The sequence below is a fragment of the Paroedura picta genome, chromosome 3, assembly GCF_049243985.1.
Source record: "Paroedura picta isolate Pp20150507F chromosome 3, Ppicta_v3.0, whole genome shotgun sequence".
NCBI classification, from domain to species: domain Eukaryota; kingdom Metazoa; phylum Chordata; class Lepidosauria; order Squamata; family Gekkonidae; genus Paroedura; species Paroedura picta.
Window position 1 is genome coordinate 42,201,881 of NC_135371.1, and position 72,089 is coordinate 42,273,969.

The window sequence follows — 72,089 nt, forward strand, 5'->3', positions numbered from 1 at the left end:
GGACAGATACCTATCCGGATGCTTTAGGCTTATCCTGCATTGAGCAGGGGGTTGGACTAGATGGCCTATATGGCCCTTCCAACTCTATGATTCCATGATTTAGTGATTTCTAATGCACATGTGAGCATTCACACAACTCTTACCATCCAGTAACTCCATACTGGATAATTTTGTTTGTTGTGCAATATTTTCCAAATCCTAGGGCATATTCCTTGGTTTATTGCATGGTGATACTGTACCCTGCCACAGGAAACTGACTGCAGAGTTCCCAGCTTGCTGAGGGGTAAACGGTAATGACTGGGGAAGGCACCGGCAAGGCCACCCTGTATTGATGCTGCCAAGAAAACACTAGAGGGCGTCACCCCAAGGGTCAGACATGACTCGGTGCTTGCACAGGGGGTATCTTTACCTTTACCTTTAATGTCCAAGCATTGTTGTTGTTGTTGTTATGTGCGAAGTCGTGTCCGATCCATCGCGACCCCATGGACAATGATCCTCCAGGCCTTCCTGTCCTCTACCATTCCCTGGAGTCCTTTTAAGTTTGCACCTACTGCTTCAGGGACTCCATCCATCCACCTCATTCTCTGTCGCCCCCTTCTTCTTTTGCCCTCGATCGCTCCCAGCATTAGGCTCTTCTCCAGGGAGTCCTTCCTTCTCATGAGGTGGCCAAAGTATTTGAGTTTCATCTTCAGGATCTGGCCTTCTAAGGAGCAGACAGGGCTGATCTCCTCTAGGACTGACCGGTTTGTTCGCCTTGCAGTCCAAGGAACTCGCAAGAGTCTTCTCCAGCACCAGAGTTCAAAAGCCTCAATTCTTTGGCGCTCGGCCTTCCTTATGGCCCAACTTTCGCAGCCATACATTGCAACTGGGAAGACCATAGCCTTGACTAAACACACTTTTGTTTGCAGGGTGATGTCTCTGCTTTTTAGGATGCTGTCTAGATTTGCCATAGCTTTCCTCCCCAGGAGCAAGCGTCTTTTAATTTCTTTGCTGCAGTCCCCATCTGCAGTGATCTTGGAGCCCAGGAAAATAAAACCTGTCACTAGCTCCATTTCTTCCCCATCTATTTGCCAGGAATTGAGAGGGCCAGATGCCATGATCTTTGTTTTCTTGATGTTGAGTTTCAAGCCAACTTTTGCACTCTCCTCCTTCACCTGCATCAACAGGCTCTTTAGTTCCTCTTCACTTTCTGTCCAAGCATAGAAAAAGGCTAATACAAAATATAGGAAGCTTGGAAGTCTTCCTTCTTCTGGCCACTGAGCAGAGGCCATAGCTGAATTGAGAACTGTGCCATCTCACATTTCAGAGGTAAAGACACCAAAAGAACAAATCTTTCAGAAACTTCTGATGTGTGAACATTATCTCTTAGAAAGGTTGACTGTCCTTCAGCAACTGGGATTTGGTCTCCCTGCCAATGGATTAGATGAAAGGGATCTAAAACAAAATGCCCCAAGGCGGAGAGGGAGTCATCCTTTTCTTTTACAAATGCAGGCTCAGCAACTTTGCTAATTCTTTTCAGGTTAATCTACACTTTACAACCTGATAACAAGCCTGAGCTTTCTTCAAACCAAGCTTGATTAACTTTGGAAGATTTCTTCCCAACAGGGTAGCCTCTTCTGATTTCAGGCAGCAAATGTGGTCTTGTGTGTTTTATATCTCTCCCCTCCCCCATACTTCCCATTTTTATCATGGCAAATATGTTCTCATTGACCAGTATTATTATTAATGTTGTTGTTGTTGTTGTTGTTAAGCTAGTTAAAAAAAAATCAATTTCAACAGCTGGAATTAATTTTCCTGTTACGGAGTTTTCACCCCGGCCTGTCACCGAGCAGGAGGTTTTCTATTAGCATAAACATAACTGAAAGCTCTGGTATTTGCATTAATGTACTTTTAACAAGATGACAGGCTTCTGGCACATATTCCTGAGATCTGAGAAGCAAAGGGGGGAAGGGGGAAAGGCGGCCTTATACCTCACACTAGCTGGATTGTAAGAAGCTGTCAGGTAAAGCCTCAGGTTTCTTTTCACACTACAGCAAATGTGAGGTGAAATATCCACTCCTCCAAAGCAGGTGCACAAATCTGACTTTTGTGTGTGTGTGTGTGTGTACATGTAAAGACTTTGTCACGTGCCTCCTAGTCCAAAAAGTACTCAAGTCCTTACAACTGAAGAGTAACTTTCTTATTATCTTTTAACAGCCTTGACACACAAGGCTAGCTTGCTGGAGGCATTGTTGAGACAAAACCTTTGGGAAAAAAATCTTCACTAGTCATATATAACTAGGCTTCCATTGCATAGGCTAAAGGGAGCCCCAATAAGTTTGGTATGGAAACCATAAAGACTGTTTAAAAGTTGAGTAATGCATTGGAAGCTCAATTAAGATGTTAAGTAACTGGACCACCAGATGGACTATAGGGATGTGCAGGTGGACACTGACTCCTCAAAACTCAGATTCTGTCCTTTTTAGATTGTTACTAGAAGAAGAAGAAGAAGAAGAAGAAGAAGAAGAAGAAGAAGAAGAAGAATTGGTTCTTATATGCCACTTTTCTCTACCCAAAGGAGGCTCAAAGCGGCTTACTTTTGCCTTCCCTTTCCTCTCCCCACAACAGACACCCTGTGAGGTGGGTGAGGCTGAGAGAGCCCTGATATTACTGCTCAGTCAGAACAGATTTATCAGTGCTGTGGTGAGCTCAAGGTCACCTAGCTGCCTGCATGTGAAGGAGGAGTGGGGAATCAAACCTGGTTCGCCAGATGTGAAGTCCGCACTCCTAACCACTACACCAAGCTGTGCCATATCACCATGCACCACTGTGGTTAGTGCCCTGATTACATCTAGATTAGATTACTACAACACAATCTATGTGGGGCTGCCCTTGAAAACTGTTTCAAAACTTCAGTTGGTACAGAATGCTGCAACCAGGCTGATGTGTGGAGGGGGTTGTAGAGGTCATATCACTTAGAGTTGTGAGGTCTCCCATCATGTTATTTAAGGGTGCATCCTGCCATCAGTGTGACATTGTGGCCCATGCCCCCACTCCCCTGGTCTCCCATAGGGTGCCAGGCATTGCCTGGCTACTGTCATATTATTCCAATCTTGGTCATTTTACACTGGTTCCCAATCTGTTTTCAGCCACAATTCATAGTACTGGTGTGGACCTTTAGAGCCCTATATGGCTCAGGACCAGCTGCCTGAAGGACCACCTACTTACTCCCTTAAGAACCTACCTGACCACTAAAATTGACTTCCAAGGCCCTGCTTGGGTGCCCACACCTTCTAAGGTTTGGCAGGTAGCAAGTCTCTAGAAGGCCTTCCTGCTTTGGAATAAAATCTCTAGAACTCCCTCTTCAGGTAGACTCATCTGTTCCCTTCTGTGGTCATCTTCTGCCAGCAGGTGAAGACTCTCCCCACAACTTGGCATTCCTTCAGTGATCCCTCCCTCTCGCCCTGATCCCTTCCTCCCGTTCTTCTGTTTTGTATCTGTTTTAACTCTGTATTTAAATTGTTTTAATGTGTGTTCTGTGCCTGTTTTCTTACCTCTAAGTGGCACTTTTGTATTTGAGTATGGAGCAGGAGAAACTCCAGCCCTTGAAAGTTGATGAAATTCTATGAGATATCAATCCCTCATGGAGCTAAGAGCCCAGCAATCTTCTTTATCATGGGAAAAAATATAATGGAACATCTCTGGAAGCTTGACTTGTTCCACTTTGAGAGATTGTTTGGAGTATTTTGATTTGGAAGACCTAAAGCCATGAAAGAAATGATCACAACTCTGCAGAGGACCAAGGGCAAACCATCCTGATCCACACTGGAGAACATGCTACCTTTTACCTTCCCAGCAAGAGGTCTGTTGCCCTATTACTATAGTGATCATTGGCCAGAGAAGTAAGGACCAGTGCCCAATTGCATTCTTTTCATCCCAGCATAAACACCAACCAAGGAATAGCCTAGTTTAGGATTGCCAGGTCCATTGGACCAGTCAGCAGGGAATGGGAAGAACTTACTAGGAGCAGAAAGTGAAGGAGCAGGAAATAAATGCAATGTGCCTACAACACCTGTAAGTGACGTGGGCATGTAGGGAGTGATGTTCTGGTTTGGGGGCAAAACCTCTATGGTAAAATTGGCCTTCTATTTTAGAGGTTTCCACTCAAACCACAGTGCACCCCCCTCCCTTCATCAATGTGCCTATGTCACTCATGGGTGATAGACAAACATCACATTTATTTCCAGCATCTTGCCTGTTTCTGGGGTTAATTCCCCCCACTTCCTGATAGGCTGGAACTGGGGGGAGGGACTGTAAATAGGAGGATCCCCCATCCCTACCTGAGGACTAGTAATCCTAGCTTAGCCCCAACTAAAAGTAAATACTTCTTAAAAGCCTAATTCCTTCTTTTAGTATTGTCAAAGTGAGCTCCAACCTCTGCCCTTTCTCTTTACATCCCCTCTTTTGTGTGTCTTATTTTTTATTATATAAACACAATGACAAGGTTTGTAGTTTATTTTCATTTCTATATAGTGCCTGCTACAATTATGCTAGGAATTTTTTTCATGTAAGTCAATCTGGAAGACAATTTTTGTTTGAATAGTGGGAAAAATAGAATCACTTAGGCAGCAATTTGTCTAAATAAAATAGATGGGGTGGGGGGGTGAGTGGGTAGAAATCTGTCTTAATGAAGATTGGGTCCAGGTCTTTACCATGGAATTTGGAGGCCAGAAAAAGAGATAAAGATAGGCATTCTTGGGTTTGAATGTAGTGATCAAGCCCAAAGCTTCTGGTTCCTTCTAGCAACATGGCTGGAATTTGAGGTCATGACATCAGCCATAAAGATACTTGTAAGACTAACCTATGAAGACCTTCTTCAAGGCCCTGGCACTGAGTGGTAGAAAGGAGTTGAGTGGTCCATTGATACTCTGCTTCAGTAAATTGAGAGCCAGTGTGTTGTAGTGGTCAAGAATGGTAGACTCTGATATGGATAACTGGATTTGATTCCCTACTTCACAGGCAGTCAGCTGGATGACCTTGGGCCACTTACTGTTCTCTCAGAGGTCTCTCAGCTCCATCTACTTCTGTCTGTTGTGGGAAGAGGAAGGAAAGGTGATTGTAAGCTACTTTGAGACTCCTTCTGGTACTGAAAAGTGGGGTATCAAACCAACTCTTCTTCATGATTCCCCACCCCTGCAACTCTATCTTTTCACTTGAATATCTGTCGCTATCCAGAGTGACTGCCTAATTAGACAAGATTGCAATGTGAAAATTTCCAAAAAGTATTTTAGGAATTTGTAAAACTTTCACACAACTCATGATGGAAAGATCTAGTGGAATGCTCCCACTCTTACTTTGCCAACTGATCAGAAGCAGCTGGGAAAGGAAGGGCAGCTACAGTAGAAGTCATTGAGAAAGCTGCCAAAAGAGAACATCTGGAATGGACAGCACTGGCTGGCAACTAGTCTGAACATGCTTAAGGTGACTTGTGGGAAATGAAGAAGAGAATGAGTAAACCCAGGCTTGCATATCCCAATGATCACAAAAATCTCATGGAATGAATGTCAGATTTCCAACAAGAGGTGAGGGCATAGTGATGGAAATATTTGACATGGGTTTGAGCAGATATACTGCCATGACTTCAGAAATGTATCTGAAAAGGAAGATTTTATTTTAGTTCTCAAAACTGAGAATAAGCAGATACAACATGCCTTATGGTTTCATATCTCTTAGTTGAAATAATAGTTTTAAAAAGAAAAATACTCTTTTTCTAAGTTGCTCTCTGTTTTTATGCGTTGTGAAGTGCAGAAATCAGCCTAACCCACTAATCTGGAAGATTCAAGTGCAGGTAGAGATAAGAAAATATATGAGAAGACTTTTGGGACAGCAAGGTTCATCTGGGTGGAGTCAACCATTGATGTCATAAAGGTAGTGGAAAGAATGTTCCAGAAAGTGCCATGTGACAAAGTCCAACAGGTCATGAAGAGAACTTTCTAACCTTACACACAAAATGTAAAGCCTTTTTTCATTTCAAGGAATGTTTTAAGCCCTTTTATTGGTGTCCAAAAACTGCTAGAATCAAGTCAGCCCAGAAATAACTCTGGTCTCAAAAGTGAGGAAACCTGAAGCTGATGGAAAGGCCTAGAGTTCAGTGGCCATACTTGAAGCTCTTATAGAAAAAACAAGAAAAGCAACCGTTGTATAATCAAATGAACAGAGGATTTCATCCAGCAAACCCAAGAGTAAGTGCTTCCTGTTATCAACCTTAATCTGAACATGGGCATAAGAATGGGTACAGAGAGTGAAGGAAAGGGGGGTTGCAAAAAGGTGGAGAGAGTGATGCAAGGGAAAGGGTATTTTGGTTTAGAGATAGTGTTTGGCGTGTTGATTCATTAGCTTTAATCAGATCTTAGTGTTGTTTTCCCCTCTGTATCTACTGTGGGTGTCGGTTGATGTTCTTGAGAATTTATCTGTCTCATTTGAGCAGGGTTTTCCCACCTTGTGTCTCTTCTTTGTTTGAAAATTATTTAAAAACAAATTACCTCTTTATGAAAAAAATATATTTTCTGTTCTTTTAAGGGGGAAATGCAAGAAATGAATGAGCAAATATGTAGCCAGTTGTCTCTCTTATGCCCCAATTGACACTTTTCACAGATCCTTGCGCCCATTTTTTTGGCAGAATTTAAATATACAAAGAGGAGCAAAGCATTATGCTGCTAAAAATAATACCATAGATTTATTTAGAAAAGAAACAATTTTTGTATGGGAATAGAGGAGAGGAAGACCTAGCTAACTATTAAACTGTTTTTCTGCGTTCATTCAGCCTGTTGTAGAGACAAACAGGGGGAGGTGTGTTTAAAGGAGCAGGAACTCTCCAACTGATCCAATCAGGACATAGGAGGAGACTATTAGAAAATATTAGGATGTTCCTATTCTAACTATGCTAAGTACACACCTCCTCCAATGCCCCCTGCAGGACATTCTTCGCATGCTGTTCAATCATGCACCCTGTAGATCTTGCATATTCCAACACGAACCTTTAAAATTCTTATTTAGTCTATGTTTCAGTAAATTGTTTCCTGTGAGACAGGATTGAACTCCTTAGCAAGGCTCAACAAGTGGTCAACAGTGCAATCCTGTGCAAAATTACTCGGGTTTAGACAGGAAAACTGGCAGAAGATTGTACCGTAAGAAGACTGTGTATCTGGATAGGAGAGCTGTCTCCTGTGGGTCATCTAGTACAATGAAAAACCAAGGGGAATCAGTTATGATTATGATGGGATAATGGATGCCTCATTTCTGGGCCACTGAAGTCACCCTGTGTGCAAGGCCAATAAGGACTCCTTAAAGGCAAATAGCTGAGTGACTCACAAATGTTAGATTTCCCTTAATAGCCCAGCAGAATGAGACATATATGGACAGGAATTGGTAGGAGGCTTGCGACCCCAAACAACCTCTGTTGCCTGCCAGCCGTCCAGAGTGGAAAATGGGCTCCAGTATTAAGAGTTTGTCAGCTGTAGCCCCCCCTCCAATTCCTGTCCTACAGGCCCTTTTGGCAGTCCAGGGAGGCTGTTTTATTGTTAGGCAGTCTGTGTGCTGAAGGTGCTGAGCTGTGCACTGCTATGTTGGCTAAGCCTCTATGCAAACATCATCTGTTGTTAATTCAGCCCAGAATTTTTGCAAACAGAATTTTCATTTGTTGCCCCTTCTTCTTCTCTTCTCTCGATCATTATTTACATTTGAAGAGGGGAAGAATTTAATATGCAAATGAAAAGAGCTATTTGAACAAGGTGCAAAGATTCTCCTTATTTTATATTTTACTGTGGTTGCATCCGCTCATCGGGCTCCCGTACACGGAGGGCTGACCAAAAATACTGTCTGCATCTGCAGTTAGTATAGACAAAAAGCAAAGGGGGCCCCAGAAGGGCAGAAAGGCAACATATAAAAGTTTTAAATAGTAAAAAAATAATTACATTAATGTGGAGAAAGGAAAAAAATAGGAGTATATAATCCAGAAGAAACTTTTTTTGGGGGGGGGGTTGAAGGTAAAATTGTCCAGCTTTCATGAGTTAATATATCACTCCATATGTGTGGACTCATGCTTCTTTGGAGTCCTACACATGCTGAGCCCCTCGCTTTTACTGGAAAGTGAGCCATGGGCTGAACCATGATCTGGAACATTCATATACTGAAAGAATCAAAGCTAAGTTGGGGGCCTAAAGGAAAAGGGAGCATCATTCAGGTTTCAAAGAGAGCATGAAAAAAACAACAAATGAAATCCTTGTGAGGCCGCTGTTGAGAGAATTAGCTGCACACAGATATTTTTCATCTTGCTAAATCAACCTGAATAGATTTTATTATTAGGTAAAAAGACACACAGTTGGTTAAGTGTAAGTCCTTCCTTGGGAATTTTGCCTGAAAGGACATATTGGTTCACATTAGGGAGGTGGTAAACATTCTAGCAGGTGATGACAAGAAGGTAGCCAAGCCATAACTGGCAACCACTGGGAAGGGGGGGGGGTCCATGAAGGGGCACCCGTTGCATGACCATGATAGGACATCTGGAGAAAATTGGAAGTGATGTGATGTCACTCTGGAAACCAGTGGAAACTTTGTGGTAAAACCGTATTTTTCCAGTGATTCCTAGAGTGATGTGACATTACTTTTGGTTTTTTCCCAGAAGTGATGTCACACCACAAGTAATGTCAGTATTTTAAATTTGTTTTATCCCACTATCATTCTGAGTGGTGGCAGGCAATGCGATAACTTCATAATATAAAAAGTGAATACCCAGTAATCGTGTGAAATGGTCCTAGCTACAGACACATCCTGTACAATAATATATTTCAGAAGAGATCACTTACTTGCTTTTAGTTGCTTGCTGCAATAGGTGAGATGGCAGGGGAAGCTATGGCACAAAAAGCATCACTGTGTAAAATGGGAATTGGTGACATCACATCACCAACATGATGCCAATATGATGATTTAGGATATGAAGGAAATTCTGTGGTTTTTATCATAGAGTTTTGTCAGACTCCTAGAGTATTGTATCATCATCATGTCAGAGTCTGAAGTGATGTTGGCAGTGCTCTTGGATTTCACAGCTCCCAGTATGGCAGTGATATCACCTCTGTGGTGGTGGTATAACTTCTGGGAAGTTAGGTCAATGCATCAATGACATCTTTTTGCCCACCTCCCCATCAAGGTTGCCATCTCCCCCCACCTAAGATTGCCTTTTCTGGGTTGGAAAGTTCCTGTACCCTCACGCCTGGAGTACAGGTCTCACAGTCTACATTTGGCTTGGTGGGTCGCAAGTTCTACAGTCCTAAGCCAGGGTAAAATCCTTCTTCTCAACATGGTTGTTTTTTATGGTAAGAAAGTTTGTTGTCTGTTGAGAAGCATTAAAGCATGTGATCTGGAGGGATACATTCCACCCAGAGCCTTGCCACGTGATAATGTTGATCAGGTAGCTTAGCTCTTAGACAAGTGCTAAAAACATATGGAATGAAGTCCCTAGGAGGAAACTGCATTATAATTAAAATTTTAAATATGCCCCCCCCCTTCGAGACTGTAGGAAATAATGGTCAGAATGACCATGAGATCACATTGCTACATTCATCCCCTCCCCAGAAATGGTTTAAAAATACCTTATCAAGATATGTCAAAATCTGGACTGTAAGTTCTCCAGGGTAGGATAGAACTTATTTCTAATCAGTGCACCATGCCAAACTATAGTACCCTATAATTAGTAAAGTAATTATCTTCTTAAGCCAAATGAACTGCAGCAATCACCAACTCTACTGGGGTTATACCATTCTGCTGCATTTTGTTAAGTGCAGGAATCAGGCTGGAGTAACCTGTTGCTAATAAGAAGTGGTTCTCTTTGTGTTGTTCCAGAGATAGAAGTTTCCGCCCCACATACCTGCAAGGTTTCTGCCTGGCCTTTCAAACTCCCCCCCCCACACACACACACATAGGCAGGTTTCCCATAAGGTGGGAGACCCCTTCCCCTGGCTGGGCAGCAGGAGCAAAATGCTTCTGGCCTAGTTTAAATGGCTTCATAATTAATTATGTTTTTATGATGTCATTGTTTGGTATTTACTTCTAAGCCACCTCAAGCAGGACTCCGTGGGGGGGGGGGGAAATGTTGTAGATAAATAAATAACCCTATATACCACTAAACCCCCTATTAAAGTATTTTGTTTAAGAAGAACTGTTTTTATACTCTTCTTTTCTCTACCCAAAGAGGCTTACAACTACCTTCCTTTCCCCCAATAGATGCCTTGTGAAGTAGGTAAGACTGAGAGAGCTCTAAGGGAATTGCTCTGTGAGAATAGCTTTAAGGGATCTATGACTAGCCCAAGGTCACCCAGGTATCTGCATGTGGAGGTGTGGAGAATCAAACCTGTTTCTCCAGGTTAGAGGCCACTTCTCTTTGCCACTACACCTCACTGGCTCTCTTTACTTTTCTCCCCAATGGGGACCCAAAGCAGTTTACAACAATCTCCTCACAACATCCCTGTGAGGTAGGTTAGGCTGATAGCATATGACCCATGGTGACTCAGCAAACCTCCATGGTAGAGTAGAAAGCTGAACCTGGGTGTAAACTGCACGGAGCTTTTATTTCCACCCCAGATCGATTCAGTCCCTGCCCTCTACACAGAATGCGATTTCCGTTTGGATTTTGGGCGATTTAAATTTTCCTTCTACAGCAAGAAGGATTGATCCGGAGTGACCCTACCTTTATTGTGCGATATCTCAGAGTGCTGTTAATCCTCAATATCCGGATTGGGAAAGAAAAATCTGTGGTAGAGAACCTCTGATAGGCCACACCTGGTCATGTGATACGCTTGCCTTAAAGGAGAAGAGCCTAATTTCTCTCAACTTCTGTCGGTCCTGGATTTTTTCTCCCTTCTCTGCCTTTTTCGATCCTCTCCCACCCCCCTCCAAGAAAAGAAAGAGGCTCCCTGCCTGGCTCCTCTCCCCCCCCTTCAAAAGAAAGAAAGAGGCTTGGCTCCCCCCCCCCTCTTCTGAGCTACCCTAACCATGTGCAGAAGACTTTTCTGTTTCAATGAAGGGGGGGGGGGGGAGAGGAAGATTCAAGTTCAAAGCGATCTGAATTCAACAGGATTGACAATGGAATAAAGAAAGTAAGTGTAGACTCTGCCCTGGTTAGCCCAGATACCAGCTCAAATCTCTGACTCTTTTGTTAGCAATGCTGAATTTTGTTAGCAAACGACGTAGAAGCCAGATAGCAAATGCAATCCAAATTCCCTTTTCCTCATATACATTTACTAAACATGTGACAAAGTTTGCATCCTATCCAGTTTTTAAAGATTGCAAATGCAGTTAATATCTTGTTTCTACCTGTCTCACCTCTGAAAGCAGTGAGATACAGAAAACAGGGCCAAAAAAGAAGAGTTGGTTCTTATATGCTGCTTTTCTCAACCAGAAGGAATCATAGAATAATAGAGTTGGAAGGGATCTCATGGGTCATCTAGTCCAACCCCCTGCACTATGCAGGACACTCACATCCCAATCACTCATCTAGTGTAACCTGCCACCCCTTTGCCTTCAAAGAATCAGCCTCTCCGTCAGATGACTATCTAGCCTCTGTTTAAAAATTTCCAAAGATGGAGAACCCACCAATTCCCGAGAAAGCTTGTTCCACTGAGAAACCGCTCTAACTGTCAGGAACTTCTTCCGGATGTTTAGATGGAATTTCTTTGGAATTAATTTCATCCCATTCATTCTGGTCTGTCCCTCTGGGGCAAGAGAGAAAAATTCTGCTCCATCCTCCATATGGCACCCTTTTAAATACTTGAAGATGGTTATCAGATCCCCTCTCAGTCATCTCCTCTCTAGGCTAAACAGACCAAGTTCCCCCAACCTTTCTTCATAGGTCTTGGTCTCCAAACCCCTCGCCATCTTTGTTGCCCTCCTCTGGACATGTTCCAGTTTGTCAATATCTTCAACTGGGGTGCCCAAAACTGAACACAGTACTCCAAGTGAGGCCGAACCAGAGCAGAGTAAAGCGGTATCATCACCTCCCGTGATCTGGACATGATACTCCGTTTGATACAGCCCCAAATCCCATTTGCCTTTTTAGCTACTGAGTCACACTGCTGACTCATGTTCAATGTATGGTCTACTAAGACTCCTAGATCCTTTTTGCACATGCTACTGCCCAGACAAGTCTTCCCCATCTTATATTGATATATTTGGTTTTTCCTGCCTAAATGCAGAACTTTACATTTGTCCTTATTGAACTTCATTTTATTCAGTTTAGCCCACTTCTTGAGTCTATCAAGATCACCCTGTATTCTGTTGCTGTCTTCAGTTGTGTTTGCTACCCCCCCCAGTTTAGTATCGTCTCAAAGCACCTTACAATCGCCTTCCCTTTCCTCTCTCCACCACAGACACCCTGTGAGGTAGGTGAGGCTGAGAGAGCCCCGATATCTCTGCTCTGTGAGAACAGCTCAATCAGTGCTGTGGCCAGCCCAAGATCACCTAGCTGGCTGCATGTGGGTTGGAGGAGCTCGGAATCAAACCTGGCTCATCGGATATTAGTCCGGTCCACACCCCTAACCACTACACCGAACAGGTCTTCAGTGGTTGGACAGTGCTGGAGGAGATAGCTCTTCAGCAATCAGATGCCACAGGCCCTTGTGCATGAAAACCCTGCAAAATATTATGTCTTTGAATGCATATACGGTTGTGTGCAAAGGAGTGCACAGAAGGAAGAGTGCTGCCAATGGGTGCCACCTACTCATACCTTCTCACATTTATTGAACACTGATATGTCTTCTGCATAAGGCATATGACTTTTCCGTTTTAGTTCAGGGTGGGGAGACAATGCCACAACCTTATTAAAGGGACCAAAGTGATCAGGATACAAATAATATTCCTGAGGAATACTGACCAGGGATCATGGATGATCTCTGTCTGGGGAACCAGGTCTTAGATTTATACAATCTGCTATACTTCCAGGGTTTGGAGCGTCCTGGCACCAGTTTTCCCTCACAAGACATTATAATGCATGAAGTGCCAGTGCTTGTCATGAGAATGGAAGACCTTTATTTTAAGCATGCTCATCACCCAACAAACATCTGGCCTCATCATTCTCTTCTGCATTATTAGATTATCACATTGACTTAAATAGTGGGACACGGAATCAAAGGCAATTTAAACCTTGTTGCTGTGCAAGCACCTGACTTGTACACCTCTCAAAAATGACATAGAAAAGGGACTGACCACCCATCTATTTGTTACACCAAAACCTGCTCGGAGTTATTTAGGAGGCGGATTTTTTTCTTCTGTTTTCACAGTGGTGCAAAACGGTACAATTGGCAAATAAACTGCACCTGGATAGCTCAGGAAGTGGCCAGCATGTGCTGTGTTGAAAAGTAAGATGCAGGAGGGCCCTCCCTCAATAATAATTACTTGGAGCTAATCAGTATGACAGATGTGGGGTGTTGAACATCTCCTGGGAGATAAGTCTTCGATGCTTGATTCTGTGCAGTCCTTTTTGAGGCTCTGATAAGAAGGTGGTTGCTTTGTCAGGGTTACTCACTCACTTCTGAGCTGCACACGCAGCCCTGAGCTTGTTCAGATAAGACAAACATCTAAACGCCATTTCCGGAGATCCACTCTGTGCATTGCACTCAGGCGAGGCTTAGACTTGTGGTTGGTTACCAGAGACTGAAGCCAGTGATCTTGAACTGTATGAAAAGACTGCACAATAAAAATGTCTCAGTCTGCATAATTCTTCCTCCGGGACTTCTGGTTTAAAAGCATCAGAAACAAATGTTTGCTTTAAGGTGCCTTGTGTTTAGTATTCCCTGCGCCAAATACACAATCACGGAGATGCTCTCCCGGAACTGTATCTAGCATCGCAGTATGAACAGTGCATTCATCTTCTTCCCCATCAGTGTCTAACTGGGCAATATTTGTCCTTGAACTCAATGGTATCGAAAGCCCCGTTCTCCCTTTTCATGACATTTTGAGTTGTCCCGCAGACAGGCTAGAAGTACAGGCAGGAAAACAGAGAAAGTGGCAGTTACATTCTTACGTACTTCCTTAAGACAATTTTGAAAACACTGTTATTATGTCTTATGCTGTTTTTTGAAATATTATGTAGAATTACCGAGCTTAATTATTTCTGATGTGCTGCCAAGTTCTTTGGTACTTATGTGGAACTCACTGCTACCAGGTATTGTGTTGACCAAGAATATAACTGAATAAATGGATCTGACATTTTAATGATTAAAGCTAAATATGTGTGCTGGCTAGATGTTGGGAAAGAAGAATTTTGTGATGGTAGTTCTTCAATGGGGTACTGTGGTTAAAGAGTGGTGTACTCTAAAGCAGTGGTTCCCAACTCGCCGTCCGACCGGTCCTGGTCCATGGATTAGTCGGTACTGGGCCGTGGCTCCTCCTCGTTCTCTTCCTTGGCTGCTGCCTCGGGGGCTGCCCTGCCACTCAGCCTCCGGCTCACCTTTGGTGTTCCCTAGTGGCCGCCATGGCTCGGGCTCCCCCTCGGCATGGCACTGCACAGCTGCTTCTAGCAGCGCCCCCCAGTGGGCGGCAGGAAGTCAGGGGCGCCAGCGGGAAAGCAAGCGGAGTAGGAGCTCAGGCGGCAGCGACGTCCCTTGGCAAAAGACTACCCCCCCTTCGGGCCTCAGTAAAATTATCAAGCGTTGATCGGTCCCTGGTGATAAAAAGGTTGGGGACCATTGCTCTAAAGAACTGGGTTTGACTCCCTGTTACTCCACATGCAGCTGGGTGACTTTGGCTATTCACAGCTTTCTTAGGGCTGTTCTTGCAGAGTGGTTCTGTTAGATCTCTCTCAGCCCTGCCTTCCTCACAAGCTGTCTGTTGTGGGGAAAGGAAGTGAAGGGTTGTTGTAAAATGCTTTGGAACTTCTTCAGATAGTGAAAAGTGGGGTATAAAATGTCGGAAGTTCTGCCCTATGTGAGGCCTCTTGCCAGTAGGGATTTTTTGGTTCCAGTTCTAGTCCCGTTCCCCCCCCCCCTTTTTTTTGTTGGTTTCTGAATGAGTTATGGGCAAAACTGAGAGAGGATTTGAGTTGTTAATATAAAGTTTAAAGGTTGTTTAAAGACTGAGAGTATTTTAATAATAATTCAAAGAAAGCATTTTGAGAGCACAAGAACACTCCTTCTGCACTGGAGCCCACTTTAGATCCCCCGGGAGTGAGAGATCCTGCACTCCAAAGGTTTTCTGCCTCTTCTCTGCTGCTTCTTTACTCATTTCTCTTCTCCTTCCCTTCGTCTGGGATGGTGGTGGTGGTGATGGTATATGAACCTCTTCACGTTTAATGAGTCCTTGACCAGAGCTGTCTGGAGACCATCTCATAATTAACAGCTATTGAGGAAACATCTACAGTGAATGCTAATGCTTGCGGGGAGGTTTAAAGGTACCACTTTAGGCAAACCCAAAGTCAAAGATCCATTCACAGTCCTTGAATGTCAATCTCACATCAATATTCTTCCTTTGTATATTATGGACTGCTTTGCTGAGAGGGTCAGTACAAGATAAGTAGACTGGCTCAAAGACTACTTTGAGCCAGTTCCAGGAAGCTGCCAAGAAGAAGACAAAGAAGAAGAGTTGCTTTTTGTACCTCACTTTTCACTACCTGAAGGTGTATTACAATCATCTTCCCTTCCTCTCCCCACAAGAGATACCCTGTGAGGCAGGTGGGGCTGACAGAGGTCTGTCAGAACTGCTTTGTGGGAACAGCTCTGACAGGACTAGCCCAAGGCCACCCAGCTGGCTGCATGTGGAGGTGCAGGGAATCAAGCCCAGCTCTCCAGATCAGAGGCCACTGCCCTTAACCACTATCCCAAGCTGACTAAGAGGGTTTTTTTTGGGGGGGGGGGGAGGTTGTGTGGATGTTTAATATTAAGTCTGGGAACACAGTAGTCCCAGTCCTAAATTTTTTTGATATGAAGTTACCCCAGCAACAGAGGATACTAGAATGATTTCCTAAAACTGCCCACTGAGAATGCATCTCTAGGGCCCATTATGCACGGCCACCGAACCGGCGATTTCGGGTCACATGGAAAACGCGGAGGGGGAAGATGCGAAGCACACCAGTTATGCATGGGACGGGGCATGACGGTAGCAAAACCCAGAGTAACCGATTATACACGTGGCGATCCGAGCGCCGCTTCTGGTTGCGCCCCGGTCACCCGGAAGCTGCGCTTTCTTCTGCGTTTCGCTAATGTGGCTTTAGAGCCAGTTTGGTGTAGTGGTTAGGAGTGTGGACTTCTAATCTGGCATGCTGGGTTCGATTCTGTGCTCCCCCACATACAACCAGCTGGGTGACCTTGGGCTTGCCACGGCACTGATAAAACTGTTCTGACCGGGCAGTGATATCAGGGCTCTCTCAGCCTCACCCACCCCACAGGGTGTCTGTTGTGGGGAGAGGAATGGGAAGGCGACTGTAAGCCGCTTTGAGCTTCCTTCGGGTAGGGAAAAGAGGCATATAAGAACCAACTCTTCTTCTTCTTTTTCGGCGGCATGCACCGAAGCTGCGGCCTGTTGCAGCCGGCACCGTGCGTTATCCGTGATTTTAGTCGCCGCCATTCCACCCCGAATGTGCGTTATTCCCCCCCGTGCATAATGGGTCTAAGGGAGTATTTGGAACATACAAGGCCAGGTGAGAATGTGTCATTTTCTCATGATGCCACTATAGCACAGTGGTTAGTGTGTCTGGATTTTGGCCAGAGGGGCTTGAATCTGGAGCCCCCTTTGCATAAAGTTCATGGAGTGGCCTTGGGCCAGTCTCATACTCTTAGTCTAATTTGTCTCCAGCAACCTTTATGGACACCTTCCTGGGCGACATAGATAAAGGGCAAGATGTGAAAGAAACATCCTGCTCTTTCAGTCCATATAGAAGGAGTATATCATAATATTCATAAACCAGCATGCACTATTGCTGGTTTACCAGTACCATGAATGTACCATTCTATTCTTACCAGCCATGGGGCCAAAATTTCAAAAATTATTGGGTAGCCTTGGGGTGTTTAGCTTGTGTCTGTGTGTGTGTGTAAGAGAGAGAGAGAGAGAGAGAGAGAGAGAGAGAGAGAGAGAGAGAGAGGCTGAAAGCTCCAATTTTGCATAGTGAAACTACAAAATAGATAATGTGATCAAGATAAAAGGAATAGTTATATGCTTCTCTTGTTTTTCTGGGGAGGAAGGGGACCATCTCCCAGGGTCTCTTAGCTAGGGATGGAGACTTTATATTATATTATGTATTTATTTATTAATTATTTGATTTATTACCTGCTATTCTTGTAAAATGTCTTGTGGCAAGTTACAGAATTAGTGGATCTCCAGATTTTGGATTGTGAACTCTATGGAATTGTACAGCACTGAAGCCCTTGTCTTCTCCAGACTTCACCCCCAAATCTCCAGTTTTCCAACCTGGGTCTGGCCAGCCCTACCCTGCCATTTCCCCCTGGTGACTCTACTCTTAGCCCTCTGATAAGTGATAGTGTCTTTAACTTCACCCCTGCAGTATCAGAGCAACTGACAATTGGTGCTGAGTTTTATGTATTTATTTAGTTATCAAAATATGTTCCACCTTTCCTTGTTGCTCCAAGTTGCTTACAAGTCATATTGGGGGGCAAAACAAGCCTGCTTGTCTTCTAGCTGATGGCTGGCTTTAGGTTGGTCTCCCTCTTGAGATCACATTCTTCCTGGGAGGAGGGATATGCAATTTCCCCATGGCCCTTGAATATCTGTCCATTGGTGGGGCCAGAATGGCCTTCCCTTTGCTTCTGCATTCCAAGGCAGTTTCTTCTTTCCTCCCACTATAGAGATTGCCTGGGCACGCAGGTGTACATTTTGGTGAGTGGGATATAGATCTGTTCCTCTTTCATAAGCAGGACCGATTTATCCATGTAGCATGTGCTACGGGCTCTGCAATTAAAGGAGCCCTGCACAATTCCTTCTTCCCCATAAATAAGGGCCATAGCCTCTCTCCTCTGTCCTTTTCTCCCTTTAAGGACACTTGTAGTGACATCCCTTTTCACTTTAGGGGGCTGCTCTGACCCTAGTCTGGCTGCTCCCATCTAAATTGTACTCTGCTAGTGCTCCTCAAATCCTTAAACAGGCTCTGGTGCTACGGGACCCGCAAATCCTTAAACCACTCCTGTTCATAGGGATCAAATTACTTAATGGCCCAATCTCAGTTTGCTTGGGATGCCGAGAGACAGAGTGCTAGATGGATATATGGGAGACGTATGTTAAGCTTCCCAATCCTACTACTGTCAGGTGGTGGTAGGGATACCCATGTTCTCTTGAGCTCCAGGGATTTCCTGCTGTGCATAGATCCTGGCCCCTTCCACATGGGAAGAGCCTAATTGTGTGGGGCCAGGGTGCAAGTATAGGTGCTCCTGAGGAATTATTGTGATTTACAAAAGTTTTGAAAGGTGGCACCTGTGTAGAAGGGCCTTCATTTCCCACTCTTGTTTGAGCCAGTTCCACACACAATAAGAAGCCTTACCATTTGCCCATGGGCTGGGCAATGAAACTCTCCCTCTTCCACGGTGTCAAGTCAAGTTGATGTTACAGCTGCAGAACACAGGTTCACCCACACAGCACCTGCTGCCTCTGTCTCACAGGAGGAAGCTGCCGCCCGATATTAAAAAGGCAGCAGGAGCATTAAATTATTCTCCAACAGAACACTGTCATCCCCCCCATAAAACTATTTTGACCTGTAGTTTTCTGTGGAGTCTATTGCTCTTAAATGTGCAATGAGAAAGGAAATTAAAAATTAATCTTTATTTCCATCTCAGAAGAAAACCTTAATTCTCTGCATTGAAATTATACGCGTAGTCCAGGGTAATAAATTATAGTTTTTAATTGCAGCTAGTCACGGCCAATCAAACTGGGAACTCTCCCCCTTCTCTTTCTAGATTTAACTTCTCTATTCTAAAATTTTCATTTAGCGCTGGAGGGGGAAAATGTACAAAAGGCATCATCTGAAGAAGCCAGGATACTTAGTCAGAACACACACACGGCTCTTCTTTGGTGCCTTGCATCAGAGGGCCTCCATGTTCATTGCAAACCTACACATCTGCATCATCTGAATAAAGCAAACAGAGTACTATTTTGAATAAGGAGAACTTAAGACAGACACAGCATTACAGTCTGTTTAAGAAGACCTGAAAGTGGATTGTTATGGTGACAACACAGGAATTATCTTAATTCCTTTGGGCGGAAGCTCCAAAACTTCTCCTGCCAATCTAGGAAGCGATGGATCCTCTAGGAAGATTCAGCTAACATTTAGGGCCTTTTCGCACAGGGATCTTTGTTGCAAATTGTTTGCGGAATGAAAAATCGCCATTTAAAATAGTGGAATTCGTCGTTATGCATACCTGCCTTTGTAGTGGAATCAGTTGCGTTTTTTAGCATTTCCCACAGGCTTCCGGTCTTGGCAGAAATCGCTAGAAAGGAAGCGCTATTGCCAAGCTTGTCCCGCCCCTGGCCGTCAAGCAGCCAATGGGCAGCCGTTAGCATGCTCCCAAACAGCCCCTTTCCCTTTAAGAAAGGTTTTAAAAAAAAAAAAAACGACCCATAGCAACGAATCTAGGTAGATTCGTTGCTACGGAGAGACCCATCCAGCTGCCTAATGTGAGCTGTCGTTTGATTGTATGATCGTTTGCACGCTGCCTCGAGTGATAAAAAAAAAATCCCCCCCCCCTCTCACGGGCCCGATTTTCGGCTGAATTTATTTGTAAAAAATAAAGGGACTTTATTTCAGCAAACGGGCTTTTCAGTGGTTTGTGCTTAGTGACTAAAGGTGAAGGACTGAAGGCAGGGAAGCCTCTAAACAGAAAGAGGCTCGCCGGTGCGTTTATCCCCGCTCGCTCGGAGAAAAAAAAATGGCGATCGCTTCACCGGAAGTTTGGAGGAGAGAGCCAGGGGGAGGGACTTTGAAGAACCAGCAACAATGGTAACGCACAGGTCTTTAGCGCTACTGTTGCAGATTGGTTGCAGGAGTGTATCGCTATCCGGAGGGTGAATCCACTTTTCTGGATTCCCCTGAAAGCGCCACAACGAAGCGCTTTTTGCTGATTGGTTTCAGGATTGTTGCAGATTGTCTACGACGTTGTGGGTTATGGCAAATTAGTAGCGTTTCCAAATAGCAACCATTGTGCTACTTTGAAGCCGTGCGAAATGGCCCCCTGTTATTCCCTTCCCCTGCATTTGATGCACACTGAATATGCTGGATCTGGACCAATGCTGGATCAATGCTATTGAATTTCCTGACGTGGATAGTCCAGACAAGGTTGATCTCGTCAGATCTCGGAAGCTAAGCAGGGTCAACCGTAGCTAGTGTTCTGACCTCCAAGGAACACTAGGGTCATGATGCAGCAATGGCAAACCACTTTCTAACATCTCTTGCCTGGCTCCTGGCTAGACTACATACACACCATATGATAAATCCATTTTCAGAACTGGATTTTAGAGACCTGAATTCTCCAAAACCCTATCATAATGCTATCGCAAAGTGTTTTGTAGCTGTGGACAAGTTACTGGCAGCCTCACCTCCTTTTACTAGAAGCATTTAACAATAGAGATGAATGGGGGCATTTTTCAGTCTTCAATCTCACTTCAGAGTCAGCAAAGCATGATTATAGAAGGGTCACCATTTGTACTGCATTTACATACCACTAAGTTAAATGATGAACTGGGAAATTGCTTCCCTATTAAGGGTTTCTGTGAGTCAGTCCTCAGGGCCATTCTGCACTTGTCCAAAATAGCACAATGGTTACAAATTGAAATCGCTACAGTTTTGCTGTTATACACAACGTCGTTGACAATCTGCAACACTCCTGAAACCGATCCGCAAAAAGCGCTTCGTTGTAGCGCTTTCAGGGAAATCCCAAAAAGTGGATTCACCCTCCGGAAAGCGCTACACTCTTGCAACCAATCAGCAATACTAGCAGGAAAGTTCTGTGCATTACCATTGTTGCGGTTTCTGCAAAGTCCCTCCCCCTAGCTCTCTCCTCTGATCTTCCGGTGAAGCGATCGCCATTTTTTTTTCTCCGAGCGAGCGGAGATCAACGCAACGGCGAGCCTTCGTTTACCCAGCGAGGCTTCTCTGGCTGCAGAGCTGTTTTAAGTCACCAAGCACGAAACAACACACAGCCCCGTTTGCTGGTTTATTTTTTACTGTATTTTCGGCCGAAAATTGCGCCCGTGCCGGGGGGGGGGTATTTTTTTTCACTCGGGGGGAGCGTGGCAACGATGAAACGGCAGCTCAAACACCACCTGCTACCTAGATGAGTCTCTCCGTTGCAACATGTTTTTTTAAAACTTCCTTAAAGGGAAAGGGGCTTTTTGGGATCATGATAACGGCCGCCCATTGGCTGCTTGATGGCCAGGGGCGGGACGGCAATATCGCTTCCTGGCCTGCGATTTTTGCCGAGACCAGAAACCTGTGGGAAACGATAGAAACACAACTGGATTCCACTACAAAGCCAGGTATGCATAACGACGAATTCCACTATTTAAAATGGCATTTTTTCATCCCGCAACCAATTTGCCACATAGACCCTGGTGCGGAATGGCCCTCAGTCTTGCCCCAACCATTGTGTATCAGGTGCGCAGTATGAATTTAAACTATTTGAAAGCAGCATACATGCAGGTATGTTAATTCTTCACTTCCTAGGGAAAAATAGAGACAGTGGAAGTATTTTATAAACAGTTATACAACAACTTCAGGGATGGAGGAAAGTAGAAGTGTTGGTGATGTAACTAGCCAATAAGTGCCAACCACAGCCCCCCTTTTTACTTGTTGAAATGGAACTATCCTGTAGAATTGCAGATTTCAGGAAGGAAAAAAGTATACTTGCTTGGAGAGCAGTCTTACAACTCTTGAAATTCTATGTCAGTCTCTGCTCACACCTAAGACCATAAGTCTGTACTTGCCTCATTTATACAAGCAAGACAATGAGGGAAGTGAGGTGACAAGATGCTGAAGTTGTAGATTATGTCTTTTTCAGACTTTACACAATTTTCAGGTCTGATGCTAATACATATTATATTACACTCTCTCACCATGTAGGATTGTTATTAATGCGGGACAGAATGCAGGAGGGAAACCAAATATATGTTTTTGCTGAAGGCATTTTTACATCTAAGAAAAATTCAGTTCAATCCACACACGGGAAAATCCCACAGTCTTCCATCCTGATGCTAACCATGGTTTATTGCCTCAACCCTGGATAAGATAGTGATCCTTGTCAAACTACGGTTAAATCCTTCCCATAGAAAGCATGCATGTGAAGATACCACCAAGACACATCACCTTTCCTGTGAAAGATCCATTCAGAGTTCCCAAAGATAGGGTGGAAAATAAATCCCATACTAAATAAAATCAACCAAAATAAATAGTGAAGGGGCAGGGAAAATACCGTAGCCATGATATATTTGATGCCAGTGTAACACTTGCAGTGCAATCCTTACCACATTAACTTTGGGAAAAAGTTGTACTGAGATCAAAGGGGCTCTTCCCTAGCAAATGTGTACATAACTGTGCATGATTTATACACAACACTTAACTTTGGTGACGCATGGCCATGCAGTCTCTAACCAAATTGTACATTATTTTTTTGGTTTGCTTTGTGTTTGTATAATGGTGGTTGAGGCTGTCCTTTCTAGCTCTTGGAGACCATTTTGTATTTGTCTGTTTCCAGCTTTGCATATTCTTGCCTGTGCATGTTACCTAAACACACCTGGAGGCTGTTTGATGCGCCTGCTGCCACGTGTTATGAAGGACTCTCCCTCCCAAACTCCCTACTTCCCTATCTCCCCATGCTCTTTCTCCTCCGTATCAATCATTCCCCACCTTGAAAGCTTCCTTGGTTAACTGCTTATTTCAAAATCATTATTAATGAATTTGCTCAGGGATTTTGGAATTTAATTAGCCTCTTTTGAACTGCTCTTACCATGTTTGACTAAAGAAACAGAAAATCCCTCTATGACTTGTTTGCTTTCCTCCTCCTTTTTTGTTCTCTCTCTCTAGAAGTGCAAAAACGAAAGAGGAGGAAGGTTTCATAACAGCTCCCTCAATGCAGCTGGATGCTACTTTTCAGGGTCAAAGTGATGCAGATTCCTGAGGGAGGGGGAGGGTGAGTAGCCCAGAGGCTCTGCTTCAAGCAGAAGACCCAAAGCCCTCCTTTTGCACAGCCAAGTAGCACTGGCATCATGTGGAGGGAGATTTATACACAAAGGGCATCAGTTCCTTACATCCAACTCAGTTTGGATCAGGAAAGGTCAATAACCCATCAATACAATTGCAATCCATCTGTAAATCACAATCAGCCTGTTATACCTTTGACAAACTGTAATCAGACAGTTCACATGTGATCAATTGTGCAAAGAAACAAAAAGCTGATTGTGCATGCATGCTCTCATGCTCCTTTCCTACAGCCTGCCAATTAATTGCCCCCCCCTTTTGTTGGCTGTTTACCACATTTTCTAAGTTCATGAAAACATTTACATTTCACACTTTGTTATTTACAGATGTCAGGTGTCTCCTCCTGTAAGCATGGTGAAAACTTTCCAGTCAATCAGTTTAAGCAGATAACAAAATATGATGTCATCTGTCAATTAGCAAATGGATTACAGCATATGATAGCAACATTTGAATCTAACTGCAAACATTCCTAGTAAGGCAAATAATGCAGTCAAGCTGGGGTTGTAGAATGAGGGGTGAAGAAAGAATAATGCAATCAAAGATATCTGTTTAAGTCAACAAGACATTTCCCCCCTAATAAAAGTCCCTTCTTGAGCCGATCCTTTGCATCACAGCTAAGCTCCATGTACAAGAATCACCTTCTTGAACAATTCAGTTCTGCACATTCTTCACAATGATAGAAGTGGGGGGGGGGGAGGGCTTTCCTGATAACCTCAGGCAGAGCATTCTGTAATGCAGGAGCTGTCATAGAGCGATTGCCAGGGCCATTCCGCACGACTTAAATGTAGCAGAAGTATTACCTTTGGTAAATGCTATTAATTCAACGTTCCACATGATATCGTACACAATCTGCAACACTCCTGCAACACTCCCACAAAAATCGCTTCATTGTAGAGCTTTTTGGGAAATCCAGAAAAGTGGTTTCCCCCTTAAAAAACCGCTAGACTCTTGAGAACAACCTGCAACACATCCAAAAAAGACATGTGCGTTCTCAATGTAGCGGTAGAAAGAATGTCCCTTCCTCGCTCTCGCCCCCCGAATTTCCGGAGACACGATCGCCATTTTTTCCCCTTAGACCAGCAAAAGCAACGAACAAGCAAGGGTTCTCCGGCTAAAATCCTTCCACAGAAGTGCTTAACATTAAAACAAAGGTCCTACTAGTGTCTTTAAAGTTCCCAAGCACAATACAGCCCCCTGTTCGACATTGGCCGTAATTTCGGCCACAAATCATGCCCATGGGGGGGGGGGGTTACTTGAAGAGCGTGTAAACGATTAAGCGCCAGCTCCTACGCCAGCAAAAAGGTCTTTCTGAGACAATGAATGAATACATATTAATTGCTACGAATGAACACATATTCGTTGCTACTGGTGTTTTCAGCTTTTTAAAAACCAGTTTTTAAAGGGAAAGGGGCTTTTCGGAAGCACGAACACAACAGTTTATTGGCTGTTCTGTTGGATTGATGGCCAGGGGCGGGAAGAAGCGTGGAAAAAGTATAGCTTCCTTTGTTGCCATTCCAGCAAGACCAGAAACAGGTGGGGAATGAATACAACACAAGGTATGTGGAATGATGAAATTCCACTATTTAATATAGCGTTTCTGTATTCTGAAAACATTCAGCAAAATTGGTCCTTGTGCGGAAAGCCTCCCAATTTTATATGTTGGTTGGATGGCACCTTTAGAAGGCTTTGCTCAGATGAGAACTGTCACTGGAACGTAGTAGAAGAGGCAATCCTGTGAGTAGGTGAGACCAATGCCTTTGTAGTGCTTTGAAATTTGAGTACAGGCAATCCACATGCAAACAGGCACTTGGATTGTGGAATTTTGAGTGTTTGTCACATTTGTGTGTGTGAAATGTGCAGTCTTCCCTGTTTGGATCTAGCAGTAGTACAGGCCTGTCTTACAGATGTGACCTGGCCCAGCATTTCTATGTGCCATGCAGATGTAACTACTGTTTCAGGCCACATCATTCACAGCCCAGCTGCTGCTTCCTGAACTAAGTAACTTCTTTCTTTCTTTCTTTCTTTCTTTCTTTCTTTCTTTCTTTCTTTCTTTCTTTCTTTCTTTCTTTCTTTCTTTCTTTCTTTCTTTCTTTCTCTCTCTCTCTCTCTCTCTCTCTCTCTCTCTCTCTCTCTCTCTCTCTCTCTCTCTTTCTTCAGGGAGATAGAAAAGTTACTAGAACAAAATTTCAAAAAACTAGCATCCTTGCTAACTTCTGAACAAGTAAAATAAATAAATAAATAAAAATTGGGGACATAGGTGCCTCACTCTAAAAGGCTTTCTCAACCAGGGTTTCATGAAATTCTGGGGTTTCTTGATAGCCCTGGAAGGGTTTCCCAAATGGGTGGGAGTGAATTGATTTTAAAATATATTTTAAAAATTTGTTAAACATTTTTGGGTGATATGACCACGTATGGTCATGTCAGCTTGCCTGCATCCCACCAAAATGGCCAGGGATTGGCCTGGAAATGATGGGAGGGAAGGGCCTTAGGTGGGCCTGTACTCAGCTATGCTTCCCAACCACATTGTACACGGTCAGACCACAATCTGGGGCTTCTCGGAGCCTGAAGAAAGTTTCAGGGGTTTCTCAGTGGTATAAAAGTTGAGAACGGCTGTTCTAATTGCTATCCCTACTCTTCTAATCCTCAGGATTTGATTAAGGCGAGATCATAACGCATTTTTGCATCACCTTTTTATATTGATTCCCGTCATACTTCAAATTTCTGGTGATGGGCCTGGTGTTCAAGTTACAGCACCCAAAGAAAGGATATTAAGATACTGTTAAACTGCATGGCAACCCACAAGGGTCTAATTCTCACTGAGATGGTAAACTTGTGTCTGAGATGTACTTCTTCAGAGGCAGGGGAGAGCTCATCTGAGAGAATGCTCTCCTGTGAAAACATTTCCTTCACAGAAAAGAACAAATGGCAAGGAGAAGGCTTAGATGAACATCCTTCCCCCACTGTGCTCAGTTTCTGTGCAAAGGGATTATTTTTGTGTGAAGGACCATGAGCCCACACTTGGCATTATATCCCCATTTTGTTGCTCCACGTGAAGTATTTTTGAACATGGAGAAGCAAAATCAGAGTCATAACTGACCCCCAGTGCTGCTTTGCCATGGAAAATGGCTGGAAGGGATGGCAGGAGGCCTTCCTTCTCCCACAGTGGCATTCTGAACCCAAATGGGCACTTGCTCTACCTTTTAATATCCATTCCAACAGCTACTGCATGGCTGTGGGGGACCCAGGCCCAACTTTTTAAAAAAGTGAACGTCCATATCTGCTCTGTGGGCGTGTTGTGCAAGTGAGAACTTTAACTGCCTATAAAGGGGTATGTGTCTCCGTGTCCTATTTGTCTGAAATTTGGCAGGATGTATCCGTGGAATAAAGTCCCAGAATATTTCACCCCACATGAGTAAAAAGGAAACAAGTTACAGCTGGATTTATTTTCCCTTTGGACCAAATGGAAATCAATGTTCCAAAGGAACCTGAACAATTTTAATAGCTATAACAATAAAAGCCAAAATCATTAATAAGCAAAGGAGCCCAAACCAGTGCAAAAACATGTTCTGTGCATATTCTGACAACCAAGCTGAGAACAGAGCTTGCTAGATCACAGGCAGCCCTTCTACAATGCATTTTAATTCTTTCACAAGATAACTAGCAGACTAGATAGTGCATGGCTGGTGGAAGGGGACTGGCCATTTGACTTGTAGGGAAATTTCCTGCTGGGCCTCTGCCCTGCAGAGCAACCGGCACACAGCCCAGCCGCAGCAGCTCTGCCAGTTCCATCAGCAACAGTAATCAGGGTCCTCTCATCCCTTGTTTCCTTTCCTGTAGCCAGGAAGCAAGACGGCATAGTGAGGGTAGTATATACATGCAATAACAAAATTAATAAATTAATGCACTCAGCTGGAGCTGCTGGGCTGAGTGGCTGATGTAGAACTAGCTTGTGTTGCCACAAGGGCCACACGGTTTGGCTTGTTCATGCCTGAGCTCTATGTGATGGAGGCAGGAGGCCCTGATTCTCCCTCAGCAACATTCCAGCTATGAACAGGCTCTGCTTTCTTTTTTTAGTAGCCATTCCCCACAGAGTTCACTTTAAAAACTTTTTAAAAAGTAAATGCTAGGAATGCCGGCCTCCAGGTGGGACCTGGGAATTCCCCTGTTTTACAGCTCATCTCCAGGCAAGAGAGATCAGTTGCCCAGGAGAAAATGTCTGATTGAAGGGTCGACTCCATAGCATTATAGTCCACTGAGGTCCCTCCCCACCCCAAATCCCACCCACTCACCACCCCACCTCTAAAGTCTCCAGGTATTTCCCAACCCATAGCTGGCAATCCTACGTTTGGCCCACAGAAACATAAATCGACACGTGAGTTTTCTTTCCTTCCTTGGATCCTCAGGTAAGGGAGGGGATTTTATTTCTAGAAAATCAGAGCATAGAGACAGGCCCATAGCAAGATTTTTTTGTCTGGGAGTTCAATTCTTTTTGGTTAAGGAGGCAGTTTAGCAAGGTTTGCAGTGCAGAGCCAAATGAAGTTGTAGGGAAGAGTCATTCTTGAGCCAGCCAAAGTGCTGTTCCTCCTACAGCAGGAGGATAGCTGATGGATGGGGCTGGGAATACTTTGCATGGGGTACCACCCCATGAGCCTTCTCCTGTGGCTACAGGCCTCCACAGAGATAAAAAGACCCCAAATCAGTCCCGTCCTGTACTTTGTCATGCTATGTAACAGTTTTCTCCCAGCCCAGTTCTCTTTTTATGTAAGAGACTGGCCAGGAGGGGAAAAAAAATACTTAAGACACCAAGGACAGGTGAGGGAGGGCATGGAGATATCCTTCTGGCTGTCCACTCAGGTTCTTTACATGTGAACAGGAGACTGTCATATCCCCCTACCCCCAAAACCAGGACTAACACAGAGCCAGAGAGCCTTGAGTGACAGTTGGCTCCAAGCATTCTGTTTGGTTAGCATTCGTGGAGCAGAGAAAGACTTCTGTTTCTGTGAAGAATTAGCCCTTCACAGCCCTCCTTCAACTGTTTGTGCAGCACTTGTACACTTTTAGAAAGTGCAGTCTGTCACAGTATCACTGGAGGGGGGGAAGCTGAGACCTCATCCCCCATCCCCCACCTGCACAGATATAATTGTCTGCCAGTGACCAAATATGCCATTATCTAGCAGGCATGTCCCCTGATGATGAAATATTTAATGGGAACACAAGATCTGTATTTAGGTAGCTCTCAAAGATAGTAGGGAATTGGAAAAATTGGCAGGAAACAGAATTGCCTGTTAGAATGACCCCGTTAGATGCAAACATTGATCAACTCTTCAAGTTGAATGATGAATATTAGGCATATATCTGTTGGGTCATTCTTTTCCTTTGCTGCCTTTTAGACTGCCCGGGAAGCTGAAGCCAAACATTTTTGATTTTGAAGTCTGTAGTGTACAGAAAGGGAAAATGGAAGGTATCTTTAAGCACCAGGATACTAATCCTCCCCCTCCCAAGTGTTTAAAGGTCTTTTAAACTGTTGTTAATGATGCTTAGCATTTATGTAGCCTAAACACCTCCCTCTGTTGTCGCAGACATTTTAGCCTTCTAAGGTAGTTAATATTATTGCCATAGTATTGGGGGTTTCAGCGAGGACTTATTTGAAGCTTCCTGTGATGTCTGAATGTTACAAGTAAGTATGCATGCTGGAAAAGAAAAGTAAACCTCTTTATTTATCAGACTGTAGGTTGGGACAATTCTTTTTCAATAGGGTAACAATGTGAATGTTAAAAGAAGAAAAGTTCAAAACTAGTTTCTGTTCTCCGTGGACTAAGATCATCCCATTCCATGTTTCATCTCCAGTTGTGCTACTTTAAGCCCTCCTCTTCCTTTTCTATTTTTCAAATACTGGCAAAATAAGCCCAGTCTGTCTCAAGAGGAGCAATGAGGTGAATTTCATACTTAAATGCTTTCAAATATTTGGGTGTCAAGAGCTGTACAACCGGGAAAGCTCTGTTAATTGTTCGATCTAATTTTGCTGAATGGCAGGATGCCAGAGCGAGTTCTTCAAACGGCATAACATTTCCTCAGAGATTTGTCTAGGACATGCAAATTGCTTCAGATTTCTGCATCTGAGGCCCTGTGCTGTGACTGCAGCTTGAGCAGGATACATACTTTGTGGACGACTGCCATTTTGTAGTGCTGTTTTCTTATTTGAATTCATGCAGACCTCTGCCCAGTGTCTTCTCATTTCTCAACCGCCATTTAAATTCAACAGTTAAAAATCAGGTAGCTGCAGAGGAAATTATTATTTTGTTTCATTTTTGATCATTTAAAACCCTGAGTGGTCTGGGGTGATCATATCTATGGGAGCACCACTCCTTGTATGTCCCCAAGAGAGCTTTGAGATCCAGTGAGCAAAATTTGCTCAGGATCCCTGTTCCTAAGGAGATCAAATCTGCCTCAATCAGGCAGGGCTAGGACTTTTTTGGCCCTGGCCTCGTGGAACACTATACTGAATGAGATCAGAGCCCCTCGCGGCCTTAAACAGTTCTGCAGGGCTTGCAAGATGGAGCTGATCTGCCAGGACCATGGTTGAGGCTTGAAATAACATTTGAAATCCACCAATGTCCCTGTCAAAATGCACCAGATTAGACTCCAACTAAAGGGTTCATATGGTCCTCCCCCTTCTCTTTCCATTATCACAGAGGAAATTGGGCAAACTGAGCAAATATAGTTTTTAATTGTTTTAATGTTTTAAAACTTTAATTTGAAATTTCTATTTTTATATTTTAGGTTATATAATGCTACCTTTATTAAAATCTACCCTGAGTCTCTGGGGAGAGGGCGTAGAATAAATGCAAGTCTTTATAAACAAACAAACAAACAAACAAATATATAATTGCTGACCCTTCACCTTGGGAAGCAGGCAAAATAAATTGCTTTTCAACTGTAGAAGATTTCAGGACAGAGGGAAGACAGAGAGTACTGAGGATAGTGCTGTGCAGAAATCCGGTTGGTCCTTCTGTGCCATTAAACTGGCCACCGTATTGATCTGAAAAGAGGCCAATTTCTCTATTTGAGAATGAGTCTGGATGGAATTTCCACAAGCTGAAAACAAGACAGAATATACAATGAATGACTTTTTATTTAGCATGTTACATGGTTTATTTACCATGTCCCCTAAGGTTGGAACAGAGTAAGGTGACCAGATTGTCCCACTTTTGGAGGGGCACCTGGCAAATTGTACCTATGTTGAAATTAAAAAATATTTATTATAATACTATTTTTGCATTCTATGCATTCTATGAAATTTTTTGTTGCTCCATATAGACCAAATTTTAATCAAGAACCCCCCCCCCCTACCCGGTCAATGGTGTCCTGCTTTACCAATGTTAAAATCTGGTCACCTTAGAACAGAGAAAGCTCTTTTCAAAAGCTGTGTCAACAACAAAGCCCAAATGCATAACTGTACATTTCCCACAATCAATTTTCTAAGAAAGCAAGTGCCTGGCAGAATGGCTCCCTCCCCCTAGGGCCTTTGTTTGTCTCAGAATAGCAGCAGAATGAGCCATTAGGTTAGTTTATAAAATCATTAATTTTTTAAATGGAAAATCATCATCTATAGGTGAAATCACTCTTTCATTCTACATGATTACAAGTGTGGTAAAGCAGCCTCCAAATACAAGGACGTGAGGCATGTCCAAAACAGACGTGGCTTTCAGCCCAGTTGGCCTCATAACCTCACAGAAACGCATTTTAGAATTCACCGGTCCCTGACAATTTGGTTAGGGTTTTAGACATTTCAAAAGCAAGAGCAATCCTAAGCAGGTCTATTCAGAATCACACTCAGGCGTTTTCAGTGAGGTTTATTTCAAAGAAAGTGGTTGTAAAATTTCACTGTGCAAGACTGTTACAAAACAGTTTTGGTGTAGGATAAATGTTTTTTTTGCTGAGAAGTACTAAATTTCTTCGAACTGCAGAAATAAAAGCAGTTTCTGTGGCTGGCACTTGAGAGCCAGTTTGATTACCTGTGTGGATTTTTTTGCTCCCATGTATTATTTTTCATAGGTATTTTTCTTTGGGGGAAAATGCTATGCTGGAAATTGTCTTGAATCTTTCTTTATTCCTGTCCCCATTCAGAATGACAAACTGCTTTGTGAATTTTTTTCAAGAATGCCTAGGAGAATTCAAATAAATGCAAGAATAGAAGGTTAATATCTCTTGTATCCTGCTGTCCCAAGAGTATGTGTGATCCTATAAAATACAAAGCACTACACCACAGATATGCGGTATTGATTCTGTTAATACATTATGTTTGTTATCGGGAAAAGGACAAGTGCTTTATTCTAAATAATTAATACTGTGATCTAAAGCACAGGATAAAAGAGGCCAGCCCCCCCCCCCCAATCTCTTTGACCCGCCTACTATTACCTTTTGCTTACTTAGTTTTTCTTCTGCTCTGGTGGTTTAACAATACCCACATAGAAGAAACATATTCAATAAAAATAACCCGTTAGTGGAGACTTTGAGTAAAGGTAAGCAAGGTCACTGGATCACGCGATTCATGGAGGGTGGTGTCATTTTAAACGAGGAATACCAAATCATGGTTGCCAAAATGCATTGGAACAGAGATGTATGTATTATGATGTCGTGATATCCTGAAATAGCCTGACATTCATTATAGCTGTTCAAGTCTTATACTGAGGTCTCCGAAAAGTTAGAAGTTTGCCTTATAATATTTGAAAGGTGTCCAGAGGGATGAGGGGTAGTTATATTTGGATGAAGTGAAGCTGTAAGATGTATGTAGTCAGCAGAAACCTAATTGTCCAATATGGTCTGGATGCTTTATCCACACTGTAGGAAATGGGTCATGTTGTAGCTGAAGTTAGTATGGCAAGTGCCTCAATTTAGCTGGGTGTGTAGTAACTATGTATACAGAAGTAGGGTTTTAATAGTGTTTGGAACTGTGTGTGTTTGAGAGAGAGAGAGAGAGAGAGAGAGAGAGAGAGAGAGAGAGAGAGAGAGAGAGAGAGAGAGAGAGATGCATTTTCTCATTGATGTGGATGTTGGGGTTAGTAATGCATAATTTCCTTAGAAAATCTGAGCTGGGTAGCGTCTCAATGGATATTGAGGCACAATGCTCAGAGAAGAGGGGACAATTCCATAGCCTGGTCTGTGGTATTGCAAGGGTCCTGTGGTGCACCTCTGATTTCAAATGCTTTCATCAATTTATTTATTTGCAAACTTTATATGTCACCTTTCTGGCCTTACAAGGGCCATGAAGGCAGCTAACGATTTAATACAATTTAATGAAACCACATTTTAAAACCATTAAAGTAATCCCCTCCACAAAGACACACTATGAAAACAGTTTTAAATAGTTTAAAGACAGAAAACAGCAATTAAAACACCGGGCAAGAAGGTGGGATCATTAAAGGTAAAGGTAAAGGTATCCCCTGTGCAAGCACCGAGTCATGTCTGACCCTTAGGGTGACGCCCTCTAGCGTTTTCATGGCAGACTCAATACGGGGTGGTTTGCCAGTGCCTTCCCCAGTCATTACCGTTTACCCCCCAGCAAGCTGGGTACTCATTTTACCGACCTCGGAAGGATGGAAGGCTGAGTCAACCTTGAGCCGGCTGCTGGGATTGAACTCCCAGCCTCATGGGCAAAGCTTTCAGGCGGCTGCCTTATCACTCTGCGCCACAAGAGGCTCTTGTGGGATCATTAAGGAATGTCCAATCAACCCAAAAAGTCTCTCCCTGCTGGCAAAAGATGTCAAAAGAAGGGGATCGCCACAAGTCCCTAAAGAGAGGGTTCCAGAGCTTTGGTGCTATGACCAAGAACTTGAAGGACCTCTCCTGGGTTGCCCACTGAAGTATGGCCTCTGAAGATCACCATAATGGTCATTTTCATAAGGGATATATTCATAAGGGAACAGGCGGTCCTTTGGGTATATTGGTTGTAAAGTGTACGGAGTTTTGAAGGTCAAAAACAGTACCTTGAATTGTGCTTGGATATAAATTGGGAACTAGCATAGATGAGCCAAGATCTGACTTATTTGGTCCCCATGACCCACTCCAGTCAATAGTCTGCCTGCAGCATTCCGTACCAACTCAAGTTTCCAAACATGTCTCAAACTCAAATTTCCAAACATGGCTCAAGGGTAGTCCCACATAGTGTGCATTGCAATAATCTAATCTAGATGTAATCAAACATGTACCACAGTGGACAGATCTTGTCTGCCTAGGCAAGACTGAAGCTGGTTAGCCAGTCTAAGTTGGTAAAAGGCAATCTAGGCCACAGCTACCACCTGTTTATCCAGTAACAGGCCTGGGTACAAGAGCACCCCCAGAATACATACCTGTTCTTTCAAGGGGAGGGCAAACGCATCCTATATTGGTGACACTTTAAACCTCAGGTCAGATTTTCTGAGCACAAGGTAGAAGAGGGTGATTAGGGGAGAATCAGAGTCAACAAAAAGGTAGTTTGTTTCTCTCCCTTGGTTCACATACAACTTCCAAATATAATGTGGCTTGCTTCCAAAGTAAGTATGCATAAGATTGCTCACCTCTGAGCAAACATTCTTAAGAGCATGATATGCAACCCTTTAACCCTTCCAGTCTTCCCCAAACTACATGCCCTCCTATGGTGTTGCAGCTGGTGGTGTTTGGGATGGAGTGACTGACAACAAATTGTGGGACAAACTAAAGATGAACCAGTAGAGATCCATGGTAGGATCTCATGCTTATTAAACATCTCTAAATAGCCATTGTATGTATAAGTAGGAAGGGGCAATTTGGATTGATTCCATATGCTGGGCAAGGTGGGACATTAATCATTCCTTGCTCCCTTTTCGCAATGTAAATCGACTCCATTATTTGCCCTACTAGTTGAAACATAGATTTCCCCTTCCGGGGCAAATTGCATCACTGAGGAATATTAGAGGCAATTAGATTGGGTAAAGGGTACAGAAAAAAGGATTAAAAATAGTCTTGTCCAGGACTTCAGTCAATATCCAAATTAGGTCTTGCTTGCTAGCTGCTATTAATATCTGATACGGTTTCAGTCTCTTTAAAATCTACATTATAACTGGGAAACCAAACTGTCCCAGCTTCTCCAATATCAGGTTCTTTTTTTTTTAAATGTGCATATTCCAGAACTTAAAAGGGTAGTGCTTAGACAAGATCTAAGTAAATATAGGGATGTGCATATCTTGAACAGGGACCCTCCAATCTGCCAAGCTTAACAAATCACTATATCATACCATAGCATAGCATATCCTGTGTAAACTATTAGCCATTTTATACTATTAGCATGTCATCTACATATTATTAACTATCCATCTGTGGACAGCTAAACCCATGGATCAGGGCAACATGGAGGCTAAACGTAGAGCCCGTGTGGTGTATTTAAATCAAAACAAGAGAGCCATTCCAGCTAATCAATAATGGCTACCAGCAGCTTTTTCTGACTAGCAGTAATGGGCAGGGGGTGCCAGGGGCCTGAGTGCTTAGACCAGCAGCTGCTGCTGTGGTCACTGTGATGGTAGCCAGGAGGTGTTACAGGCTTTGTTATGGAGGCTGGTGGCTGCTGCAAGCCTGGGTGCAGCAGACTGGGGTGCGGTGGCATAGGCCAGCAGCAAGGTTCCACGGTGGGGGGTGCTGGAGTCTTACCAGGATCAGTGATGGGGAGATATGGGAATCCCCACAAGTCTCCATGAGTCTTGTGGGACCCCAGCTGTTCTATCAAATTCAAAGAAAAGCCAAAATTGTTGATAATTAAATCAACAGATTATGGCTATATACAGAGAAGGAGGGGGAAACCCAGGTTTGTAAACATTCCCAGATATTAAAAAACCAGGAAGGGGCTATGAAAATCCTCAAATAGAGAAGTATTGTCTATCCAAGCACAGACAAAGTAAAAGGAAAAGAACAGATATGCTAACTTGAGTGGATGGATGTGAAGGGATGACTGAGGCAGCAGTGAAGAAAAGGAGGAGTGGTGTGGTGCGTAGAAGAGGCTTGGCACTGGACAGGTGAGCAGAGGCAGTGAGGAGGAGCTGGCACAAGCAAATATGTCAGGCTGCGGTAGCAGAGGCAGATGGAAAAGACAATAGGAGGAGGCAGGGGAGGGTGAGAAAGGTAGGGAGGCAGAAAACTGTAGGAGGAACCACAAATCAGCCGAGGGCAGAATTTTCATCTCATTGTGAATCCTCTCACTGGTCTCTGCTTGTCATATTTAATTCTAAACCAGGCCATAGAGCATGGATCAAAAAATCCACACAATGGAGACAGGGACAGACAGGGGGCGAAATGAAATCTAAAAGAAATACATTGGGAGATTATAATTCCTTGAAATAATGGAACTAATATCTATAGTACTGAGAAATGAATGTCCACTGAGCTTTGAGAAATTATGTTTAGTTGTCATTCTGGTTGCTGCTAAGCAAAACAGCAATGCTCAGTATTCCAGACTTTAGTTGTTGTCATTTAATAACAGGGTGGGTGGCGGAAAAGGGAGCAAGGGTAGAATGTAAGGCTTAAACAGCTACAGACAGACCTTGCCTACTCCAGTATTATGTCCCTTGATCTAGGAAGACTCACCAGGACCAAACCTGGCAGCAACTACTGGATAAATTCCTACTGCACAACTTTTGTGACTTTGCTAAGTCTGGCAGAAACCTCTGTACAACTTGGCTGGGCCCAGCAGTGGCCACCATACTACTTGTCTCAGTCATGGAGAAGGAGGAAATTAAGATCAACCATACTGCAGTTAAACCAGAATGCTTACAGTTCTGTGTTTACTATGCAAGGCTGGAGGTTTGCCAGCCTCCAGGTAGGGACTGGAGACAATGGTGTAGTTAGGGGATAATGACAGGGGCTCACATACTGGGTGCCATACTTGATGAGGGTGCACTGGGCCATGTGAAGCCCTGTGGGCATTGGGAGCTGCAGGCCACAACTGGCCCCTGCCCTGTGAAAGCTGCCTTGAGGGATGGAAGACTGCTCAGAAGCACATGCACCAGCTGTGGGTGGCCTGGCCCCCCTGATTGCCATGTGCCATGCCAGCGTATACGTTACTCCTGCCCAGGTGCTGGACTGTCTGTCCATGGTCTCTCCTGGCTGCCCATCCTCCTCCTGCCTTTCTGCTCCTTTCATCCCTTGCTGCGATGTAGTGCAAATGGCCTTATCTCCATAGTGGTTGGTATGCTAAACAACCCTGTCTCGACTCTCACACCTGGGTGTGAGAAGGGCAGACTGTCCCTAGTTTTCTAGGATCAAATAGGAATACTATGGGAAAAGGAAATGGGCACATAGATCTTAGTTCAGGGGATGGGAGAGGTGTGTGTGTAAGATGGCATATCTACCCAAGGGTTTTGTTTCAGGACCACAATCCAGGGTCATGAGACCGATGCCATGGACCCGAAGTTGGGCACGGAGACTGACATTTGCCTGGTGGAATCCCCCCCCCCCAAGCGTTCCCTCTGGTGTGGGTGCCATGTGAATAATCCCTGATAGTCACCAGTTCCCTGGCTCACATTCCTGATGGTGGGGATGAACTGAGGCACTTGCAGCCTAAGGTGGCTGGGCTTTCAGGACGTGAAGCATTGGGGACAGTTTGCAGGTGGATGTTTCTTTGCAGAGGCCCCGCCCCCAGTCCCCACATCACCAAATCCCACCCACCCACTTGCCCCAGGTGCAAAATGAGATAGGAACGCGTCTGACTGGAGATCTCTCTAGCATTTGCTGGCAGGGGCTCATGGGAATTGTAGTCCATGGACATCTGGAGGGCCGCAGTTTGACTACTCCTGCTCTAGACTATAGAGATAAATTTCCAGGGAGAAAAGGACTGTATGACACTACCCCATTGACACACCTCCTTTCCCTTCTCAAACCTTGCCCTCTCTAGGTCCATCTCTAGGAATTTCCCAATCCAGGGTTGGCTACTTATAAATAAAATAGAAGATAACATTTTGTGGTTGAATAAAGATTGTCAATTATTTCACTTTAGAAAAAGAGGTCTGGCCTCATCAGAATAAAACAACAAATAAACCCAGCCTCTTTCCTGCTCTCATGTCTTCCCTCCCCTGGACCATTTGCATGCATCAAAACCTTTGGTTTTATGGGGAAAAAAGGTTAAATAACCTCGGAGGCAAAATAAGGGATCAAAAGGTATCTAATTAGCTGCAGTCTGCTTTTGAATTGTGGATGTTCACCTAGTTTTAGAAATTGACACTTTTAACGTTAAAAAGCAAGGCAAACAAACAAAAAAAATATCTCTGTGTAATTATCTTTCTTTATTCCCCCCCACACCCTTTGAGGCTTAGATTTAATATCTTTATTGAAAATCGGATCCTTCTGTTGCATCTCAAGATCTTTTTTTCTATGCAGTCTGCGGTGAGTAATTTTTCATGTTGGACTGTAAATGGGATAAATGATATAAACCTGATTCGGAAAGCTTTTCCACTAGAAGCCTGTCAGGAGCACTCCCAGGCCAGAAATAACCTTGAAGATAATCCATGATTCTTTTTAATGGTTATAGTTGTTTAAGGGAAAGAAGTTTAGCTTGGCCTCAGGACTCTATTAACCACAGGGCTTACTAGGATCATAATTTCTGTAGCCGAATTGCATTGTACATTCTAAACTTTGTTTTCTCATCATCCCATTTCCACAGTAACTTGTGAGATTGTTCCCATTTTACAGAGGAGCGGAGGCAAAAACATTGTGTTTTGCTTAAAGCCACAGTGTCCATGGCAGAAGAGATCCTGGTTTCCCAAGCCCAATAATCGAGCCCTTGTATCTCTTTCGTTGGGAGGTTTTGTTTGACAACTGAAATCAGAGTTCTCATGAAATTTGTTTTTATTTAAAGAAAGCCACCTGATTAAACCTAATGCCATGTTGTGAACAGCACAGAAAAACAGACTTGTTTCACAGACCTTCTCTGTTTTTGTTTGTCGGACTCGGTTGTGTGTTTCATTTGCTGTTCTCTCATCATTTGCCTGCACTGTTTCTAATGAATTTTCATGGATTAAATCTTTCCCGTTGGCTGAATTTGGAAGCAGTACCATGAGCAGGCAGCAGCAAAGGGAACAACAGAAAAAGATGTCACATCATTTTAATCCCGGTCAAGGGCAGTAGATGATGGCTGTGGTTTTATTCAGTAGTTCCAATGGAAGAAAAGTTATTATAATGATTTTTGTACTTGGGTGCATAGAAAGCTGACTCAGGGCTGTCAGAGCCCAGATGCTCCAAGAACCTTTATTAATTCTGCATCAGATCAGAAAAGGCAAGGGAAAGTAATGGTGCTGGTGGCCCATAACTGTAATATATGAAGCAGTGTCAGGAGAAATATGACAGCTCAGAGCTAAAACATACGGTTAAAATTAGGGCTGCCAACCTCCAGGTGAGCCTGGAGATTTTCTGGAATTAGAACTAACCTCCAGGCAAGAGAGATCATTCCCCTGGAGAAAATGGCTGCTTTGCAGAGTATATCATATAGCATTATACTCCATTGAGATTCTGCCCCTCCCTCTGCATGCTCCACCCTCCAAATCTCCAGGTATTTCTCAATCCAGAGTTGGCAACCCTAAGTTTGCATGTAGAAAGCTCCGTGTTCACTCCTTAGGATTTCCAGTGAAAGGATCTGAGGCAGGAGAGCACTACCGATAATGGGAGATCTAGATGCATCAGTGAAGATCTTTATAGAGCCAACCGGGAAGGGTGGGATATAAAAATAAAGTTGTTGATATTATTAATGCAGGTGTGTATTTTAATCTAAGCATGCTGTATATGTTTCAAGTTGTAACCCTAGAATTCAAAACTATTATTGTATCCATACCCCTCCCCCACTCAAGCATTATTCATTCCACTCTCACCACCTCTGAAGTAGCAGAAGAAGGAACAGCCATTCCTACAGCAGAACTGGGCCCATATGTAGGTGGATTTATGCCTTGCAGCCTACCGTTTTGCCCTCCGGCTTGTGGTTTTTCAGTGAAAAGCCAGCAGATAAAATATGGATTGATAATTGTCATAGCATTTGTATCTTTTAAACAATGTGTCATGTATAGATAGTCACAGAACAGAATCCTCTTAAGGACCCATTACTAGGTTGATAAAGTTAGGTAAGACTCAGTCAGGTTGTCGTCCCCATGAGAGACAGCCAGGGAACCCCGTGTAAACTCCTCTGAAATGCCAGGAGGAAGCACAGTGCATAAGAGTAATAAATTTCACTAAATACGTTTTACTAAATTTAGTGAGAGTTTAGCAGTTGGAACAGGCTAACACACTCAACACAAGACAGCTGCATCATTACTTAAAACACAGAAACATCTGTAGATGACTAGGCATGGGTGGCTTGGCTTGGATAAGCCTAAAAGTACCCAAATCAATGCTGATTCAGGTATGTTTTGGTTCATCTGGGCCAAACCTCCCATTCCCTGTGTTCAGAGGGTCTAAATTACGGTAGCTGAACCAAAATCCAGTGATTCTGCCACAATTTGGCTGTTTAAACGCTTTCTCTGGTGAGAGTGGCACACCAGCTGTCATCGGGGAGGGCAAATGTGGGGTGGATGAGTCCATCCTGTATCTGCCCTCCCCAAGGCGTCTCCAGCTGGCTGTCATCAGGGAGAGTCCAGTGGTATGGATTTTTTTCCTGTCCATGTTCCTATTGATGAGCACAGAGGCAGTCTCCCTCTGAATGACCCATAATGCTGGAGAACCTCCTTTGCCCCTGGCAGTATCATGTCGTAAAAGAATGTAAAATGTGAAAGATGGATTAATATGATTTTTGAATGACATGGGCTTATCTGTTTGAAGTAGACAATAATATTCCAAATGACATTTCTGAAAGAGGGTTGACCGTTTTACTTGGATAGGAGAAAGAAAACGTGGGGTCACCATAGCAATTCTGCCCTGCTGGCTGTCTTGATACTGGCATTGATAAAGTACTCCTGGTCTTCCCCTCTCTGAAGCTGGCACTCCAGTTTTGCCCACAACCCAAAATTTGGGAAGTAGTGTTGTTTTGAATTGGTCGGTCCAAAGAAGGAATTTTGAATCTGAACCCCATGTTTTGATTAGCCTGGGAAAGGAAATCACAAACAAGAGGGAAACTGCATAACTGGGATAAGGGAGACCTTCTGCTCCTTTTTTATGTTGCTTGCCAGCCTGCTTAGGGCTGGGAGAAGGAAATTGTTTTTAATGGAGTCACATGGATGATAACATCACTTTCAGCAAACACCTGAAAGTGACATCACATTGCTCGCATGTTGATGAGACAATACTCTAGAATTTGGGCAAAATGGCATGTTATTCTGGTATTCACTGGAAGGGATGCTGTGCTGCTGGCCCTGCACCATTTCCCTCATTCACATGTTCCTCACCCTCCCTCTTGTTGCTATCATTGGCAACCCTACCAGACATCCAGTTCTTTGGTCATAGCCCATTCAAGACACAGGCAGGGCACATTTAGGCAAGATAAGTTGTGATGGACACGCTTAGAAAATGAGTAGGTAAGTGAAGAGCTAGGCAGATAAAAGCAGGGATACAGTTTGCTCTGAACCCTGTGATTGGGTAGCCACACCTAGGTGGGAATTGATATATTGGCTGTGGGCTGGGTGGAAGACAATTCAGTTTGAGAGCAAACTGATTCTTAGCTGATAAAGTCCTCTAAGGAGAAATTTTAGTGAGAGAGTAAAGTTTTCTATTGAGAGCTAATCTACACAGTGTCTGAACAACTAGGGCAGTTATTTGGAAGTAAGAATTTGGGCACTCCCAAATTAGGCCAAAAATAAGGTGAATACTTCTAAGGAAGAGAAGGTGGAACCCTGCCTAGTTAAGTAAAGGAAGATCATAGGCTTTTTCCATAAGATACATGTGAGGAAGAGCATTAGTTACCTGAATACAGAATACAGAGTACCCTTAAAGGTAAAGGTAAAGGTATCCCCTGTGCAAGCACCGGGTCATGTCTGACCCTTGGGGTGACGCCCTCTAGCGTTTTCATGGCAGACTCAATTCGGGTGGTTTGCCAGTGCCTTCCCCAGTCATTACCGTTTACCCCCCAGCAAGCTGGGTACTCATTTTACCGACCTCGGAAGGATGGAAGGCTGAGTCAACCTTGAGCCGGCTGCTGGGATCGAACTCCCAGCCTCATGGGCAAAGCTTTCAGGCGGCTGCCTTACCACTCTGCGCCACAAGAGGCTCATGGAGTACCCTTATTGGCATAATAAAAGATAAAACATTAGACTAAGAATAATATAATAAAATAATATATACAATCCTTCAATAATGTATAAAACAGTAGATGCTGGATTACGAGGTAGTCATAGTGTGAAGTGAGCTTTACAATGGGGTAAACAGAAATTTGTTATTTAGCTGATATGTGGTTCAGATATGAATTACCCTTAGTATTGTGGATAATACCTTGGACACTATTTGGATGATCTCGAGATCCCTTTAATCTAAAATTCTATGTATTATTTGGTTCTCATCTATACTAGTAAATTTAAATTTTTTCCCCAGTATTTGACTATGGTTTTTGCAAATGGAGAAATCTGGGGCACTCCACCATTAGGTGATATAAGGTGTCAAGAACACCACATCCATGAAGACACAACATTTCAAAGAAGTATCCAAAGGATGGCCTCTTACATACATTGGAGGGGAGGATATTTAGCCACACTAAAAGAAAGGCTCTTCTTCCTTCAGAAGGTTCATCCAGGAAGAGAGAAAGTAGTGGTACCAGCTAATACTGCTCACTTTCTAGGAAACAGTGGAGAGTTTCAGGGGATCTCTGTAGACTATAAGATACAACAAAGAAACTTCTCAGTTTAAAGAAAGCTTACCATCTGAAAGAAAAACCTGTGAAGATCTGAAAAGCCTGTAACTAAGAACTAGAAGCTGTGAACTAACTGATCTGTATAAAGAAACTGATTCTCAATTCCAACTACGCTTTACTTCTTTGGTATGTTAATAAAAGCACCTCAGTGCCCTTCTGACAAAGGGCTGGTGCTGCAACAGACAACAAAAAGAAGCATAGTGGATGATGGGGATATTAATCATTATTTCTTGCACACATGTGTTTTCCAATAAGGGATAAAGAGGCTGACCAAGGGCAGCTCTAATCAGTACTAGGACCAGCCTTAATGGCCCGAGAAGTGAGACCACCCCAATATTGATAAAGCACATATGAAGGATCTTTTGGTGGCAGCTAGAAAGGACTTCAATTTCCATGAACTTGACCATCCAAAGACCTTAGTGTGGGACCCCAGGATGGTAGAATGAGTGGTTGCCTGAGGGACAGGGAGGGTGAGTCCATAACAATATATATATAAGCTCCACCCCCCCCATTTTGTTCACCACCATCTGTTTACAACAGAAGGGTTTAATGGTGATGCTGTATCATTTAAATCTAAAGATTTTTCTCCTTGATTTCCTCCTTGGGTAGATAGGGACACTCAGAATACCCAGTATCTGTAGCCCATGCATAATCTGAGCTGTGCCAACAGTGATATTCAGCCCATCTTCACAGGAAGCAGTGACAAATGCAGGATTCTCACTGGCTGGGCTAATCCAATTGCAACTGGTGTGATGTAGTCATGGGACTCTCCTTTTCCATATTGTACTTTCTCTTTCAATTTTCAGCTACCTGAAAAAGAACTTCCCTTTTTATAATGTAGCCTTCCTGGATATGTTTCAGTGTTTTGTGATAGTGATTTTATCTTGTGGTTTTTAAGAAAATTGTGTAAGCTGCCTTGAGCCCATATAGGAAAGACAAGCCATGAATAAATATAATAAATAAAGAACAACAATATGGATGTATTATTCAGAAAGCCGATAGTTATCTCTTCATAACGTCCCAAGGTCAGCTGGTGAGCTTCATGGATCAACAGGCATTTGAGCTTGCAGCTTTCCTGTCCAAGTCAAATACTGTATCCACCATGCCACCCACAGTTTTCATGTTTGCCCATATTTTGGGTTTGGCAAGCAATATATTTCCAGGTAGATACACCACTGGTACCTGGGAGATAGAGCAAAGTTATCACATAGAAATGATCATTTATTACTACGACTCCCTTGTGAATTACGTGCATTTTGCCCTGTCAATTATTACCACGGCTTTTCAAGCAATTTTAAAAGTATGAGAATGTCTTAAGGCTATTTTGAAGTGATAATAATCAGACAGAGGTCCGGAGAAGCAAATGAATGATATTTCAGGAGGTGGACAGACCTTTCTCTAGGGAATACTCAGGGTGTTGCTTAATGACCCAAGCTCAATGATGCTGGGCGTGTTCCCGTCAAAGTTAAGCAATGTTAATTACTACTGATTTAAATGAAAATAAAGCACTTGTTTTGCACAAGCAAAGTAATACTTAACCTCATGAATTTCAGGTTCAGCAACATCCATGATGTCCCAAGCTTATTTTAAAGGCTTTGAGAGTGTACCACCCCGCCTCCCCCCAGAACTTCCTCAGAGATTTTGCCCCTTCTCCACTATGAACCTTCAGCAATGAAGTAATCACCTATTATTCTTAAAACAATTTATTTTATCATTGATTCGCTTGTTGCAAGTTCATTTCCCTCACTATAGTACTGGAGCGCCCACCCATTCCCATTTTTCTTTGACAAAAATGTGAATAGCAAATCACAAGTGGCAAAGCTTAACACTGGTGCTGGATCAGGGCTTGCAGGTCTGTTGTACTAATTAGGAAAGCCTGCTTGGGACTTACTTTTTGATCATGATGAAAGGGCTTCAGGTCCAGTCCTTTCTGTGTAAATGTTTAGCTTAAGTTTAAAGGCAAGTGTCTGTGTACTTCACAGAGAAATTGTGGCTATAAGAAAGGGGATAACCCGTTCAAGGATACACAGAAAATAGATGGAGCTTCCCAGTTCAGTAACTTCACCCCAGATCCAGAACATTTTACTTCCTCGTGATGTGAGGAAGAATAAACTTGTCTTCCTGACATGAAGTGAACTGTCGTCACCAGCACAAGTGAGTGTGTGTTTGTGAGAGAGCAACAAGCCTTGTCTTATAATACATTCATATCCTTTGTTGAGAGGCATCTTGCTCAGTATGGGGGAAGGAGAGGCATATCCACAGCCGGAAGAGTTGTCCTTACTCACCGGGTTCTCTGCGAGCAAAGAGCGAAGTTTTGTAAAATGAAAGACAGCTTGTTGTTCCTTGGTCACTGAGCATGACCAGCCTTCAGGGTAACTCACTGGGGGGTCAGGATAGCAAGGGGGAACTGAGCGAGAGAATGCATTCTCATCAGCAGAACTACAGGGTTACTATTTAATGAAGCAGATAGGCAGGTAGATTGTTAAACAGCAGTTATATCACATGTGAGTGACTTGTCCTTAATTTCCCCATGAATATGGGTATAGGAGTTAGATGTTTGACCACACTGACTGGGATTGTTACAGTTCTTCTATAGCAGATTACTTGGAAAAATATCAACATGAGGCACACATATTTCATGCAGAAACAAGGGCATGTATGCTGTAGAATAAAAACATGAGGGAGTTCTTGAATCAGTCAAGGAACTGGGATGGGGACATTTGCAATGTCGTGGGGAAAAGAAGGCCAACAATCTTGACATCCTGTGGGATGTTTCCCTTCACAAACTTTAACACTCCTCATATTAGGACAACTAGATATGAGTCCAGTAGCATCTTAGAGATCATATCTGATAAAGGGAGTTTCAACACAAAAGCTCATATTTTTGTGTTGTTCTCTAAGGCGCTATTGGACTTGAATCCAGATGTTCTACAGCAGACCAACATGGCTCCCTTCTGAAACTCAGATTATGAGATGACCTTGCAGCGAGGAACATAAATATGCTTACAAGCTGTCTTTATAAATAGCAGGATCCACCTTCTGCCAAAAGCAACATTCCCTTTCACCTATACAATATTGTCTTGAAGCAGAAGAAAGTTCTGTAATTCACAATGTTTTTCATTCCATTTGCCCCTTTTGGGGTAGACTTGATACCGGAGATATACGATTAGAATCTCCCACTTCAAAAAAAAATCCAGCTAATTAGCAGCCCCACAGCTGCATTAAAGATCTGGACAGCAGCAGAGATAGGGGCATATTTAACCCTCTCATCCAGCATAATTTCTACAGTCCAACAGAGATTAAACTCCACAGCAAGAGCATCCAAAGCTGCCTTGAATGGGGTGGGGGAGAAAGAGAGCAGGAGGAGGGCATGGAAAGGGGACTGTGAGGAGAAAAGATGAGCCAAGAAAAGGCTCCCAAAAGGCAGGTGGACAGCAGGCAGAGAAGATGCTGAAGGGTAAAGAAAAATGTTTGAAGATGCAAAGATCTGGAAAGGTTGTTACAAAGAGGCAAAAGGATGGTGCAGTGAGAGGGGGTGCTTTAAAAGCAAGCTTATGGTCAGCCAGTTGAGTCTCCATTTTCTCCCCCCTAACAAAAGAACTGTAGGAGAAAGCCCCCTCCCCCTCAGCTGGCTTGTATCTCTTGGAAGCTTCTTGCAGCTCTGAGGGGAAGTGGGAGAGGTTTCTCTTTAAACAAAAATTTGTGCGAGTGCAGACGCCCCACCCCATATAAAGCTTTCTCTGGCAATTTGTTTCCCACCAGGGATGCATTGCTAGACCTATTGGTTTCTTTTTAAAATATTAAATTGACAATAGTTTGTATACCACTGAAGGAGGGAGAACCTTCTGATAAGATGCTGACTGGACAGTAAATGCAGCCGGAAGAATGTATTCTTACAATTTCAAAAAACATGCCGACTAGTAAGCAGAGACCAACCATGCCATACAATGTGGGTGGTGAGGTGGCCTCTGAGGGGCAAAAAAGGGAGGAAGGAAATCTGAGGAAATCATTATTCCTTTAAATTACCTTTGCCTTAGAAGCAAAGCAGGGGGGGGGGAACACCACAAAAACACCACCTCAAAAAACCTGGAGAAATAGTGAACAGAAACTGGAGGAAAAACAAGACAGAATGCAAAATTAAACCCAACAGAGTTGTGTAGTGAAAGTGAGGGAAACACAGAACAGGGAAAAAAACCCACCTAGAAATTATTCATTTATTTAATTTCTATACCGCCCTCCCAGTGAACCAGTGGTGTACTGCAAAAGTGCACCAGTGCAGAAAAACCCAGAATTAGCTTTGGAAGGCAAAGATCTGCCCCCACCCCTTGGAACTAATTTCAAATACATGAAGCTGGGATTTCGATCAGGGAAACAACACAAAAGGAAAGGGTAAAAACTGTCCTTTACCCACTGCCATGTTTATATTCTTCAAAGCAAAAACTAACAAACTCTCCCCCCCCCAATAATTGTGGGTGGTTTCGTATCACATTGACTCTCAATGCCCAGGTCTGCTCTTATGTATAATTCTAGAAGCACACTGATTCTGCACTGGGAATCACAGTGCTCTATATAAATTGTTCTAATCAATAAAATGTTTGCATAATCACAATCTTTTTTATTCTGAATCTGACCTTAGAGTTCCATGCAGTCATAGGACTGTATGATGATCCGGAAGGTCATCATATCCAACACTGGAGAACTTTGAGAACTGAATTTGGAATTTTTTGGCAATGAAGTGGCAAGGGGAGAAATATTTGTTTTGCTTATTTTTCATTTGTTTACTATATTCATCGTTTGCCTTTCTCACTGAGACTCAAAGCAGATTACACAGTGTAAACTGATACAATCAATGTGATAAGAAATCTAATAAGCATTGTACTAGAACCAGGATTACAGAAATCAGAAGAAGCATAGCATATTAGACATGATACAGAGTGCAGATATAATGAAGAAAGATGGAATTACATCAGTGGAAAATAATGTACTGACAACAGGATAATACACGCAGCATACAGATAAATCTTCCTATGCACAATGGTATAATCTATGGCTTACTTTTATAAAGCTCCTTCATGGCCCATTCTTTTATAGTATGGACATACTAGTGTATAGTAGTGATCCCCAACCTGTGGGCCACGGACCACATGTGGGCCATCGACTAATTGGAGGTGGGCCCCAAAGGACGCCTTCTCCCCCCCCTGCCCTTTACTTCATCCCCCCCAGCCCTTTAGAACACACTTCGGGTGTCATTGTCTCCCATCACTCCCAGATGGGACTATCTCGTTGCAGAGAAACAAGCTCAGGGTTCCCATTGATTTGTCATTGTCATGAGTTAAAATTTCCATGAAAATAAAATGTTCCTTATGTTCATTGTTGTGGCGTGTCTGTATCTTATTTTGAAGGGATGTTTAAACATTACCATAGCGATCAGAGAGTGTTAGGGCAGTGGTTGAGAGTAGAGGAGTAAACTACCCCCCCTCAGTAAAATTGTCAAGCATTGAGTGATCCCCGGTGATAAAAAGGTTGGGGACCACTGGTGTATAGTATGGTATTTTATTTACAGAACAGCCTGCCTGAATAGCTGTTTTTTTTAAATCATCCGTGGAATGTCAGGAGCGTAGGAGCCTTCCTCACCTCCTCAGGCAGTCCATTCTGTAAGATGGCGATCACAACAGAGAATACAAATGATCTTGCCTTTTTTACAAGTGCTCCCACCGAATGTTCTGAACAAAGGAGTGAAGCTGTCATGGCAGAACATGGGAGGAGAGGCAGTCTTGCAGGTATAAGGGTTTGAGGCTGGTCAGGGTTTTGTATGTGATAGCCAATACCTTGAACTGAACCCAGTAACTGATGGTCAGCCAATGGAATGGGCAGCAGCTTGATGTGTGGGCATGATGTTGGACTTAGGGTGCCATCAGATCTTCCACTATGGCGAGAGACCACCACTTGCAGCAGAGGTGAGAGAAAAATAAGCCAAGAAATGCTGTTGGGCGAATAGCATGTCCCTTCAGCAAAAGTGTTGTTACCCTGCTGCTGATGTTGCCCTTGGTATCTCTGCCCACTCAGGCTACTTGCCAAAATGATATCTTATTTATTTACTTTATTTCTTTACTCATATATTTACTTATTTATTTACTGGGCAAAGCCCCAAACATAGCATATCGACTGATGCTCTAGAAATTCAATGGTATTACCATATGGTATTAACACAGAGTTTCTAGAGAAGCAGCTGACATCTGACATCATGTCTGTGTTTTCACTCATATGTGACTTTAGCACATAGCCCAACGTAACTTCTGGTTCCCCAATGTTTCCCTTCCAACCTGAGAGGCAAGGGCAGATGGGAGGGCCCTTCCCTGGGAGATTACCCACTTGAAGCAGGCACTTTCCAAGTTCATGTAATATGCATACTCTGCTTAGTTCCTGATAATAACTTAACCAACTAGAGTCTCCCAAGTTGTATTCAAGTGCATACCCGTGTTGATTGCATTACAGTAGTCTAGTCTTGATGTTCCAGGTGGCTGGATCAGCTGAGTTAAGGGCCAGCTAAGATAGAGGGCCATTTTCCAAGTCTGACACAGTTATAATAAGCATATTTTGCAGCTGCATTAACTTGCTTCTTCAGCTATTATGCTGGGTCCAATATAACCTATAGACTCTTAGCTGAGTTAGCAAAGGTCAGTTGAACCCCATCTAAAGTGGGAAGTATAATGTTCTTCAAGATCACTGCCTTATGGGGGAATCAAAACAGATATACCAAGTCTTTGAGAGGCAGGCTCCACTACCTATTTAACTAGCCTTTGCTAGTCCTGACATTAAATCTTCCAGTAGAAGGTGCAAATAATTATTGGCTGTTTAACTGAAGGCCTTGGGCTCACTTTAACTGGACAGGTGTTCTTAGATGACAAGTGTTCTTAAGTGAAAAACCTTTTTACCAGGGTTTCAAACCTGGATATGAGACAGAATCCACTTTGACTATCTTGACTGATGGCCTATAGCAGTCAGCCAGTAGGGGGATTGCATTCCTTGTGGTTCACCTGGACCTTTCACCATTGACTTTCTGTACTATCTGCTATGACATTCTTCAGGGACATTTGGCCAGGTTGTGGGATTTGCTGTGAGCAGCACCAGCTGTAACCAGGATATATCATGAAAAAGATACTACTGTGAATATACTGTAACATACGTTTGCTCAACATCTTTGAATATTTTCTTCTTGCGGCATACTGGATTCCCCTAGATGCCTCATAAGTGATTAGACAATCTATACTTTCAACAGTTCAGGGGTATGAGCCTAATGAGAGTGGAAATAGAAACCCACAGCATGAAATGAGAGATCCATGAGGAAAGACAGCTTTGATTCTATGAGAGCAAGAAGAAGAAGAAGAGTTGGTTCTTAGATGCTGCTTTTCTTTACCCGAAGGAGTCTCAAAGCAGTTTACAGTCACCTCCCCTTGCCTCTCCCCACTACAGACATCCTGTGAAGTAGGTGAGAGAGCCCTGATATCACTGCTCGGTCAGAACAGCTTTATCAGTGCTGTGGCGAGCCCAAGACCAGTCAGCTGGCTACATATGGGGAAGTGCGGAATCAAACCCGGCTCACCAGATTATAAATCCGTGATCCTAACCTCTACACAAAGTATGAGAACTTCAGAACATTTAATCTGAAGTATGAAGTTGTGCAGTCCATAACACTTCAGCACACTGCTGCCTTGTTGCTTCACAGTTCTGTTGCCTCAAGCATATTCTATGACATTAGGAAGTCTTCTTGGAACTCTGTTCCTAAAATATTTTTTTAAATTAGCGGTTTAAGGGGGGATATTTTGGCGAAAATTCAGAGTGACAAATGCCAATCCAGATTCACACGCTCTAACAATAATAATGGTTTGAGGGTTTTTTGTTCGTTTTGGTAGATACATGCAGAAGTCATCAAGAGCAGAGATGGAAGCAGCAATGGCAGTGCCTGAGATGAAATGCCAAGAACTGTCTGTTGGAAAAGAAGAAACAAAAATACCCACAGAAACAGCACTACCAGAGTCTAAAGAAGAAGCCAGGGGACCAGAAAACACAGCTGGAGCCAAATTTAAAGCACCAGAATGCACTGGCACATCAGAAATGAAAGCCACTGAAGACACACAGTCTAAAAGAACAGCCAGAGCAGCAGAAAAGGTGGCAAATACACATATCTCAATGGTCATGAAGACAGCAAAAGCAGAGGTATGGGATGCACACTGGTGTACTAGGATTAGTAGTAGAGTGCTATCAGTATATATGATACATTACACAGCAAAGTCAAGGCCTGGCTGTTAGGACCATCCCATCGAAATCTTGATTGTAGGAGACACAATACAATGAGTGGAGGAAAGTGAGAGGCAAAGGTAACAAGCAATGAATGGGAATGACTAAATTTACATAGGGGAGAATGGAAATTGATAAGTTGACTCTAGAGTTCCTTATAGGTACTTTTTGGAAAATTGAGAATATAGTGGATACAGGCACTACAAAGCTGCCATGAACAATCCTTCTCCATAAAAAAAGTTTAAATTAACGAAAGCAGGCTTTCTCAACCAGAGTTTTGTGAACCCCTTGGCTTTCTTCATGGCCCTGGATAGGTTACCTGAATGGGTGGAAGTTAATTAATTTTAAAACATATTTTTTATGTTTTTTATGTCACCCAATTTTTATTGGGTGATATGACTATATATGGTCCTGTTTACCCGCTGCCCCAGAGGCAGTGGGGAGGGGCCCCAGGAGAGGGGAAATAGGCTAAGCAAACATATTCTGCATAATCACACCACTTCTGGGGTTTTGTGGTGGGCATTTGGATTGATTGTGGTGCAGGTACAGAGAGAAAGCAAAAGAGGGATGGTTGGCCTGGGCTGTGATATTTGTATATCAACCCCCAATCTAATGCCATGCAAGTCCTTTAGTGTGTTGCTAAACATATTCGTTTTTTTTAAATTAACAATTCTGATTAAAGATGTCACCCATTTTCTAGCTGAAACACAGAAGAGCTGCAAACTTGAAACAAATGAATCCTGACCCATGCACCTTGGAGAAAAAAGGAAGAGATGCAACTTAAAGGAAACAAAAGAAGAATCTACTCACAACCAGGCAGTAATGGCAATAAAACGTGCTTGCCAGGGTGATGGCAAATCCCACTTGGTGTGAGTGTTTGCATCTTCTATGGCACACATTTGGTCAACAAAAAGTCACCATATCCTGCATTTCTCTCTGCCAGAGAGAGCAGTCATGGTAATGGTGGTGAGAAAATAAGTATCAGTGGTCATAACAAGCCAGGTCCCTGGACAGACCTGATATACTTTGCCTATCTCTTCTTCACAGCAACATCAGGTGAAGACTTGAGTATTTCAATGGGCCACTGCAGATCTAACATCCTAGCTAAAAAGGTAATTTCTGGACTTTGCCATCTCAGACACAATACTTTTCAAATAAACTGAACCACATGTTCAGCTGCTAGTTTTTCAGCAATGTCTTTGCATGTATGAACCAGTCCATTTGAATTTCTGCCATAGGGATGGGTGGTAAGCACTGGCCAGGAATTCATACTGAATCTTCATATGAATACTGTGCTTGACTGTCTACAGGTTTAATAACACTCCCAAAGAAGGCCACTACAAATGTTATGTTTTTCCTACACAAGGAGAGTCCCCTCATGGAAACATTCATATAACTACTAAATTATTTGAGGGCAAAGTGCTTTTTTCCCCATTTGAGCACAAATGGGAGTTGTAGTCCATGGACATCTGGAGAGTCACAGTTTGGCCACCCGTGCCTTATAGTGTGAACTACAAGTGTATTTCTTCTGCCCTGCTGCCACTTCTGCTCAAACAGATTTGCAGATTTCTTGAAGCAATACAAATCCTTCTGAAATTTGTTTATCATAGGCAAAATTGGGATGGATATTCACAATAGAAGGCAGTGGTCCCACTTGCAGCTCTGTAAAGTTATTGGCATGTATGTGGAGCTCTCCCACAGGCCTCTCTGTTCCTGCAGCCTCTTCTGACCTTGGAAAGATCATTCCTAGGGTAATAGGAAGTGCATGAAGGAAAAACCCTACAAGTGAAGGCTGGAGGGAGGGAGGGCAAAGTGGCACAATTGACCCTTCTTCCTTTCTGCCAATATGGTTTTGTTGAGGAAGGGGACTGATTCCATGCTCTTCTCCATCCTCACTCCAGCACACTGATTCACATTATTCTACTATATGGATCCTGAAGCCTTGGGAATAATCTTTCTGGGAAAGTGAGCAGTTTGGTTGAATGTTGAGCAGTTTGGTTGAATTAAAGGGGTAAGTTTGGCATGTCCTTCAGTCTCCCCCTCCTTTTCTCCTTCTTTGGCCATGAAAAAACAGAATACTTAAAGTTCCAATCTGACCAGCACCTATAATTGATGTTTCATGGATCCGTACTAAATTTTGCCCTTTAGGCCCCCTCTTCTGTTAAAGTGGATGGAAAAGACCGATGGGAAATCTAGTTTTTTTTATTTAAGTGATTATCATGGTCATTTCTATTTGGTTCAGTACTGGATTAACACCCCTACCTGGTGATAGATAATACTGATTCATTAATGAATTAATGATCATGTTATTTTTTTTTTTAGAATTTAAATGGCAAGGGCAGGATTGTCCCAAAATTTCTATTCGGGGAGAGTTCAAACAGTTGCGGTGTTTGATCAGAGATGTGCCTACTTTTCAGTGGCAGATATTAACAAGGACATATTCACTTTTCAAAACAGAGGTTTGTTAAAGAAAACAAAAAGTACAGCATTAGACATGAATAAAAGATCAGATTTCATCCATTAACTTGCTTTAGTCTCTGTTTAGTTTCCAGGTCCAGGTGTTATCAACCATAAGCTGAGGCTTACAGCCATTCCACACCCAGAAAATATAGTGAAATGCTTACCTTTTGCCAACGCCATTTTTTTGTCATTTTACACGATGTCATCAGCATCTAGCCTCCCAGCAGCAAACCGGCAGCTACATTCTCCATTTTAAAGTGCTAGTTGGGGAATCCACAAAAGTGGATTCCTCCAGCCATATAGCGCGAGCAAGAGAAGAGCAACTAGCAAACACACGCTAAAGAAAGGTGTGGAGGTGAAGTAGCCCACCCTCGCACCCGCCTCCCTCTTCCTTTTCCTGGGGATGGGACTTTTTTCTGTTGAAACAAACTGCCTGGAGCAATGAATCGGCATTAAATCATCCAGTGGGAGCAAAAAAAATCCCCACCAGATAACACACAAAGCATGCCTCTCTAACCCTCCCCCCCCAAAAAAAAAATCAGGAACAAGGTTACTTTTTTAAAGCTTCAAGGCTCATAATTCCAAAAGGAGTGGCAATAAATTAAGCACTGTGCATCTATGATTAGAAGTACGAGAAGGTGGCAGAGGAGAGTGAAAGAGCCAGGAGGTGAGGAATGGCCAGAGCACATTTTTTTTATTGCATTATGCCATTGCCCTGGCGTAACACTATTTTTTCGATGTGCGGAATGGCCCTTAGAGTTCCCCCAAACCTACAGAGGTCAGTTCCCTTGAAGAAAATGGCAGCTTCAGAATCTGCCATGAGACATTCCTACTGAGCTCCGTTCCCTCCCCAAACTCCTCGGGACCTTCCCCTAAAATGTTAATCCTGCTACCACATACAGAAAAATTGAGCCTTTTGGAGCTCTTTGGTGTTTCTGTTTCCTCTTGAGATAAGGACCCTGTAGTTTGATTATTATTCTGAGTGTGTAAAAGCCATAGAGTTCAGAAGGCACTGAAAACACATAGTTTTCAATATGGGACAGTGAGCAAGGAGGTATAGTTAACACTAAAGTGTGCCTTACCCCTATCACCAAGAGTCACTGACTTGGGATAAGAAATCTCACTCAGCAGCCAAAGACCGGCTTATCATATTAACCAGTCCATAGACAGAAAGCATTATTTCTGGTTCCCTTACTCTTGTTAGCTGAATAAGCCAGTGGTCAAAATCTATGTATTTATATCTTTATTAGAACACCTGGTCTGTTGGTTCAGCCAGCCCAAGGACAACATCTCCCCACTCATCTTTATGAAAACATTTGCTCAGTGATGACTTAAAGCATTCTCCCACCTCCCTCCCCCATGCTTTTATACCACACCCTGATGCATTTAAAGTGGGTTCTGTCTATTTTAAGTGACAGGCCAATTGGGGGGCAAGGGAGGAAGGCAAAACAGCAGCATTTGATTAAAGCTCAACCCCTCTGGCCTTAGATCTGAGGAGACAGACCCAGTCTATCCCCTCCCTTACGAATGATTTTATTTTATTACAGAAAGGGCCAGTATTAAAAAAAAGCACTCTTGATTATGTTTTCTGTTCACCAAGACTTTTCCTGTATTTGACCTTTGGATAACCTCCAAGGCTTACAAGCATTTGAAAGGAGTAAAGGAGCTCATTTTATTACTGGGCCTCACCATACATTCCTTCCAGCCTATCTTTAACATCGGTTGACAAGAATTATATAATTGCAGTCTGTGATCCCTTTAAGGCTAAAACATACTTGTTTCCCCTCACAGAAACACTTCAGATTTCAGACTCGGATGTATATGTTTTCTTTCTGTACTGCCAGAAGGTTTGTATGCAAAGTTCAGTTTCTCTTAAAACCAACTGGCATGGAGCTTCCTTGATGAATTTTTCCTATGCTTTAAAGCTAAAGTGTAAACATAAAGAAGGGATAGTTCCCACAACTCCAATATGCACCTTTATTATACTTGACTGTTATGGGGCATATGAGGTGTGCCCCCATTGTGACCACTAAGGAAATTCTTGCATTTGTAGCCACATTTGCATGCCATGGCCTGACAACCAACAGAAATGTGGGAAGAAGTAGCCTTTGGAGACAGCATGATGTCACTTCCAGGGAAAATCCAGAAATGATGTCATGCTTCTCTAGCAGTTGCTGGAAAATCTACTGTAATACCCAATGACTGTTTAACCCCCCACCCCCGCTACAGCTCAAAGTAGCAGCAGAAAACAAGACTTGCGAGAGTCTTCACTCGCTTCCAACCTTATTTTTAGTTATTTATTTTTATTTTGTTACATTTATATACCGCCTGCCCCTGATGTTCAGGGCAGTTTACATGGAACGTAAAGGATTAAACATTGAACTCAGGTTTGCCAATAAAATAGAATACACCAATGGTAACAGTAGTAACTGAAGATAACAGTTTAACAAACTAGTAATCAAACAGGTCCATGAAATACATTCAAACCTTCCTCCAGGGAGGGAAGTTCAGAGGCCCAGTAGGTGTTGTTGATTCCGGCTGACTTCAGACAAATGCCTGGTGGAGGAACTCTCTTTTGCAGGCCCTGCGGAACTGCTTGAGTTCCATCAGGGCCCTGATCTCCTCTGGGAGCTCATTCAAGGCTCTGGCCCTGGTCGATGTCAAGCAGGCTTCTTTTGACCCAAGGATCACTAGCCAGTTGGTGGTGGCAGAGCACAAGGCTCTTTGAGGGGCATGGGCAGAAAGGCTGTCCCTCAAATACACTGTGCCCTGACCACTTATGGCCTTGAAGGTGATTACTAAGACCTTTAGTCTGATCCAGAATTCAACTGGTAGCCATTGTAGTTGGTGGAGGATGTGTAACCGCCATGGTTTTGCTCTGAGGACCCTGGATGCTGTGTTTTGGACCAGCTGCAGTTTCTGGATCAAGGCTAAGGGCAGACCTGCATAGGTATTCCAGGGCCAAGTAGGACACTAGTAGTTTGGCTTGGCAAAGGTGGTAGAATGTCAGCTGCACTATCCTTGTGACCTGAGCTTCCAATGAGGGGGAAGCATCCAGGATCATGCCCAGATTCCTGGCGGAGTGAGTCACTGAAAGCTGTACACCATCCAGGGTGTGCAGATGCGCTTCCTTGCCTGGTCCCTTCCTACCCAGCCACATGAACTGGTACTGTTACCCAAATTAGATTCAGATGGGGAATTTAGCTTGTGAGAGAGGTAAGTAGGATTTCCCACTTGTGTATACCAGGGTCCTTCCCTTAAAAATTCACACAGAGACCAATTTAAAATAAAATAACATGAAAATTATTTTTATTGAAAAACAGATTTAAAATAAAACAAGCACACTTGTAAATTAATTAAACATATATATAAAATCAGAGGTGAGATGGTATGATAGGGAAGTATAAGGGGGGAAAGAAAGAAACATGCAGAAGTCCAAGAAAAAACAATGAAAATGGCCAGTGCTTTGGGTGTATGTGTGATATCCAGAGGCCATGCACACACAGAGGGATTCTAGCCAGATTTCTGCATGGGGGCTAAGGTTGGGCACTGTAGCCCCTACAGCAATGTGCTTGATGCGATTGCATATATAAAATAAAGAAATCTAGGAATCAGGTGATGTTCTTGTTGAGTGGGGAAGAAGAAGAAGTTGGTTTTTATATGCCGCTTTCCTCTACCTGAAGGAGTCTTAAAGCAGCTTACAATTGGCTACCTTCTCCCCACAACAGACACCCTGTGAGGTAAGTGAGGCTGAGAGAGCCCTGATATTACTGCTCGGTCAGAACAGCCTTATCAGTGCCCAAGGTCACCTAGCTGGTTGCATGTGGGGGAGCACGGAATCAAAGCCAGCTCACCAGATTAGAAGTCCGCACTCCTAACCACTACACCAAGCTGGCCAAGGCCCCAGAAGTTTCTCATGGTAGAGATAACACCTGTGATTGCCCTGGATGGATCCTTGATGAGTTGCCCAAGCAAAAAACAAAGACATGGTTACAATGACTAAAGTAGGCAAAAATGCCAATAGTGCCTTGAGGACCCTGTGATTAGAGGATGGGAACTTGGCTTAAGTGTGGTGGGTATGTTAATCATGAATAATGGAGTTCTGTAGATGAGGCAGGAAGGAAGAAGCACTTCTAGCACTGCAGTGCATTAGCAGAGCAATATCATAGCAAAGTGCAGGCAGTGTTGAGGAATGGTGTTTGCGGACTGCCCTGAGCCTCTGGGGAAGGGAGGGCATACATGTAAAAATAAATAAAATGAATAAAGTGAAGAGGGGTCTAAATTCCAACAATGCCACTGTGTGGGGTGATGTTTCCATCATAATTTCAGTGAGAGTTTGATGAAGTAAGAGCACCTGAAAATTAGTGAAGGGGCCTTTGCTGCCGCGGGGCCGAAGCACCAGGAAGACGCCGCGGGGAGGTTGGGACTACACGTCCCAGCATCCTTTGCGGCCGGCGCAGGTGCGACGGCGGGGAAGGGAGGGGCAGAGGCCGGGGCTCCTTTATAAGGAGCTGCGCTGACGGGCCCGGCCTCTTCTCCCGCTCCGTGCCTGTTTGAAAGGCCGGAGCGCCGGGCGGCTGAAAACGACTGCGTGATTGCGGCCTGCCGCAATTCGAGTCGTTGGGGGCCCTTGAGTTCAAGCAGGAGCGGCTGGGGGAGCGATTGTTCTCGGCGCTTCTAACGCATTGTGCCAGGGGCGGAGAAGACGGGAAGATTTAAAAAAAAAAAATTTTTTTTACCTCAGAAGCGGGCGGGGATGGCGCCAAAGAAGCAGTCCTGTGGGAAGGGGGGAAGCCAGTGGCGGAGTCGTCAGGCCTCGGCAGCGCAGGCTGCCGGACCGGCGGGAACGGTTCCTGGGGGTTTTATCCCGGTTAGAGCACAGCCCGGGTCAGGGCCTGGAGGGCGAGGGAATGAGGCAGGCCCCCCTAGTGGGGTTACAGTGGGCCCATACGGGACGCGATCGGCCTGCAGGAGAGCAGCCCAGGCCGCGGCAGTTGGGCGAAGGGCACAGGCGGAGCAGGCCCAACAGGGGCAATCGGGTGGCGCGGATGGGGAAAGGGCGTTGCCCCCATCGACGCTAGTCACGGTTCCCATGCAAGGGGCTTCTGATGGCGGGTATGGTGGAGCTCAACCATCTGGGGCATGGGGCACGGCCTGCGGTGGGCAGGGCATGGGTTGGCACTGCCCGCAGATGAGTGGGCAGATGTCAGTCCCGCTATCGCAAGCCGGCGCTGGAGTACAGGGAGCGCTTGGCTGGACGGCAGGTTCTAGTGCCCAGCAGGGGGCAGTGTCTACAGCTCCACAGGGGGCTCTGGGCTACTGGCCGTCAGCTGGTCAAAGTGCAAGGGGGGTAACTCAGTGGCAGGCGGCAGCTGCTGGGTCCGCATCGAACGTGGATCTGATGGCGGCGGGCCCGTCCTGGCAAGGGGTTGATGGAACAGTTGCACAGCCTATAGGGGGCATGGAGCAACAACAACGGGGGGGGGGCAGAATCTGGTAGGGATTCAGCAGTGGCCAGCTCCAGCTTCAGTGGCTATGGGGGCTGGAGTTATGGGCTCCTCCTGGCAAGGGTCCAGTGGACAGTTGCCGATCCCGGTTAGCGGCCAGAGTGGGCAGCAGGCAAGTGCTCAGCCTTGGCAGGCTTCCAACAGTACAGTACAATGGCAGGGCCAAAGTCAGCAGGGAAACGTTTCCCAGTTGGGGATCCCAGTCTCTTGGCAGCACAGTGGGGATGCCCTTGCGCAACGGGCTGGGATATATAGGCAGTTCTGGCCCATTCCAGTGAACACCCAGGCTTCATCGTCAGGGTCTCAAGGGGTTAATGATGCCGGATTTGTGACACAGGGGGCATCGGGAACCCTGGGGGTAACGGGATCGGTGCCGCCAGAGGCAGTAGGGGGGGTGCCGCCAGTGGCACAAGGTGCAGAGGGTATTCTACAAGATTCTCAGAAGAAAAAGAGAACAAGGAGAGGAGGCTCTAAGAGGGCACGGGCGAGACGGGAGTCCACCTCATCTGGTGAGTCTTCCTCTACGGAGGAGGAGACAGCGGAGACTAAGCGAGACGGCAACTATTGGTTGCAAGGGGCGTTAGTCCCGGGTATTCCGGCATGGTGGGCATCTCGCAGGGAGTCTACTAAGGAATTTTACAAGGCAAAAGGGGATGGTTTTACGGGTACCCCACCTGTAGGTTATGCGAGGGGGGAGAATCCTCCGGGGACACATCTCACTACAAAGGTTAGAGAAAGGGCATTGGACGGATGCTATGTGGATGTTTTCCGCCTAGTGCGGCCTGATGATGAGGCCCCTTTTACTGGGTCCAGAAAGGATAAGAAAGGGAGGGACTCTGGCAGGTCTGAGCAATCCTTCCACAACTGGATGCTGGGTTACGGCCAGTACATGGGTATGGTGGTAGGTGCCTACCCAGAGAGGGGATGGCACCTGGTACAACACCTCAATAATGTGTTGGAGGCGAGGTCCCTTTCGGGTGATACAGCGGCGATTGCATACGACAAGCTGATGAGGGAGCGGGCCTCTAATAATCACCAGGCTAGGTGGGATGTAAAGGATCACGACGCATGGATCGTGAAAGTGGGGCCTTATGTTAAAAAATATGAACAAGAAAGGAGGAGAGTTGGTGGTAAGAGGGAATGGAGAGGGGCCTGCTGGGATTATAATAGGGGCACGTGCAGGCGGCGGCGTTGCCGCTTTGAACATTATTGTGAGGAATGTGGGGGCAGTCACTCTAAACAAGACTGCGAGAAGTCATCTGGCAACCAGCAGCCCTTTCGAGGGGCCCGGCCTTCTTTCAAGAAAGGAGGAGGGTCGGGAAATGACAATGGAAAGAAGAGCGCATGAGGTGCCTCTGGAACTGAGGTCATTGGCCTGCTCGCCAATCCGTGTGGAGGTGCTGCTGAGGTGGTTAAGTAGATATCCGGATAAAAAAGCAGCAGATTACCTTGCGGCAGGATTTACTGAAGGTTTCAGAATCCCATTTACGGGCTTGAGGGTCGCAACGATGAGCGGCAATTTAAAATCGGCAAGCCTACTACCTGAGATCCTGGCGACCAAGATCGGTAAGGAATGCGCCGCTGGGCGGATGGCAGGTCCTTACAGCACTCCTCCTCTTCATAATTTACGGGTATCACCGTTAGGGGTCGTGCCAAAAAAGGCCCCCGGCCAGTTTCGAATGATACATCACCTATCGTACCCCAAAGGTGCGTCGGTCAATGATGCAATAGCGCCAGAACTGTGTTCGGTCAAGTATGCATCATTGGATCATGCGGTGGCAATCATTCGAGCGTGTGGTCGGGGGTCTCTTATGGCAAAATGTGATATTCAGTCGGCTTTTCGTTTGCTGCCAGTTCACCCAGATGATTTCTGCTTGCTGGGATGTCAATTTGAGGGTTTCTGGTATGTGGATAAGGCTTTGCCCATGGGATGTTCAATTTCATGTGCAGCTTTTGAAACATTCAGTACCTTCTTGGAATGGGAACTGAAAGAGAGGACGGGATGTCCTTATACAACCCACTACCTTGATGACTTTTTGATAGTGGGCCCAGCTGATTCTGATCTATGTGGCGATCGTTTGGCAGTGTTCAAAACGTTGACTGATGAACTGGGTGTTCCTTTGGCCCATGAAAAAACAGAGGGTCCAGTTTCCAGTTTAACTTACTTGGGGATTCGGCTGGACTCGGTGGCAGGGGTATCACAGTTACCACAGGATAAGCTGAGCGCTTTGAGGGACTTAATCGGTAATATGTTGAGGAGGAAAAAATGCACCTTAAAAGAGATGCAGGTTATTCTTGGGCATCTGAATTTTGCCTGTAAAGCCGTGTCGCCTGGAAGGGCTTTTTGTGCGCGGATGGCGAGGTCTACGGCTGGTGTGTCTTCTCCTCATCATCATATACGATTGACAAAATCACTTAAGGAAGATTTTAGGGTGTGGTTAGAGTTTTTGGAGGGTTTTAATGGGGTTGCTATTTGGCAATCATCGTTAACCCCTGAGAACTCTTTACAAGTTCATTCTGACGCTGCCGGCAGTTTGGGTTTTGGTGTGATTTATCAAAACAGTTGGTGTTCTGAACGCTGGCCGGCAGGTTGGGGGGAGACGGGCATTTTGAGGGATTTGACTTTTCTCGAGCTCTTTCCGGTGGTGGTGGCTGTCACCTTGTGGAAAAATTTATTTAAAAATCACAAGGTCCTATTCTGGTGTGACAACCAAGCGGTTGTAAGGGTTGTTAACAGGCAGTCTAGCCGATCGGAAAGGGTTATGAGATTAGTCAGGCATTTGGTTCTAACATGTTTGGTCTATAACATTACATTTCATGCAAGATACATTCCTGGAGTGGCAAATGACGTGGCGGATGCTTTGTCTCGATTCCAGGAGGACCGGTTTCGGGTTTTAGCTCCATCAGCGAACCGGAATCCAGATCCGTTCCCGGAGGAGCTGTGGAATCTTGGCAGCGAACCATCCAACGAGCAGTGATGGGTTCTTTGGCTCCGTCCACGTTGAGGGCATACTCCAGTGCGGTTTCGGGTTATATGCAGTTTGCAACGTTACAGGGTTATGACAGCCCGTTTCCGCCATGGGAGGATATAATTTTGCATTATTTGGCACACTTACATGGACAGGGGGCGGCACCTAAGACATTGGCAGTCCGTTTGGCTGGTTTGTCATTCTTCTGCAAGTCTCAGCGTTGGTGGGACCCAGCAACGTCTTTTCTAGCCAGGAGAGCGCTACTCGGGTGGAAGCGTTCTTCTCCCGCAAGGCGGGATTTTAGACGCCCAATTTCAATACACACGCTCCAAAAGTTACTGTTGGAATTACCGAGAGTTTGTAACTCGGTGTATGAGACCACCTTGTTCACGGTGACCTTTACGGTCTTGTACTTTGGTGCGTTTAGGTGTAGTGAAATTGTGTCGGCTAGTAAGACCGTGGCTGGGAATCAGGCACTATGTGTTCAGGATATTGAAATAGGTGAAACAGAATTGAAAATTCACCTCAGAAGGAGTAAAACGGATCAGCTGGGGAGGGGGAATCACATAGTGCTCAATGAATCAGGTGGAGGTTTGCCTTGCCCTGTTAGAAGTGTCAGGGCATACCTCTTGATTCGCCCACCAATCGAAGGACCATTTTTTGTCCATACGGACGGATATTTGCTATCCAGGTTTCAGGTTATAGCGGTAATGCGTTCAGCCATATCTAGGTTGGGGCTGCCTGCGGGTCAGTACGGGACTCATTCGTTCCGCATTGGAGCGGCGACTCAGGCGGCAGTGGGGGGTGCTGGTCTGGATGGTATAAAAGCAGTGGGTCGATGGAAATCAAGTGCATGCAGGAGTTATATAAGACCAGACCTCCTTCTTTGATTCTTTTGCTTTTCCAGAACTGGCGATGGCTGTTCCCAAGCTATGGATTGTAGGACACAGCATTGTGTTTTGGGCAGCACGTTACGCGGCTGATTCTGGCTGGGAAAGATGCCTTGGATTGTCAGGACAAGTTCAGATCCAATGGAGAGGGAGGCGAGGAATGCGGTGGCCATCCTTCTTGGAGATGCTGGCGGAGATGCTGCACAAGGACGGATACCCGGACGGGTTGATCATACAATTGGGAGAGAATGACTTACCTGTGCAGTCTGGTCGACGCTTAGCCAGGATGGTGATGAATGATCTGACGACACTGAGATCTTGGCTGCCTACGGTTGCTATCATTTGGTCTTCGCTCCTGGAACGGCGAATCTGGAGGGGGGCCGTCTCGCCTAGCCGAGTAGATCTGGCCAGGAGACGGGCTAATAAGGCGGTATCGAAATTTGTGGAATCGCATGGGGGATTGGTCATTCAGCACCCTGAGATTGGTTACAGGCAATGGGCACTGTATAGGGCTGACGGGGTCCATCTCTCAGAGTGGGGGATGGATACCTGGCTTTTTGATGTACGGCATGCGATTTTACAATGGCTGCAGTGGTGAGAGGTGGCGGGAGTGCAGGGAGGAAGCTCCCTGAGCTCGGTGGCGGTTGGTTAGCTGGAAGCAAAGGTTATGGTGGGTGCCAAGCTTGCGCGCTGGCATCCCTAGTAGTTGGGGGCCCCCTTAAGGGGCTGAGTGGATGCGGAGCCGGTTTGGTGGGCTCGCATTTCCGGGTGGCAGGCGAAACCCAGCAGAGGCAAAAACGCCCGGCGGGTTCGCGTATAGTTGCTACCTCCCACGTTTGCAGGTCATGGCCGGGAATATGCATGCGCATGTGCCAGCAATTCCCGTTGAGGAAGACCTGCCGGGTAAATTTGGGGCTGCCTCGTAGGTCGGCTGACCACGAGAAGGCAAGTTCGCTTCCAGGCTGGGGGGTGCCACTCTCAATAAAAACGGCTGTGGCCATTTTCATGCCAAGAACAGGTGTGGCGTCTTTAATGGGGCGACGAATGGGGACCCTGCAAAGCAAGAGCACCTGAAAATTAGTGAAGGGGCCTTTGCTGCCGCGGGGCCGAAGCACCAGGAAGACGCCGCGGGGAGGTTGGGACTACACGTCCCAGCATCCTTTGCGGCCGGCGCAGGTGCGACGGCGGGGAAGGGAGGGGCAGAGGCCGGGGCTCCTTTATAAGGAGCTGCGCTGACGGGCCCGGCCTCTTCTCCCGCTCCGTGCCTGTTTGAAAGCCCACCCACCCTCCCTTTATGTTATGGGTTAAGGGATGAAGGTTCATCTATTGTTAAATATAAAAAGGAGGAAAGGGGAGGAGTTTATGGTTAAATGTTATATTGAATGAAATATTTGAAAGTTATTAACTTTTGTCACAGCCGGCGGTTGGTTAGCTGGAAGCGAAGGTTATGGTGGGTGCCAAGCTTGCGCGCTGGCATCCCTAGTAGTTGGGGGCCCCCTTAAGGGGCTGAGTGGATGCGGAGCCGGTTTGGTGGGTTTGCATTTCCGGGTGGCAGGCGAAACCCAGCAGAGGCAAAAACGCCCGGCGGGTTCGCGTATAGTTGCTACCTCCCACGTTTGCAGGTCATGGCCGGGAATATGCATGCGCATGTGCCAGCAATTCCCGTTGAGGAAGACCTGCCGGGTAAATTTGGGGCTGCCTCATAGGTCGGCTGACCACGAGAAGGCAAGTTCGCTTCCAGGCTGGGGGGTGCCACTCTCAATAAAAACGGCTGTGGCCATTTTCATGCCAAGAACAGGTGTGGCGTCTTTAATGGGGCGACGAATGGGGACCCTGCAAAGCAATGGCAGCATCATTACAAGAGGGATTGCCATGTACTCATAGTACTTGTGTGTATATGCTGATTCACATAATATCTCCACATGAACCTGTTTTATTTATTATATATTTACATACCGCCCTCCCTGGTATATATATTTTTATAAATATATATATTTATAAATAATTTTTTGTAAATAAATATATATTTATATACCACCAACCTGTTCATATGGTTGGTGGTGGCTTCATCTGCTCTTGATTGTGTGTGCGTGAGGGGGTGATGGGTGAGTTGGCAAATGCATAATGTTTTTAATGACATTGCTTCAAATTTTGAATCACAAAATGCATGCCAGGTTGTGATTCTCAGCCTGGAAGGCACCATCCATTTGACAGAGAAACTCAAAACTTCTCCTTTGCCTCTCTCCACTTCCATAGAACTTCTCAGCCATCTTCTATTAACAATTTGTTTCATTCATCGCCTATTTTTCACAGTCTGTTTTTCTTTTATGTCCATTGATGAATCTGCTTTGTTGCATGCAGTGTGGTCATGCTCTCTTTCTTTTCTTCTCATGTGCCTGAGGTCCAACAGAGTGAATCAGAACTGTAAATCTTTCTTTTGAGGAACATCTTTGAGGAGTCTTTAAGAGGAGTTTCTTGGTTTACTACAATTCCCTATGACAAGTTCAAATTGCCAGGTCTCAAATACTCTCAGTAAGCCTCACTGGCAATCTTCAAGCAGCAGCTGGACAGATACTAATCCTGGATGCTTTAGGCTGATCCTGCATTGAGCAGGGGGTTGGACTAGATGGCCCGTGTGTCCCTTTCTAACTCTATGATTATAGACAGGCTACTAAAAATTACATTTCAAAGAATCCTTACCACATATAGTGGCTATATAACTGGGAAGATCCACTATGGATGGAGCAGTGTCCGGGCCCTGTCTGGGTGTCTGTACATGGCTTCCACTCCATGGGCTAATCCAGGCGCGGCCAGCTTTGCATGTGCAGCGGGCTTTTTACCTAGTAGTCTAATAATCTTTTCAGGAAACAGAATTGGGTTTCCTATAAAAATGGCCTGTACCACCACATTTTGTCCCCTTGTGCACATTATACAGCATCAAACATGGCCTTCTTACAAAGCGTATACCCAACACAGAAGTAGCCAACCCAGAAGGCTGTCAGGGCAGGCATATCTTCCACAGCCACCATAAGGAAACCAATATAGTATCACATAATAAACTGTTGTTGTGATGATTGTCACCATGGAGATGTTCTCTTTTCAGGTGTTTCTTCTGGAACAACACCTGCATAATAATAAGTTAGCATGTGATAATAATTGACACACGGATGAGTTTAAAACAACTTCTATGTGGTAGCTATTTCATATAGACTGACCCGCATATTTGGGCTCTGACAAGTTTCTGGGTGAAAGTTGCTTTTCACAACTGAGGGGCAACCACCAAGAAGGCCACTTTATGCTACCTTGGTGCATATAATCTAGTGGGGTGGATGAGCAGCATAGGGCAGAAAACAGTTTTTAAATGAGTTGAAAGTGAGACGACAAGGTAGCACTTAACTGTGGTATACATATACATTACTTTTGTCTCCATGTTTGGTAGAACTGGTTTTTCAGGTTTATCGAGCACTATATTAATATGCAGAAACAGAGGCAACAGTGGGATGAATACACATACTACAAGTAACAGTGCCTCTTTGATACCACTTTTAATTCTTTGGAAGGGGGGGGGAGACTGCCTTCGTTCTGTAACAAGCCATTTCTAAACCTTTACATGTGCTTACATTGTGTGCAGGGAGAATACAAACCAAACATGATTATAGCTAAAGGACAAATTGCCAAGCCCATTGCTTTTCTCACCAGGGTTATATTTTTGTATAGGACATAGAATGCAGCTGTAATACCCTTTGCTGCTCGAAAAGGGAAAGGAGAAATCTCAGGTTTGCTAAGCTCTTCCTTGCTTTCAGTAGTGTCTCTGTATCAACCACACGCATTCTTGTTTCTGTTTCAAACTAGAGATGAGTTTACAAGGCAAGTTCCTCCTTTGAGATCACAAGAAGCTTTACTCCCTCTCTTTTTTTTCTGCAAGAGGGAAGATTAGGTCATCAGCCATACGTTTGCTTCTCTCTTGCTTGCTCTCTTTTGGTTAATCTCCTCTCCAAGATGTCCATGTTACAAGAGAAATAAAAGGTTTTAAGTGAGCATGATATTTTCCCCTCACCTCAGCACTCCAGCCGAGAGGATGATTTAGAAAGAAATCACCACATGGCAAGGCTTTAAAAATGGAATTTCAAGCTCTTATAAGACAAAATTGGGGGGAGGGGAGGAAGCGGCTGACTGCTTTGAAGAATTTCGTTCAAATAACATAACACTTTCATATTGTGCACAGGTTGCCATATGGACCCTGTGTGTCTGGTTCAGGCTCGAGGAGTTGCAGGAATGATTGTCTGGTTTGTGCCTACCACCCGTCCTTCTTGGAGCGTAATTTGTGACAAAAGACCTATACATATACGCTCATTTTTACTGGGTTAGCTAATATGGGAGATGGATTTATATATAATTCAGTCTATGGGATTACAAGATTTTTTCATTTCAGTTTTTTCTTCTCTAATCCATCCTGCAGGAAAGGTTCAGGGCACATAAGAATGATAATGTGGCACGAACGAAAAAGGGATCTGGTTCTGATAGACGATGATACACAAAAAAGGCATATGAAAATTAAAATGTGAATTTAAGCTAAAATTAGAAACCCATTTATTGAGCAGTGCCATTTATGTTACATTTTATCCCTTGTTTACTCTGCTTTCCCCATGTTTCCCACAGCTACATAGTAACTGTGGGCAACTGGGAAAGTGTCTGCCATTATTTACTAACCAATATTTTGGAATAATAGGAAAATAAACTCAAATGTTTTTAGAGCATTTAGACAGGAACAGGCAGCATGCCTCCCATGCCTGGATGGGATGCAACTAACACCTGCACCAACCGCCAGGAATTTGGGCGTGATCTTTGATGCCTCACTTACCATGGGGGCTCAGATCACAAAGGTAGCCTGCACGGCATTTTTTCATCTTTGCCAAGCCCAGCTACTAGTGCCCTACCTGTCCTCGGGCCACTTGGCCACAGTGATCCATGCAACAGTCACTTCCAGACTAGACTTCTGTAACTGGGAGTTGACCAGAATTTTGATCAGGGGGGCCCACCCTATTTGAGCATCCCAGAGTTATAATTAAGATCAGGATTTGGGTCCTAAGTTGGGTTCAGCAGAGTTAGGTTGGGGAGATTAGTGTTTTACCGCCATCTTAGAACTGTGGGATGCTGTGATTAATGTTATCATGGTATTAATGGGATTTAATGGGTCATACTGTTTTATGGTTATTTTGTAAGCCGCCTTGAAGCGACACTGTTATTTATTTAAAAATAAATAAGAATAGGAAAATAAACTTGTCAATTATGCAATAATGCTGAAATTAGCAAATTATTTTAGAAACAAATAAGTTTTGAAATCTGAGGAAAGTGCTTAGCAGGAGACTAATTTAGATAGAAAAAGTTTAAAATTTAAAATGAGGAACAGTTTAAAAATGGTATAAAATGTACTGCAATACATACAAATATATTACAATGTAAAAGCAGAATGAGAACAATTTTGAACATAAATATATAATATCTTTTATTTTTAATTTGAGGTATATAATAGATTTTCCTTTAAACTTTGGTATATTAAAACTATAGCTAATATATAGAAATGATAAAACATATAATATAGAATATGTAGTAATTAGGAAATTGATAATATTACAAAATAGATCTGTTATGAAATATGAAATATTTGAAGTAAGGACTATTGTATTCTATAGAACATGGTGTAAAATTATAATACAGACATTGGGGAGAAATAAATAAAAAGTTTAAAATAAATGTGAATTGACTTTTGCCTTTGTAATAAACTCAGTAGGTAAGCTACTCTCTTTCAACTTCAGTTTACTCCTGGGAAGACAGAACTTTGTGTGGAATATTTCACATGGTTGGATACTTCAAGAGCACCAGTGGAGGGGTTTGCTCTTGTGTGGAAATGGTACAAAACAACTTTTCACTGAGGACCTTTTACTAAATGCAGAGCAGTGATTTCACAACGGCTCCATGGTTCAGATGTCAGAAACCTTATTTTAAAAATTACATAAAATACTCGAGGAACACTATAGAAAACAGAGACAGGGCAATTCATGCCCAATGAGGCGTCTGTGTAAGTTGAGATATGTACTTGGCTCAAGGTCAAACTCAAAGGTAGGAACAGGGTGACAAGTAGATTTGTGGTCTCCTGACACTCAACTCTATCTAGATACAGTGACTGCTGGAACTGTATCTGTGTATCTCCCTGCATATACACAATACAGCCTTTGTTGGCGATGTTATACCTACACTGTTGATGGCTATATCATAATTGCTGCTGCTCTGTCTGTGAGTGTGCACTGCACAACCTCAATTATCCAACCACAATAGAGCAGTGCAGGAGATTTTTAAATAACATCTTTAAAAATGAAGGGGGATTTTCAAGACAACTACTAATCTTCTTTTTTTTTTAAAGTCAGCATCTGTTAAATGATTGGCTGAATGTTCTTCACCTGGCCTGTATTTAACAACCTTCTAAACAGTAATCAGAAAATTATTGTTTTGAAGCGTGTCACTAAATTTAATAGTGATATATTGATTTAATTTTTATTATTAATTTTATTTAGTGATGACCTTCTAAACAATACTTTAGAAAAAAGATGTTGACAAAAATGTAGTAATTATTCTGAATTACAGAATAAAAACAGCTGAACTTGTTTGAGGTCTTTGATACAAGTCAGCACCAACAGCAGATGCATCATCATCATCATCATCATCATCATCATCATCATCATCATCATCATCATCATGTTTTCATCCTTTCAAAGATTTTCTACTTATCTGCACATTGTGCTAAGTGATTTCCCCCCCAATGATTCTTGAATGGCTTCATGCCAACTCTGTGAGGTCTAACCTACGTGAACTCTTTCTTTATAGGCCAGTTAATACATGGTCACACCTGAGAGGTTGAGGGACAGTTTTAGCAATTCTTGGGCCCTGAAAAAGTTAGGATGGACCCCCAGAAGCACTGCTTTCATCCATCACCACTGTACTTGAGGCAAGTGAAAGGTGGACCTTACTTGGTACAAGGCTGGTGGGAGATACCACCACTGCTAGAAGCAGGTTACCTGAGCCCCAGTCAAGGCATGCACAAGTGGGAGCAGCTGTGAAAGCCTGGTCTTCATGGAGGGGTAGTTGGGTGGCTGCCATCAAGTATGTGGCCCAGGACAGATGTCCTGGTTATTTATTGGCTAAGACTGCTCCTGGATGGGTTGTGAGTGTTGTATGAGTGTCCTGGTCTGGTGCTTTTATTAGGATTCATTTCAGATCTGATTTGGAGGCTCTGTGGGTTGTCTTGGTTGTTAGCTTTGGGGATTGTGAACATGTTGATTCTCCAAGACTTCTTTGCAGTGTTCGGTACTATGCACTAGTTCTGGACTGCAAATCTCACAAGGTAGTTCTGAAAAAAATATTTTTCCTCCTTGGATTTATCCAATGGCATTTCTCAGAGGTAATTTTTGCATCCCATATAATTTATGGAATCCACTGGGAAAAGTTATACAGAGACTGTGAATCCAATTTCATCACTATGCCAATGACATCTAGCTCCATTTCTGCTTTTAATCCAGGTTTGGTATAATAGATATTTAGAGTCACTAGCAGATTGGATGAGAGCAAATAAATGAACGATGAGGCAGAGGTTATGATAGTGGGTGACCCAGTGAACCAGTTGGCAAAGATCCTTTCTATTCTAGAAGAGAAGTAGAATCATAGAATCATAGAGTTGGAAGGGGCCATACAGGCTAGCTAGTCCAACCCCCTGCTCAATGCTGGATAAGCCCTAAGCATCCTAAAGCACCCAAAAAAAGTGTGTTTATATTACTATGTTTATATTACTATGTTTAGATAGACAGAACTATCTCTGAAGAATCTGGCTGGTTGGTAGAGTAAAGCAGACTTGCTCCTGGAATTGCAGGTAAAGTCTGTGACTTTTGTCCATTTCAATTGATTCACCAGCTATACCTGCTATAGGAAAACAGAGGCAATAGAACATAGCCACTGTTATTGACGCCAAAGCGGCCGATTAGCTTGTGGCTTGGAAAGCTTCTTTCTGCAGAAGGGGGAGGGAGAGAAAAGCACGGCCGCCGGCACGTCGACGGTTCAAACGCGCATGCGTGGCAGGTCCGCGCATGCGGGTCTGCGCCCGGTGGGTCCGCAAATGCATGTGTGCGGCAGTTTTGCACATGTGTGCATGTGCAGACCTGCCACACATACGTGTTTGCGCTCCTGGTGGCACCACAAACGTGCATGTGTGGCAGGTCCGCACACGGGCAAAACTACCACACGTGCATGCGCGAAACTGCCGCACATGCACATTTGCGGACCCACCGGGAGCAAACGCGCATGCACGGACCTGCTGTGCATGTGTGTTTGCACAGGGGCTGCCGCGCATACGCGGCACCTGGATCTCCTCCCGGTCCACAACCCCAAAAATGTTGCGGACCACTGCCTTAGGGAGTCTCTGCTCCCATAGAAGCTCTCCTGCCTTTTATGATCTGCCAGTGAGACTCTATTTAGGGTCTCATTGCTGATAGATTCCATGATAGATTCCTGAGCCTCCAGGGAGGGTGGCAAATAAATAAATAAATAAATGAATGAATGAATGAATGAATAAATAAATAAATAAATGAATGTTGGCATCTACTAAGAACAGGGCCTTTTTAGGAGTTGCCAGATTTCTATTTCATAAACATTTATCTTTAAAATGTATTTGTCACATTTCTGAGACAGATATGAGCTTTTCTCCTCCACCATGAGTGGGGTTAGAGTTTAACTTGACTACAGAAAAATTGGTTTATATTACTATATTTAGTGGAAGCTGTTTGTAATATATGCTATCGGGTTTTTATGGTTTTTTCAGTGAAAGGTGGTGAAAGATAGTATAAGATATAATAAATAAATAAATAAATAAATAGAACCTGTACAGGCATGAATGTGACTGATGACAGTTTCTGAGGTATCATAGGTGGTTGGCAAGTGTGAGCCAAAGGGAATTTGAGAGATAATATCTAAGGTAAATCTGCAACTTTTTAATTTTTGGATTTTATAACATAAAACATTATCTCAGCTAAAACAAAGCGCATCACAGATCTTTCCCTCAATCCTATGGAGTTTACATTCATAGGGCTTAGCAAGATTGAATGACAGAGCAACCAATATGCATAATTTAAATAGAACCGATCTCATAGGATTGTTGTAAGGATAAAAAATGAGGAGGTGAGCCCTGTATGCACCCTTTTCCAGCAGACTGTGGTTTTATATTGTGTGGGAGATTTTTTTGGCTTTAGCATGTGATGAGAATGTTTCTAGGTGTTAATGAACACCATGCTCTGAATTGCACAAGCAAACAAATATAAGACCTTCTTAGGCTGTCCAAAACAGTTTTAATTTACAGGGATAAATCTAATTAAGCTAGATCCATTTCACTCTTCCATTTTATTTATTTGTTGTGAATTTAAGCAGCTATCTCACATGGCATGACCAAACTGAAAACACATTTCTTTTGCCATGGAGGGTCCCCGTCCACATTTCTAGATTTTGCAGCCAGCATATTATAATGTCAAACAGAACTGTTAGAATGTGTGAAAGAGATGCAGATGTCCATGACTTTGGCTCCTGTGTATGCTTCTTACAAGCTAATGTGACTTACAATAGGGACACAAGACCAAAAAAGTGGACAACTCATTCCCTTTATTTTCCAGAGGTAATGATAAGAGAGACCAAAGTACTGAGTCCGAGGTAACTGGCTTGCATCCTGTGGACAAATCCCTCGCATGCTAGATAGTCTATGCTGCAGAGCATCCTTCTTCTTCCGCTTATCATAGATTTTGCACAAATTGAATACTTAGTGGAAGACATTGTTGCAACACATTATTGCTGCAAAGACTGGGATGGATCTAGCCAATTATTTCTGCTATTGGAAGA

At 44.0% G+C, this 72,089-nt stretch overlaps 1 protein-coding gene across 3 annotated transcripts; it reads left to right on the forward strand.

Annotated features, from left to right (window-relative positions):
• The first annotated feature begins 5,926 nt into the window (after window positions 1-5,926).
• LOC143831096 (uncharacterized) lies at window positions 5,927-51,395 on the forward strand. Of its 3 annotated transcripts, none has more exons than XR_013228712.1 (4): window positions 5,927-6,221; window positions 49,949-50,252; window positions 51,034-51,202; window positions 51,381-51,395. XR_013228712.1 is itself a non-coding variant. In XM_077324212.1 (3 exons), exons 1-3 carry the CDS (start codon window positions 40,703-40,705, stop codon window positions 51,115-51,117), a joined length of 396 nt encoding a protein of 131 aa, XP_077180327.1. In that variant the 5' UTR covers window positions 40,517-40,702; the 3' UTR covers window positions 51,118-51,196. The 3 variants fall into 3 exon arrangements, 1 of the variants encoding a protein (XP_077180327.1); XR_013228713.1 differs by lacking the exon at window positions 51,381-51,395 and adding an exon at window positions 23,042-23,147 and having other exon boundaries at window positions 51,034-51,196; XM_077324212.1 differs by lacking the exons at window positions 5,927-6,221; window positions 51,381-51,395 and adding an exon at window positions 40,517-40,710 and having other exon boundaries at window positions 51,034-51,196.
• The last annotated feature ends 20,694 nt before the right edge of the window (window positions 51,396-72,089 follow it).

Bases quoted from the DNA above. Each gene is read 5' to 3' on its own strand.
- LOC143831096 (XM_077324212.1), top strand. The intron at 50,253-51,033 runs GTATGGGATGCA...CCCATTTTCTAG, and splicing joins TGAAGACAGCAAAAGCAGAG to CTGAAACACAGAAGAGCTGC.